The 60,948-nt window shown below is 34.8% G+C and overlaps 1 protein-coding gene and 1 long non-coding RNA gene across 2 annotated transcripts; both read right to left on the minus strand.

Moving 5' to 3' along the window:
• Positions 1–33,273: 33,273 nt before the first annotated feature.
• Positions 33,274–39,909, minus strand: LOC128555297 (uncharacterized). The gene is made up of 3 exons (XM_053537360.1): positions 39,727–39,909; positions 38,007–38,828; positions 33,274–34,941 (listed from the first exon to the last, which is right to left on the minus strand). Exons 2-3 carry the CDS (start codon positions 38,812–38,814, stop codon positions 34,763–34,765), a joined length of 987 nt encoding a protein of 328 aa, XP_053393335.1. The 5' UTR covers positions 38,815–38,828; positions 39,727–39,909; the 3' UTR covers positions 33,274–34,762.
• A 1,221-nt stretch (positions 39,910–41,130) lies between these two features.
• On the minus strand, positions 41,131–46,246 carry LOC128555298 (uncharacterized). The gene is made up of 3 exons (XR_008369959.1): positions 46,119–46,246; positions 42,871–42,973; positions 41,131–41,778 (listed from the first exon to the last, which is right to left on the minus strand). It is a non-coding gene; the product is annotated as an uncharacterized LOC128555298 (long non-coding RNA).
• Between the last annotated feature and the right edge of the window lie 14,702 nt (positions 46,247–60,948).

Raw genomic sequence — 60,948 nt, forward strand, 5'->3', positions numbered from 1 at the left:
GCAGATAGGCATTTATTACAAAATCTGAATATTATACATTTTTATCCACATCTTTTGCAATATTGTTATGTTTACAACTGATATTTTAACACTATCTATGCATATACGTTTTTACATAAATGATTTTAGATATGCTATACAATTTACGTTTTCTTTATAACTTCTTCTCGGCAATAAACCTGATATACGGTATGACCTTTTTGTGTCGATTCGCAGTAAAATCCAAGTCACTCACTCACTCTACCAATTCTTAGATGATCTGCAAGCAGGCCTATGTAGTCGCAATGTAGTATTTACATGCCTTAACACACAAAAATAGCAATCAATCCTTACCTTTATATTTTACAGTAGCTTGCTACAAAAATAAGTGGTTTGCTTAAACAAGACTAGTGTCAGAAAGTAAAACATAAATTATAAACAAAACAGCCAAAAAGACGCGCCTAAGTTAAATTGTAATAGATTTAAACTCGAGGTATGAAAGGCCACTGGTTGACATAATCTGCAGTGAATTATGCCAATTGTTTGTCTCTTCTTAAAACTGCAATACCGTCGGGCATATAAGCATAGCTACCTCGGATTTACTGAGTCTGTACATGAGATGTAATGCAAATTTACACAGGAAGATTGAATGAACTACATGTTTCTGAATAACAAGGAAATATAACCGAACTGAGTCCAAGCGTTTTGTTCGCGTCATATTGTGATAGTGGGTGCCTCATTTTCTTTGTTTGTCTTATCAGAAGAAAGGTTTTCCGAAGACAATTCTGTATAATTAAGTGTGGTCCGAATCATCGCCCAAAATATTAATGAAGGAATGAATGTGTTACTAAAAATGAATGACTATGACTTCTAAAGAGTCTTCTGTTGTTTCCTCTGATTCTTTTCTAGCATTATCAATTCGTTTGTAGACTAGTGCAAGGACAAAGAGAATCGCTGCAATCGCCTCTATGACACTGACTGTAAGAACAACGCTACCGTAAGTACCGGAATTGTCTCTCAAGCTACCTTAATATACAGAAATTTAAATACATGCATTCGTGTTTGGCGTCATTTCAAAAAGAATTCAATAGTGTTAACGACAGTGCCTACCTTTAGCAGTGAGCACGATGCCTAACTTTATAGTAGTGATTCAGTGTTGTTATATTTTCTTGTCCTTTGGGAACATGGAGTCCATTCAACATACGTGTAACAAGATTTAGCTTACCAAAAGGTTCCTTCTAACGCATATAATATATTCTTTTTTAAGTGATATAATTGTTTCAGCATAATGTTACAAACGTTTAATAATGCAATGAGAAAAATATGTTCTGTCATTTTTGATGCAAATTTAACTATAAAAAACAAAGAAAAATATCAAACAGGGAATGCCACGCACCAAAAACGTAGCCTCCTCATAACGAAACCCCCAGCACGCAGACGCGTGCACCACACACACATACACACACACACACACACACACACACACACACCCAAAGCCAACACATAAGGACAAAACGAACAACGCACACGCACACAAAGCCAACACATAAGACGAAACGAACAAACAAAGGAACACAGTGGGGCACCGCCTTGGAACGGTCAGTGGCAAAAACACCACTGGGGAGCTTAAACCGGTTTATGGTGCACCTAACCTCACTCTTACCCCCACCATGTTCCAAAGACATGGGGCAGTGTAAATAAAAGTAATCCCCTCCAGGTGAATCTCTTACAAACGTAATGGAAACAAAAAGGCATGGCATGTAAAACACAAAAATGCTCGTGTATAAATATATAAAAAACAAACCTTAAGAGCCAAAAACGTATGTACTCAATGCCTTTTCAGAAGACAGAGCAACAAGAGAAACACCCTTAAGGGCCCGACGAAACAGGCCAGAAGACAAATATCAAAACAGTTCAGTCCTGGTAGGATTTAAAAACTGCTTATCATAGAGTCCTCCCCCTCTTCCGTCAGACGCAATCAAAGAGGGAAGCGTAGTGTCCAACTGTAAACGGGTTGAACACTAAACATGCGGTATGTCTCAAAACAGTTGGGTCGTAACCTCTTTTAATAAAACGTTTGATAATCTTTCCAAATACATTTGGAAAATTACCGTGACCCAAGATCTTACGAAGTTTGTAAACCACATCCCCATAAAAAACGGGTTTAGAAATACCTTCTCGCAGAAGTGTCTTTAAATTACTATTGAATTTTAAAACTAAATCAGAATTACGATAATAAAATTTAGCAAAATATTTACGCAATTTGTAATAACGGTAGCCTTGCTGAAGAAGTTTACCTGTAATATATTGATTACGTGCATTGAAATGCTTGACATGACTACACGCTCTGGCAAACCGAATTAATTGAGAAATATATACCCCATAAGATGTAGCCTGAGGTACATCCCCATCCAAATGGGGAAAATTTACAATACTAAAATTAAAATCATCCCTCTTGTCATAAATTTTGGTATGTATAAAATTGTAATCCAAGTATAACAGTTTTATTATAACCCAAAGTTGTTGTGTTTTTTTTTTAATATAAGCAAGTGCAGCACATATCATGCTATTTGGAAGCATTTGTCTTGCAGTCTGTATTTCACTTCCGGATATTTTCATCACGCGACTACACCAGCGAGTATCTGCACACTTAACAGAAAGAAATTTCATACATACATTTACGATTCGAAAAACAAATCAGGAAGAGTAAACAAAGTACGCAAAAGAAAACACTTGCAAATCTGAAACGTTAGAATCTAAATAAATCACGTGACCAGGGACAATTTCATTACGTAATTTTAGTTTTGGCTGGAGTCTATTTTTAGATGATGCATATTCATTTCATTAATCTCGATTCTATACTATGATATATTCAATCGAGGAGTTACATGATTTAAACTTTATTATTGTGTCTTGTTGTTCTGTTATTTTACGAAGTTGTATTGCACTAAAGACTGAAATAAAGATTGATTATGCGTAAATACATATTAGGCTAGAGGCTATTTGTAATGAATATGCATGAGTCCAAGATGGCGGCGTCCTACGGGAAATCGGATTGCTTTGACGATACCCTTGTATCCATTACATGCTCAGTCAAGTGTGACATGTTCACCATATGTGTTCCTTCCCTTGAGAAGGAACAATAAAGTTCCGCTTAAGCCGGTGCTAGGGGGCGTGAGAGGTATTGCACATTTCATTACCTCTCGTGAACACACTCAATCAAACCGAGTCTGCTTTATTTCTTCTTGGTTGCATGCTTGCATTCTTTGCTTCCAAAGGATCTTTTTACAGATTTTATAGTGCTGCCTTATTAAAATATCATGCCGTATACACGCAACATGATACCACATATACATGTATTCGATTTAGCATTCTTTTAAAGGCCTTGATCTTGGCAGAAGGTCAATAGATTTTCTCTTTAGATAGAGGCTAATGACTTCAACATTATAGTTCCGATAAATAGCGTTCATTTTATTGAGAAGTCAGTCAGTCTTACAAATCTATCGGTAAGTGAAAAGAGGAAATAATTTAACTATATTTTTATCAAACTTTTATATAACTTAAAAAAATCATTTGTTCGAGGTTCCCTGAAATTTTAACTGGAATTTTAAGAAGAATACGTCATTCACGTATCTAAATTTTATTTTACTGCTTGCAGAATATTGAATGTAAAAACATTGTCTCAGGTTATAAACATCATGTGCTTTTTTAATGTTATGAAATAAGGCATGAAAAAGTACTTACTATTAAAACTTAATATTCAGGTAAGATCCCATTATTTTACATTCCAATATCAGTCACTGCACATTTACGATCAAATCATTATTACCGTTCTTTTTAATTACTGAATATAAATTATATTGGCAGATATTATCTTTCAATAAAACTACATTATCGGGTTTCATTGCACCTGTAGTTTGGTATTATTGCTATTATTATCCCCCGACGAAAGTCGGAGGGATATAGTTTTGGCGTTGTCCGTCCGTCCGTCCTTCCGTCCGTCTTTCCGTCCGTCCATCCGTCCTTCCGTCCGTCCGTCCGGAGCCATATCTAGGAAATGGTTGGGAATATTTATTTAAAACTTCATATACGTGTTCACCACTATGAGTTCTTGCGGCCCGTCAAGTTTCAGTCAGATTGCCCAAGTAACACCAGAGTTATGGCCCTTAGAATTTTCTAGTGTTAACAATATAGGGTACTATAAATATGGCAATTTCTGCATCATAACTTTTGATATATTTGACTTTGAACTATGAAACTTTAACAGAATTTAGAGCACTATAATGTGGTTGTGCACACACAATTTCGTATGGATTTCTTTTGTAACTGCAGAGTTATTGCCCTTTAATTGTCTAAAAATCCACATATTTGTACATAACAAACTTGCCATTTGGCAGAATTTCATTAAATTTCTTTCATTCTTTTCTGTGAACATTTATTATAAACATGTGAAGTTGCGCACCCACACCTTGGTCACCCGGGGTGACCCCGGGGTCAAAATTGACCCCGCCCCAGGGGTCACTTGATTTTACATAGGAAAATCTTTAAAAATCTTCTTCTCAAAAACCAGAAGCCTAGAGCTTAGATATTTGACTTGTAGCATTGCCTAATGGACCTCTACTAAAGTTGTTCAAATCATGACCCCGGGGTCAAAATTGACCCCGCCCCAGGGGTCACTTGATTTTACATAGGAAAATCTTCAAAAAATTTCTAAAAATAAACCAGAAGGCCTAGGTCTTAGATATTTGACATGTAGCATTGCCTAGTAGACTTCTACAAAATTTGTTCAAATCATGATCCCCGGGGTCAAATTGACCCCGCCCCATGGGGTTACTTGATTGTACATAGAAAAATCTTCAAAATTTTCTAAAAATAAACCAGAAGGCCTAGAGCTTAGATATTTGACGTGTAGCATTGCCTAGTAGATCTCTACAAAATTTATTCAAATTGTGACCCCAGGGTCAAAATTGACCCTGCCCCAGGGGTCACTTGATTTTACATAGGAAAATCTTCAAAAATTTTCTAAAAATAAACCAGAAGGCCTAGAGCTTAGATATTTCACATGTAGCATTGCCTAGTGGACCTCTACAAAATTTGTTCAAATCATGACCCCGGGGTCAAAATTGACCCCGCTTCAGGGGTTACTTGATTTTACATAGGAAAATCTTCAAAAATTTTCTAAAAATAAACCAGAAGGCCTAGATCTTAGATATTTGACGTGTAGCATTGCCTAATAGACTTCTACAAAATTTGTTCAAATCATGATCCCCAGGGTCAAAATGACCCCGCCCCATGGGGTTACTTCATTGTATATAGAAAAATCTTCAAAATTTTCTAAAAATAAACCAGAAGGCCTAGAGCTTAGATATTTCACATGTAGCATTGCCTAGTGGACCTCTACAAAATGTGTTCAAATCATGACCCCTGGGGTCAAAATTGACCCCGCCCCAGGGGTCACTTGATTTTACTTAGGAAAATAATTAAAAATTTTCTTAAAATAAACCAGAAGGCATAGATCTTAGATATTTGGCATGCAGCATTGCCTAGTAGACCTCTACAAAATTTGTTCAAATCATGACCCCCGGGGTCAAATTGACACCGCCCCATGGAGTTACTTGATTGTACATAGAAAAATCTTCAAAATTTTCTAAAAATAAACCAGAAGGCCTAGAGCTTAGATATTTGACATGTAGCATTGCCTAGTGGACCTCTACAAAACTGGTTCAAATCTTGACCCCCTAGGGTCAAATTGACCCAGCCCCAGGGGTTACTTGATTGTACATAGGGAAATCTTCATAAATTTGCTAAAAATAAACCAGAAGGCCTAGATCTTAGATATTTGATATGTAACATTTCCAAGTAGACTTCTACAAACTTTGTTCAAATCATGACCCCCGGGGTAAAATTGGCCCCGCCCCAGGGGTTACTTGATTGTACATCGGAAAATCTTCCAAAAAATTTCTAAAAATCATCAGTTTGACATTAGAAACATGTAGCTCATATTACTCTGGTGAGCGATCCAGGGTGATCATGACCCTCTTGTTTTTCATTTTTAATTTTCCATCAATATTTATAATCAACATGTGAAATTTTGTTTCCTCTCCCGTTCCCCCGCACCCCTACACCCTTAAAAAATAAATATATATACATATATATATTTCCATTCCTTTTTTTTTTTTTTTTTTTTTTTTAAATGTTCAAACCTTCAACATGTTAAGTTGTGACTGCACAAGCCTTGCCCTCAGTCATGTTCAAGATATCTTACCAGTGTTCTCATAAGGACATCTGTTTTTTTAAGTTCAAATGTACATGTTAAACAACAACACCTGGGGCCAAACCACTCAAAGACAATATTTCGTTCCAGTTAAACTTCAAGCTCATAATTATTTCAATTAACTGCATTTAATTTTAAAAGCTAAGCTTATTACAGTAAGCATATCCCATTCAAAATAAATTCTTTAGTCAGGATCAAAGTATCATACATTTATTATGTACTCTTTAATTAAACATTTGTTTTCTGTTAAATTGATTTTGACTAATGAAATTATTTGCTTCTTTAATATTAACATCCTTAACTTTTTGCCGGATATATTTTTTGCCATTCCTCACCACAAACCCTTTCGGCGGGGGATACCAATTCATCGAATTTGCTTGTTATATATAAATTTCTACTCTTATTATCATTTACTTTCATACAGGGAAAATTTATTTCTTTCCCTGCATTGCACACACCTTCACGGTCTAGTGGAGACCCTGATATGCTAATTTCCCATTAATTAATTATGAAAAATGTTCAATGCCCATCTTTCACTGTAATACTTTAATCTTCAGATATTTACTTGGAATGTTATAAATCCCCATCAAACGTATTTAACTTTACAAAATAAATAGAAGATCTACATTCATAATCAAATGCCATGCAGCAACAGTCGATTGTTAAAAAAAACTTCTAGTTCTCTAAAGCAGAACACATTCACACTGTGTCCAGCCATGCAAATATCCATCCATGCAAATATCCAGCATGTACCGCCTTATCCTTTATGGATAGCACTGTTGATATATTTTTATTCTTTTACAATATTACTATGTTTACAACTGATATTTTAACACTATATATGTATATACGTTCATACATAAATGATTTTAGATATACTTACAATTTACGTTTGCAATATAACTTCTTCTCAACAATATATGATATTTTTGTGTCGATTCGCCGTACAATCCAAGTCACTCACTCACTCTACCAATTCTTAGATGATCCGCAAGTTGACCTAATTCAGTACCAATGTAGTATTTACATTATTGTCTTAACACACAAAAATAGCAATCAATCCTTACATTTACATTTTACAGTAGCTTGCTACAAAAGTAAGTGGTTTGTTTCCACAAGTATCAGAAATCAGAATAACGATCTTTTCAACATATAGACAGAACAGCTAAAAGACGCGCCTTAGCTAAATTGTAAATCGATCTCCAATACAAACACAATTCAGGATGTTTATTTAAAATATCCTTACATGCGTGAATTATCGGGGAAAGGCCCATGCTTAAAATTCTTGCTCCAATGTTGTTTATACGAAAGTAAACGCTCTTTTTCTTTACATCAGTGTAGAAAATGATAGCCATTGTGTATGGAAAAGCATGACAGTAAACAAAATACATGTACATTAGTTCAAAATATCCTGAATACATATTATTTAGAAATTAACAAAATATGATAGTTTGAAAAATATTTTTGAAAATATCTATAATATGAGTTGTCTGCCCATGACAAGAGGAGCTATGAAAAGCCACTGATCCATAGCTAGATTTCCATTTGACATAATCTGCAGTGATTTATGTCAATAGCTTTTCTGTACTTACAACTGCAAGACCGACGGGCATATAAGCATAGCTACCTCAGATTGACTGGGTCTGTGCATGAGATGTAATGTAAATTTACACATGAAGATTGACTGAACTACATGCTTCTGAATTACAAGGAAATATAACCGAACTGAGCCCAGCGTTTTGTTCGCGTCTTATTGTGGTAGTGAATGCCTAATTTTCTTTGTTTGTCTTATCTTTATAAAAGGTTGCAGCATCAAGTGTGGTCCGATTCATCCAAAATATTAATGAATAAATGAAAATGTGTTACTATAAATGAGTGACTATGACTTCTACAGAGTCTTCTGTTGTTTCGTCTGATTGCTTTTTAGCTTGATCAATTCGTCTGTAGACTAGAGCAAGGACAAAGAAAATCGTTGCAACTGCCTCCATCGCAATGACTGTAAGAACAACGCTACCATAAGTACCGGAAATGTCTCTCAGGCTACCTGAAATATACAGGAAATTAAACATTTAAAGGAGTGTATTCGTCATAGCTTTGAAATATTTGTTTATTTGTAAATATAATTTTTATGACCAATGCGTCATTTTTACATCTAAATTTGTATTTTCCTGCTTGCAGAATATTGTAAAGAACATTGCCTCAGGTTATAAACATCATGTGCATTTTTATGCTATGAAATGCTATCAAAAGAGTACATGTACTTATTATCAAAACTTATAAACTTAGCATGTACCGCCTTAAATGGATACGGATAGCACCGTTGATACACATAAACATGCTGATCTATGTGCAGGAATTTGTCATACGTTCAAATATGAAACTTGGATCTTATACACCTTTACTAAGGAGAAATAGTTGGAGCTGCTTATTTGGGGACTCTTGTATAGTAGTCGATCTAAGAATTTAAACAATTTTGTATAAAACATGCCTATACAGTGCTTTAGGGTATAGCGGATTTTAGGGTATAGAAGATAGGTTGATCATTTTTACAATTAGATATAGATAATTCTATAACTTTCCATCTCCTTTTTGTACTGGCTTGCAGACAGACAAACAGACAAATATTACAAATGTTTGCTTCTTGTATCATTTTCCACATGTCATCATACAAAAATCAAAGCTATCCTGTACTGACTTAATAAGTGTGTAAGTAAAACATCATCTGTGAATGAAAATAATTTGATAGAAATTTAAATACACAGAAACGATCACGTTTTTGTTATTCAGATATGCTATATTTCTGATTTAGAATGTGTACAAGCATGCAAGGAGTTACAATAAGACTAGTCCAGTTTGATTTTAATAACGCTCGTAAATTACAGTGAAACCTGACTTAACCGTCATCCTTCGGACCCATTGGATCATGCTGATGGCTAAGGTAGGTTATCGGTTAAATCAGGTTTCTATTTCTAAATGGTTATTGATGTCAGGTGCATTCGAAATAGGAAGTTCAATTTTCCATATTTCTTACAGTTTGATAACTTTTTTCAATACAGTTTTGTAAATCGATATAACACGTGCATGCGACATGTAACTGGTACGTTAACATCGTGCTGCTTATAAGAATGAAAACTACTAGTACTTATCGACGATTTTAATGATGTCTGAAATGTATGCATTTATATATCCTGGGACAACTAAATTATGCCTGATAACAGGTCAGCCAGGCTCCGGTAAAAAATGTTATTCTTAAATATCGTATAATTATTTAATCCATGAATTGGATCCATGTCGAGAATCAGTTATTGTGTTTTATTTTGTTGGGTTTAACGTCGCACCGACACAATTATAGGTCATACGGCGACTTTCCAGCTTTGATGGTGAAGGAAGACCCCAGTGCCCGTCCGTGCATTATTTCATCACGAGCGGGCACCTGGGTAGAACCATCAACCTTCCGTAAGCCAGCTGGATGGCTTCCTCACATGAAGAATTCAACGCCCCGAGTGAGGCTCGAACCCACATCGATGATGGGCAAGTGATTTGAAGTCAGCGACCTTAACCTCTCGGCCACGGAGGCCCCATTGTGTCGGATAATGCAGGGTTTTGATAAATACAGTTGCCAATGAGGTTTTTTTATATTTTAGAATAATGAACAGTACCTAAATGGAGAAGCTTGTCATCGTGATAGCAAACGCGTGTATCTAAAGGAAACGAAACGACTGCACGCCTAATATCTTTTAAGCAATGGTGACTAAATTACTACAGCTTCAAAATACAAATCTTATGCTTGTATGATAAAAGAAACTTTAACTTACCAAATGTAGGGCCTGTTGTAGCAGATATTACACCTGACATTGTGAAAAGTAGTCCTGATCCTACTGGAATAAATTCTGGACGTACTGTTTTTAATACAAGAAGCAACTGTGCCGAAACGACTCCGCCAAATGCGAAGCCAGACAGACAAGTTCCTAACACATACAAAACATAGCTTTGTCCTTTATATAGAAGTAACTGCCCGACACAACCAGATATGGTGGAAATAATTGGGTAAATAAAAGAATTAAATCCATGCTTTTGTTTAAGCACAACCGGCCCAAGTCTTGATACAGTGTTAGCTATGTTGAAAATGACAAATGTAAACAGTCCCCGAGATTTACTGAAACCTTTCCATCTACAAATATCAAGAATCATCCCCGTATATCCATTTATGCCAGCTGCTGAAATGGCGGTGGCAAAAAGTAACAAAAGGTAGGTTGTGTTCACCATTTCTCTCAATGTTTTAACACCGTTTATGATACACGTTTCTTCATGTCTTGTTGTGGGGTCAGGTGTCTCACTTTCTGTATTTGTATTACCGTTAGAAACCCTCGAAGACAATGCAACATTTTTAATTGTGCTCCGATTCATCCAACATAATATGAACAATGGGAACGTGTTACTGTAAAAAGCTCCAAGGATTAGAAACGTCCCACTAAGATCAAACAATTTGATCAACCAATTTAGAAAATACGGGAAGACCAATCCAGATAACGAGCAGGAAGCACCCAGCACGGATAAAGACAGAACACTCTATTTGCCCGTAAAAATTCTACCAACTATCACCACAACACTGACATATCCCATTGAAATTCCAACTCCTGAAATTTGATTAAATATTACTATTTCGTAATAACACTCCAGGAGAACTACGTTCCAACGTAAGTCAAGTCTCATCGATATCATGTGACATACCTCAACGATGAAGCTACGGTATCGCTTCGAATGACCTTGTTGATTCACTTATTATGTGTAATTAAGCATATATTTTACGTTTTCATAACTGAAAAGACAAGTTTGATGTGTAGAAGATATATTAGCTATTTGCAGCATTTTGCAAGATACAACGAACTAGTTACAAATACACATATGTAAGCTACATAAATGTTGCAAGGCCGCAACGATAACATACATTATGTGACAACGTCTCACATACAGTGTTGCAAAGTCTCAGCATCATAATTACCATTTGAACTTGTAGAAAATTACACTTATTAGATAGTACGTACATGCGTACGCCGGTAATCAATACTGTATAGATAATCAGGATCGTAAAGCATTACTTCAAGAACTTTCCACATAAATTAGTTATTTCGTAACAAATGTTGGTGCAGGCGTATTGCTCATTTTTTCCGCATATAATAATTATTATTACTACGCCGTGCAAATGTATTAGGAACCTGAGACGTCATAACTCGTAACCATACAAGGCGCAAGTGCCCTCAGGACGGAGATTTCTGTCGAGTTCGTAAACACATAACTGATTTTTTTCTTGCATATCGTATAAAAATTAGCGTTTCATTCTGACAGATCATTTTTGTTGCATGCCGTATTTTACAAATAACAACAGAAAAAAAGCAATTAGAAACACTTCATTTGCAGTACTCATTCTTATGGCAGAGCATGCACCCACAGCGCGGGAAATGAACGCCCGTAAGCCGAAGTGACGTCATTACATTCAAATGAAGCACAATAACAAAGTTCCACTTTAGTTTTATCGTTTAAAGCGTAACGGTATGTTCTTTCCGTAAAATAACGTATTTCAGACCGACAAAAATACTACATGTAAATAGGACGAAGAGAAGGTCTCAAGGTACATGATATTGTCTAAGTTCACATATACAATACCATATAATATCAAAGCAGCACAAGTTGTCATAACCAGCACGAGAGCCATCGCATGGGGTGCCAGATGGGTTTTGCAGGCATTGGTAAAGTCGACGGAAAGGCCAGTCCGGGGTATTTTTTCCTTATTAAGTATCTAAAATTATTTCAATTGAGTTTCAATGGACTGCGATCGTGCAATATTTTTCCTTATTATATACGTTACTATAAATAGTAACAAAAAGCCGTTTAAAACAGTCATTACGGCTTCTGTTTATGTATCCATAATGGCGCAGAGCGCCTCTGGCGCCATAACCATGACGGCCCCGGGTAACCAGAACGTCAGCGCGTTTTGATGTTGACGATATGAAGTAACATTATTTAAGGCGATTGAAAGGTCGCTGAATCAGATCGATTGTCAAATATTGATGGCATTGTTGATAAAAAGCAAAACAAATAATTCTTTTAGGTGTTTGGAAAATATATAAAATGAAAATACCAAAATAAATATGAAGTGAACGTATATGATAAAAAAAGTCAATAAACGGCTGGTTGTGCCTTCTAGCCGCAATGGCACACCTAGTTTCATAATGGTCCTCGGAATAAAGCCCTTGGGCGATTATAACACTAGACGTGCCATTATGGCAAGAAAGCACAACCCAGTCGTATATTAACTTCGTAGCAATTCTTCATGAAATGATTTTCTTTTACAACCCTAAATTATGCTTTATGTAAGAAAGTACAACTATCAAGGCATTTGATTTTATACAACATGTAGCCTCTTATCCAAATGGTATAGAAACAGAAAACCCCCAGTAAATGCTTGAACAAATGAAAAATGCACTTTAAACTTTTCTTACACGATTATAGGTACACGTGTAATAAACAGGTAAATAGATGGGAGAACGGTGTCTTTTAGTGATAATGGCCCTAAAAGAAAATAATAGCTCTCGGGCTATTATCACCTTGGACGGGCCATTATTACGCAAAGGCACCATTCTCCCATACATTAGACTGTACATATTGCGGACAACGCTTTCATATCGGAGAGTAATGTTTTCTAAACGTTTAAATGGAAAGAATCGCGTGATGTACATGACGTCCACGCGCACGTTGCGACATCTATTTGACGTTTCAACTTGCGGAAAATATGAATGCGCGTCAGCTTGATTTGTTTATTAGATTTTCGGAGAAATTCTTCTCGTATTTTTCCTGTTTTTCGTACCAGAAAGAAAATTTAGACATAAAGTAATTACTTGATAGTAGGTATGTAATAAAGCGTTATCAACTTTGTATGTGGATATATGCACTTGTTCTTTCGCGGATAATATTGCGCTCCTAAAGTCCCGCAATATTACTGCTGCAGAACAAGTGCATTATATCCACATACAAAGTCAATAACCTATAAATATTGACGTTTTAGTTTTATTTCGGGTTTCAGTTTCATGGATGTCGTCATGTTTTTAAGTTCTTTAACTAGGAAATTTTCAGTTCCACTTGGGTTAAAGAACAATTTTTTTATCATTGATATAATGAATAATACACACGTAGTAATTATAAAAAGATTTTTAGATTTGCATCGATAAATAAGCATTCATTCTTCATAAAGTCGCGTAATATTTCCCTATTTCCGCTGCAGAACGCGTGCATATACCTAGATATAAATCTAATAACCTACAATTACATGCTTACCTCAGGTTTCTTAGTTGCGTTCTGTGCTTCAAAATAATCTTTTTACAGACTTAATAATAATTAAGGTGTGCGCATACAATAGTATAAGTCAACTCCGCGCTACCCCGTACATATTGCTAGTAAGATATCTTGGGGAAACCGTCAAATGATAATAAAAGAAACGGATAAAAAAAATACTAGTACATATGTACATACTTTGAACAAAATCTGATTTTCAGTCACAGACTTGCTGGAACATTTCACTCGAATATAAGTAATGTTTAGCCGCAATACTTCGATGAGTGTCAGTAACGCTTACCTATGTCGCGTTTAGAGTTAGTAACATCATCGGTTAGAATGAGGAACATGATATTGAATAAATATTGCCTGTTTATGATAAAGCAGTTGGAGTAATATATTTCTAACATTATAACTGGCATTGCCTTTAATCGATAATTGACTGTCAGTAAGTATTGCTGTTGAAAAATGTAGTATATTTGTTTTATTCTGGAAAATAGCAAAATGCTTCTATTTTCTAAATAACAGACAACTGTTTTTAAAATTTAAATGTTTTGATAAATTTATGCGATTACTTTTAGAACCTGAATACATGTCCAAGTCAAGACATAAGTAAATATCATAAAAGTAATTGCTATATATGAAAATAATATAAGCCGTGTCATATTGAGCGATACGGTAACCAGAAGTCGTTGAGATATGTCACATGATATCGTTGAGACATGACTTACGTTGGAACGTAGTTCTCCCGGAGTGAATAATAAGAAATAAAATCTGCCAAAAGATCCTTTGGAAGCATTGGACGCAACTAAGCAACATGATAGCAGACTCAGCTCGTGCGAGGTAATGAAAGTGCAACAACTCTCACACATCCTAACATCGGCGTATTACTAAGATGAATTCTGTTACAGTACAAATGAATCTTTTCCATTAATCAAAAGCCCAGATAATATAAGAACACTTAGCCAAGGTATTGAATATCATTTTTACCGCTGCCACATGTTAGTCAATAAGAATTGTGAAAAGATCTTCATGATTAATAAAACGTAACCATGAAACATAACAGCAGACTCGGTTTGATTGAAGCCTTTTCAAGTCTGGTAAATATATGATTTATCTTTTAATTCATATACTACTTCCATTCAATTAAAAGTCTAAATGAAAATATGAGTAAGACAAAGGGAAAACATGTATTTTAATTTATAATGTTTTAATATCTAAGACAATTTGATTTAAATAATCATTATGTTTATTCTATATAACTTTATATCATTATCTTACATATATTTCATATTATGTTCTAATATGAGTTGTCTTATTGGACCATTGTATACTGTATGAAGTTCTTTCTGACTTATTACTGAATACAGAATTGAGGCGTCACTTTACATTTTAACGGTATATATAAGACCCCCTGATTTCAAAGCACCAGAAATTTTCCTTTACGTCACTGCTTCTTCCACATACATGATACCATACTAATGCGTATGAACAGATGCTCCCTCCTTTGAAAAATCCTACCGGGCGCTAGCCAGACACTAGTGGTTCGTCAAGGTTAAGCTCAAGTTGCAACATACCTGATACAATACCAATGCTTAAGTATAAATGCTCTATTCTGGTAGCAAAGGAAGATACACAAAAACCAATTGGAACGAGTATACAAGATAGAAGCGTAACCCACGGGAGCCCTAGTTTATTGATGAGAGCTCCGCTGACAACACCTGAAACGGTGAAATATGACGTCATTAAAATAAACAGGGCAATTGTAGCAACTAACTAATCATTTTACCGTTAGTATACCTCACTTTCGTCTGGTCATCACAAAAAGCTATAACTCGAGAATGTAATATAATGTCTGTATTTTAGGTTACCTAATGACTTGGAGGCTTATTGGATTAAAAAAAAAAACTCTTACATCCGTGCCTTTCCGAAGAAATCTCGTAAGTTGTTATTCTATAAAACTCGTTTGATTAATTCAATATGAAGACACACATGTGAGGTCTGTATTTACCAAAGATTAAAGTAACTCCAACAAGAAGTGATTGCACTGTTGCAGTTGTGCGCGATCTTTCTGGAATTTGTCAAGAAGCTCAACAAAGAAAACTCCAAACGAAAATGCCATATCAAATTCCACGAAGTCCTTCAGAAGACAGAAAACGAACACCAGTCCTCTGTTAACTCTGAAAAAGAATTATTACAAATCGAAGGTTGAACGGAAAACTGTGTGTGTTTTTTTTTTATTCTAATATTAAATTAAAGAAAGGGTAAAGGCCAGTTTTTCGTTAAGGCCTCGAAAATTTTAGAATTCGCAAAAGACTGCAGATCTTTACAGATGTTTCATTCAGAAATGACACCATTTAGTTGTTTCAATTGATAAAATATCAGACATGAATAATGAAAAAGTATTTTAATATATACTTCATAGTGTAACAAAATACAAAAGAAATGTACACAATTATAACACTTTTTTCTAGAAGAAATGTCATATCGCCGTGAAGCTCTAGTGAAATGTTGTTAAATCTTTAAAATGAGTATACGTTTTACACGTTTGTTCAACATTTTCTTTATCTCTCTCATGAAACAAAATAATTTACATTTTCATGTACTACTGGTGATCAAATTGTATCTTTTATTTAATCAGTGAAAGAGAACTTATACTGTTTAACCTTTAGCCTGCTGGAGGCAAGTGATTCTGCCTTTGCGACCAGTGCAGACCAAGATCAGCCTGCACACCCGTGCAGGCTGATTATGTTCTGCAGTGTTTCCTATTCAGTAAGTAAATTTTTAGTGATCACCCCTTCGAATAATAAATGGTATCGATCAAATTGAATAATGGACCAGTCCATTTTAGAAATTTAGCAGGCTAACGGTTTAACTGAACTAAGGAAATACCTTCCACATATTGTTGGTTACATATTCGTGTTTTAGGTCTTACCTTTAAACCACTTATATACGATTCAAATGAGTCAACGTTTACCCCGTAAAATTTACTTCAACTAGGCCAGTTGGATAGCTTTCTTACATTGCGAGCTCGAACAAACCGTGATTAGAGGGTATTATTGATCGGAAGTCAACGATCATAATGAGTCGTAGCACAAGTTTCTCTGTAGGATTGGTATAATTGTATAAATTCATCATTACCTGATAACCATGACAAAGTCGTAACAGTTTCCTGATTGTAGTGTCTAAAAATGCTTGCGACTAGCATTTATATATGTTTTCATAATCCAATCCGACTTTTTTCTGTAAAATAAAGACGGGCTGATCAAGTTTATGTTCTTCAAAAAAATTAAAGCATGGCTTACTTTCGTCTTTGAATATTCACAAGAATAAAATGTGGAAGTTATGTGTAACACTCAAAAAATGCATAATTCTATTTGCCGTTTTATGACTTTTAGATAATCATGATATGTTTTCTATTTATGACTTTCAATCTTTTTCCTTTCGAGTCAAGTTTTCGTAATTTTATCACGGAACTCTTTCGTCAGATATTGCAAATAATCCTTTAAGTCATTTTATTGACATAAAAGTTTTATTAGTGTAAGACGATAATTTTGTTTTTGTTTTTGCAGTATTCTGAATATCATACAGATTGGCTATATTTTCATTGACTATGATTCGAATTGAATATCATTTTGTGGTGCATAAGCCGTTGACACTGAATCTTATACCCAAATATTTACCCACACTACAAAGTAATTAAATCTCAATAGCACAAAAAATAACTATGAAATGTAAAGCTTTAAATATTCTGATAGCAGTTTTAGGGATGTTATATTTTGATTTTCTCAGATCGGTCAACACGACTTTTATGTCATGTTATCGGTACAAGCTTGAACATTTCGGCCTGGGTGAATCCAATATTCCCGCTTTCATAGCTTTGGGTATTGTATAATCACCGCTTGGATATGGGGCCTGCTTTTTAATTTTGTCCTTTGACAGTTCCTGTGATATGCAGGTTCCATAACCTCGGATCCTCTTTCTAAATTCCAGTTTGCTTAGTTCTGCTCATTGCATGCCGCTTTTCATGGAATTACACGCTAGTGTATCATTAAAGGTTTCATTGGCAACGCCGTATGAAAGCTCTAAATTTATTTTTGTACATGTAGCATGTGTAAATGCTGAGGTCTGCTCAACCTGGGGCGTTGACGGTAGCATCCATTTCCATTACCGTCCATGAACAGGCTCAATTGTACCGTGCCTGCAACATTTTCGTTTTTGTCGTGTTGAGCGACCTGTAGAGTTTCCACTTTTTCTGTTTTATATGACCTATTTTAATTTTGTTATACATATTATTTGCATTGTAAATTCCTATAAAGCTTTTGACGTTATGTTTTAAAAACGCAGACAGAGCAGGTCTCAAAATAGAGAGTGAGCATAATTACATGATTACGAAACAATTCTATCAATATTTTACATGAACGTATACGACCAGAGTCATAAAGGAAGTTATTCAAAAACAATTAATTGTACATTACTTTCTACTATGTGAACCATTTATTGCAACCTGTGACATATCTTTAGAAAAAAAAATTGTGGAAAGAAGAAATTTCTATACTTTTTGTTCATGGCTTGAATTGTGGCAGCTTACATTACAAGCAAAGTCATTATGAAACCTTAAAATTACAGTTAACATACAGGTTCTTACCAGGCCGTCTGATGAAATTCTGCTGGTCAAAGCCATTAAAACAAGAAAAATAAAAGTACAGAGAAACAGCCTAAACGCATGTTGTAATGTGGTTCCTGTAGTACACTTTGGCAAAAGACAGCAAAGAGGTCAACTCTAAAGTCGATTTTTTTCGGTTGTTCGTGTAGTCAGCAGAGCATGTAAGCGTGTACCTACATATTAATGCGTGTAAGTATAAGAATATACATGTGGACATATATCTACTCTTTCACGCATATTTTACAGGTGCACATGTAATTCGGAATGTGCGCGCACACAAAGCAGACTTTCGATCCAAATTGTACACCATAGAGGAAATCGTTGTGACTGACCAGCTATCTAAAGACTGAACACTAAATATGTGGTGTGTCTCAGAAAAAAACAACAGGCATAGCCTCTTGGAATAAGAAGAAAGGTGGTTGTGTTAAATAACAGACAAAAAGAGCTATTTACAAGTTACATCTGTAACACCTGTCTGTAATTTGAATATATTCCTATACAATACTCAAGATGCATTACATAGAATGTTCAAGAATAATGACAAAACAAACAAAAAACTCGGTAAATGCACTGGTAAATAATTTGTCACGAAAACCCAATGATGTTTTTTTGCAGGTTAAGTACAAACTTATACAAAATCCTAAAGGTTAAAGTCGATATAATTAGGTTGACAGTCAAATGTTTTACGAGACATATGTGCGTATTTTTACCAAACAGGCTTTAACATATTTTACATAATGTATTAATGTTTTCCGTAAATGATCAACGGTTTTATCCATATTTTAATATATTAATATACTGTGGAATTGAACTTGTAACAATATATTCTTACAAATCTTGAAAAGGAAACGTTGGTTCGAAAAACTAAGGCAATTGTATCCAGTCGCGGCTTGTAGCCATATAACTTTATCGCTGCGAAAGCAGAAACAGCATTGCTTTTGTTTTTGAATGTTTATACAAAAACATACAACTATTAAACAAATAAAATATTACCTTGTACTTTTATTTTAACTTTAATTAAATCTTTAATTCGAAATAAACTTACTAGATTATTGCATAGACTGGTTGGCTTTATATCTCCTAATTCTTATTGCTGCTAAAGTTCTATGAAATAACGTTTGTGTCCTGACCTTTAAACTTATCCAAGGTATATTTTATAGCATACATAAATGCGCTCTTACGTTTTTGAAATATTATTTTTTCTTGTATTTGTAACAGTCATATTTTTTTTAGAATGGCAGCAAATATATTAGCTTAGTATTAACTGTGATCGTAAGTTGCATACTTTGCTAAAAAATAAAATACAAAATAAGGTCTTTTGAATGCATATTACTTGTTTGCAATGTTGAATAGAACATATATATTGTACAAAATGAAATTACGTTAACATCCACACGTATGGAACTGATACTTTAGTAAAGCCCTACTGTCATAGATGGTAAATCTTTACTATAGAGTTAACAATCGCTTAGTCAGAATGTAATTTACCATACATTGTTTATCCGTGTAAATATATGAAATATCATAAACCCATAACTGAGACACATATATCTGCATCAAAGCATCTTTCCACCGATCAGAGCATACTAAACTAATTTGATATCTTATACACTGACCTTTCTCACTTTAATATATTTAAATATCAAATTCAGAAAGTTCAGCGTATAAGATATCACGGGAGTCTGGTACTTCTTATGATACTACATAAAGTTATTTTCATTTCATAAACATGAATATTAAAACTGCTCTTGCGATTCTCATTGGGGTTATTTGTATATCAAGAAGCATACACTACTATGGCAATGGCTCTTAGCACCCTTGGGTAGACGTTTCTCAAGTTGTTCCAACTGACTTCATTCATGGGTTGCTATAGCAATAAAAATATTTTACAAACCCTTTAAACGTCTTCTCCTCATGAACCACTAGAAGTTGTTCGTCGAAAATGGTCAAAAGCATGCTGGTAAAAGTCTGTCTCAAGTTTGATCCTGCTTCACTGCTCTAAATGGCCGCTTGAGCAAAAATAGAGAAAAAAAAACATATAAAATACTTCTTCTTCTCAATTATTTGGTGGATATCTATTTGGTGATAAACATCCTTGCACATTTGTTCAAATTATTCAGCTTGTCAACTTTTAGAGGCTACGAGAGCTTAAAGAAGAAACAAGAATATTTAAATTGTTCCTTCTTATGTACAGCTTGTAGGACATTTAGCAAACTTAGTTAGAACCATCCTTGTTGAACATTTCTTAAAGTTGTTAAAATGCTTGAATGTGTAGTGGCCACAGAGCTGAATTAAAACAAAGACGATAAAAGACCTTTATCGAAATTTTCTCCGAACCATCTTTGTATGGACCTTCCTAAAGTGCGTTCAACTGGTTGGTCTTGACTGCACATAGGGGTCACCAGCAAATAGTAAAAATGTCTTCTGTTTATTAAATTTAACCATCTTGTTGAACATTTCTTAAATTTGTTAAAATGCTTAAATGTGTAGTGGCCACAGAGCTGAATTAAAACAAAAGCTATGAATGACTTCTTGTCATGAACCGCCTTACGAATGTTCACAAAATTTGATTTAAATGTTTTACGAAAGTAAATATATCTTGTTTTATTTTGTCTTACAAATTTGATAAAGTGGTTTTCGACCAACACACAAGTATGCCGGCTTTTACACAATATTTTCGTGATACCAGAGCTCATAAAATGCTATTTCTTCTTCATCAGAAATCAGAGTTTTTCTGTACCGTCATCTTTGGTTTCCTTTTTTTCTTCTATTGCCTTTATTGTAGAAATATGTATTTAATCACTTTTATTCGTCTCTCACACTGATAGATCTGTGTACAGTTGTCATCTGTGTCTTTCTAGCAGCATAAGGTTTGCCTTTAAAAGTTTGTGTCTGGAATGATTTGTAACAGAAACTGCCTTCTTTATATTTGGCATTTCTAACCCTTTGCAACATGATGTACATCTATATCTTTATCATCAGTCATCTGTCCAAAAAGGTGGCTGTTACGAGACTTGCAGACATGCCCTTTGTCTGATTTTCGTCATCAGATTCCTCTCTACATAAAACGTTTGAAATAACAGTGCTATTTTCTTTCATAGCAAAAATCACTGATCTCTCATACATTATCTATTACATTAACGCTAGTACTGACGGGATATCCTGAGTATTTGTCGAGCAGGGAGAGTTTAAGCGTTTAAAGGGGAATGTGCAACATTTGTCAAAAATCCTTATTAGAAAGAAATAGGTGAAACATTAACGCTACCGAAAAAAGGTATCAAAATCGGATAACAAACAAAAATGTTATAGCCATTTGAGTACCACCTGTGTGTTTGGGGGCGGTTACATTACCATGCATTACCATGCATGGAAAATCAGTGAATAACAACTAAGAGAATCATATTTTGTTGGTTATAATATGATATGAGCCACAGTATGTGTGTAAAAGTGTATATTTTAAATTCAAGCTCTATATTTAATTGATTTTACATAATTTTGCCATTAATACCATATTTGGTAATGTCTATATAAGGAAAGAACGATGACGTCACTGCGCCCAAAATGGCTATCGTTTCATTAAATTGACAATATTTAAATTGCCATATCTTTTTTTTTTGTAGTTGGATTTACACAATTTTTTGGCAGTTTATAGTTTTCATTAAACTCTTTATAAATATATACATTGTCAAATGTTGAATATCCCCCTTTAATAACTCTAAGTTACCTGTGCAACACAAGCCAAAACAACACAAAATCGTCGATTAGGTCAGATAATAAAAGTACACGAGGAAGACATGAACTCAGACTGATAAGTATCTCTCCGCACAAGGTTATTCAGTTGTTACAAATGTGATTATATTACTAACCAGAATACAACCTGCAGTGTACTTTTCATAGTATATGCGTCTTATTTAAATTTCGTCTAAAAGTTTAAACAACTTCTATTTAACATTTTAATTGTTTTTGTTGGGTTTAACGTCACATTGACACAATGATAGGTCATATGGCGACTTTCCAGCTGTAGATGGTCTGATCATTATTCAGATATAATACTATCATATCATTCTGATATTGCCTAGAAATCAACCTCTTTTCATTGTACTACATCCAGTTTATGGCGCTAAGAATTAATTTGTTTATACATGTTATTTGTTACTTCACTTTTAAAGTATTATGTTAGAAGACCATATTTACAGATACTCTAAAATGTAACATTTAAAACATTACTTCAGCTTTTAAACGAATGACTTGCAAAATTGTTAAACGAAGTTTTTGTTATCCTCGTGACGACTTAAAAAACGATATAATTTACGTCATTGATACATATCAAATATTGTATCTTGCTTCTCGCTTTGCTTTATGCATATGTTTAAACCTCTTCGGTGTCCAAGAGATGTATACAGCAACAAGTATGTGTATGTTTTATTTCATATTGATTGAACACTACACAAGCCCCAATCTTTAGAGATATCCAAATACTAGTAAACAGTTAAACAAAGTCGTAGTATACGCATATGTGCGTGAAATTAGCTAGAGCAGCCAGAGTAGCCAGAGTTCAGCCAGAGTTCAGCCAGAATTTAGCCAGAGTAGCCAGAGTTCAGCCAGAGTTCAACCAGAGTAGCGAGAGAAGTAAGAACTCTGGTTACTCTGGCTAGCCAGAGTAGCAAGAGTTCAGCCAGAGTAGCCAGAGTTCAACCAGAGAAGTCATAACTCTGGTTACTCTGGCTGGCCAGAGTAGCCAGAGTTCAGCCAGAGAAATCATAATTCTGGTTACTCTGGCTGGCCAGAGTAGCCAGAGTTCAGCAAGAAAAGCTAGAGTTTCTAGGATGTTAAAATGTTCTGGCTACTCTGGTCAGCCATAGTATCCAGAATAGCCCGAGTCGCCTGGATTTTATTTGCTTTGGTTAGTCTGACTGACCAGAGTAGCCAGAGTTTCTAGGATTTTAAGAGTAGCCAGAGTAACCTGGTTCACAAAACATGTTCCGTCTTAGCTGAATTTGATTATGAAACTTAATATGTTATTTCTATCTAAATAGCATGCTTAAACTAAATTTCAATTAATTAATATTTTCAAGTGGCTATTTAGAGTAGCCAGAGTAGCAAGAACTCTTGTTACTCTGGCTTGCTGGCCAGAGTAGCCACAGTTCAACCAGAGTAGCCAGAGTTCAGCCAAAGTTCAGCCATAGTAGCAAGAGTTTCTAGGATTTTAACATGTTCTGACTACTTTGGTCAGCCAGAGTATCCGGAGTAGCCCGAGTCACCAGGATTTCATTTGCTCTGGTTACTTTGGCTGGCCAGAATAGCCAGAGTTTGTAGGATTTTAACATGTTTTTGCAACTCTGGTCAGCCAGAGTAGCCAGTGTAACCAGGTCCCATGTTCACAAAAGTTTTTCAGTCTTAGCTGAATTTGATTATGAAATTTCATAATTGAGCCGTGCCATGAGAAAACAAACATAGTGGCTTTGCGACCAGCATGGATCCAGAACAGGCTTCGCATCCGCGCAGTCTAGTCAGGATCCATGTGGTTCGCTTTTAAAGCGTATTGGACTTGGAGAATCTGTTAGCGAACAGCATGGATTTTGACGCTCAGGCTGGTCTGGATCCATTCTGGTCTCAAACCCACTATGTTGGTTTTCTCATGGCGCGACTCATATGTCATTTCTATCTAAATAGCATGTTTAAAACTGAATTTCAAGTTAACAACTATTTTCAAGTGGCTGTTTAGAGTAGCCAGAGTAGCCAGAACTCTGGTCACTATGGTTGGCCAGAGTTCAGCCATAGTTTAGCCAGAGTAGCCAGAGTTCAGCCAGAGTAGCCAGAAACCTGGTTACTCTGGCTGGCCAGAGTAGCCGAGTAACCAGGATGTCAGTTGCTCTGGCTACTTTGGCTAACCAGAACAGCCTGAATTTCCGAGATGTCTATTGGTTCTAGCTATCCAGGCTAGCCCGAATAGCCAGAGAAAATACTGTAATACCTATTGCAAAATGACCCTTTTGGTTCTCTCAGGTTTGATTTTTTAGTGTTTTATATGTATCAAGTGATTCATAAAACGGACTTCAAAAAATTGTCTTATTTTTCAGACAGCAGCCAGAGAAATCAGACGTTCTAGGATTTTAATATGTTCTAGCTACTCTGGTCAGCAAGAGTAGTCAGAGTGACCATGATTTCATTTGCTCTGGCTACTATGGCTGGCCAGAACAGCCAGAATTTCTGAGATGGCCATTGGTACTAGCTACCCTGCTAATCAGAAATAGCAAAAGAAAATACAGTAAAACCTGTTGCCAGAGTAGCCAGAGTAATCAGAACTCTGGTTACTGTGGCTGACCAGGACAGCCTGATTCATAATTTTTACATAGTCTGGCTACTCTGGCTGACCAGAGTAACCAGGAATAACTGAAATGCGCACGAGTTCTGGTTACTCTGGATGGCCAGAACGGCCAGAGAAAATACAGACAAACATGTAAACTAGAGCCATTTTTAAAATGTATGACCCTTTTTCATAAAAATTATATTATACATGGTTAGGTTGCACTAACTGTTGTATATAATTATAATGTAAATAAAAACTTAGACCTGTTGCGTGTTGTGTGTGTGGTATATGAAGGCTGAAATTCACAAAGATTAAAGCGAACAGGTCTATATATTTCTGGTAGATTGAAAATCTTTAAAACAAGCCTAAAAATATCAAATAAAACAAGAACAACAACAACAACAAAGAAACAGTAAGACGGCATGATTTTCGAACAAAGTTAAGAATACCACGAATAAAAAAAATGACACTTTCAAAAAAAAAAATAATAAACGGGTATATGCAAAGGCTGTTTGTTTATATACATTGTAAATAATGCTTAGATATGTTTTCCTTTTATATAAATAGTAATTTTACAAAGTAGCCTGCCTCCCACGAAGGGTAGATACGACGAAGCGACACCGATCCATCCTGGAGCTTCAGTACTTATACGGCTGTATGCCATACCACACTGGACTGTGATTTAGTGCAGTGCAACCTGGCTGTCATGGTCTTTTGTTTTGCATTGACCCATTCTGGATCTTATTCATAGCATATTTTTTCCCCAGTGTACTGTCTCAACTTCCTTCTGTTGAAAAAAATGGCACCCAATTGAAAGTAAAAAACACATGTACCTGAAAATAAATATGCTATTAAGATAGAAATGACATATTAAATTTCATAATTAAACTTAGCTAAAACTGAAAATATTTTGCGAACATGGTACCTGGTTACTCTGGCTACTCTGGCTGACCAGAGTAGCCAGAACATGTTAAAATCCTAGAAACTCTAGCTACTCTGGCTGAACTCTGGCTACTCTGCTAGAAACAGCCAGAGTAACCAGAGCAAATGATATCCTGGTGACTCGGGCTACTGTTGCTACTTTGGCTGACCAGAGTAGCCAGAACATGTTAAAAATCTAGAAACTCTGCCTACCCTGGTTGAATTCTGGCTACTCTGGCCAGCCACAGTAACCAGAGTTCTGGATACTGGATGAACTCTGTTTACTCTTGCTAAACTGTGGCTACTCTGGCCAGTCAGAGTAACTAACTAACCAGAGTTCTGACTACTCTTGCTGAACTCTGGCTACTCTGGCTGAACTCTGACTACTCTGGCCAGCCAGAGTAACCAGAGCTATGACTTCTTTGGCTGAACTCTGGCTACTCTGGCCAGCCAGAGTAACCAGAGTTATGACTTCTTTGGCTGAACCCTGGCTACTCTGGCCAGTCAGAGTAACCAGAGTTATGACTTCTCTGGCTAAACTCTGGCTAATCTGGCTGAACTCTGGCTACTCTGGCTAAACTCTGGCTGAACTCTGGCTACTCTGGCTAAACTCTGGCTGACCTCTGGCTGAACTCTGGCTACTCTGGCTGCTCTGGCTAATTTCACGCACATGTATACGCATTGTTACTTTTTTTAACACTCACGAAAGAAATACACTTCCGGTCTTTATATTTAAGAATTTTCTAACATTCTTTAGTTGCCTCAACACATTTAATCTTAGGAGTCAGCCATATATGGATAAACTCTCTGCGTTGAAACATGACCTCCACTTGTCTTTCAAGAAAATGAAAGTTACAGAGAAGTAAAATTGGTCCTGGATTGTGCTGCAACCATTGGAAGCTTGTCAGATTTACATGAAATAAAGGGTACTAGCTATATAATATTATAGTTATATCTATTACATCGATGTGGGTTCGAGCCTCACTCGGGGCGTTGAATTCTTCATGTGAGGAAGCCATCCAGCTGGCTTACGGAAGGTCGGTGGTTCTACCCAGGTGCCCGCTCGTGATGAAATAATGCACGGAGGGGCACCTGGGGTCTTCCTCCACCATTAAAGCTGGAAAGTCGCCATATGACCTACCATGTGTCGGTGCGACGTTAAATCCAAAAAAAAAAAAAAAATATCTATTACAACGAATCCATTTTCAACATCTATTTTGATGGAATGTCTGAACATTTACAGAATTGTTTTCCAGTGCACGGACATTTTGTTCAGATTTGTTGTTGTTTTTGTTGTTGTTTATTTTTGGGGTTGGGGGTGCGACCCTAAATAATCCATGCATCACGAGCCAGAAAGACATGCGCGCTTATTAACACACATACACCCTATGTGTACAAGAAAGCGGACATAATCGTGGATAATTAGAACATGTGGAGACTTCCACCCAGGGTAAGGATAGAAATACATCTAAAATTACCACCTGTAAATAAATCCAAGGTTGACTGTGGGTTCACACCGTCCGAAATTTTGTTTACAAATTCTTACAATTGTAAGTTTGAAAAAGAACTGCTATTTTGATAACATTTAATGAAACTTCAAAGTGGTTTAATTTTTCTTGAAAAGAAATGGTAAACTTTAAGATGAAAATTATATTGATTGTTATTGATAGATTTTCGTCTTAAGGGGTAAATTTGTTGTTTGTTCCATTTAGTTTTGGATGCACCTGTGATTGATTATACCATTTTGTTTTGGATGCACCTGTGATTGATTATACCATTTTGTTTTCGATGCACCTGTGATTGATTATACCATTTTGTTTTCGATGCACTTGAGATTGATTATATCATTTTGTTTTCGATGCATTTGTGATTGTTTGTATTATGGTCCGTTTCAATAATGTCTAGCAGGTGAAAAAATATCGGTAAAGGAGAAATGAAATCCTGATATATACTTACATGGTTATAAGAGATTTTCCGTTGAGTAAGTAACAAGTGTAACATAATTACTTTTACAGTTATTAAGTAATAGAAAGAGCATTGAAACTCGAGGGTAAACGATTTGTACGAGGGGGCATAGTCCCCGAGTATAAATCGTTTACCCTCGAGTTTTAATGTTCTTTCTGTTTTGTATCATAGCCATCCATATATGGTAGTTCAGTAGGCATTCCACTTTGCCATATACAGCAGTTCAGTGAGTACTTAAAATCCTTGCTTTACAAATGTGTAAAGCCCAGGTAAAATAAACCAATGCGAGAGCAGAAAATCAATAAAATACACTTCGCTGTCTGCTGTTCCTGACACGCTGGCGTACTTTCCTATCCAGCAGTACGGTAACTAGCGTGCGGGTATTTAATACCCGCACACTTTTAGTTACCGCACCCTGCACTCATTGTACACAATTTACCTGCACCAAATTTGTGAAGAGAAAACACCGAGCTATGATACAATTGAAGATATTTATTTTGAGCTTTTTTCTTTAATTAGTTAACTTAATTAATTTATTAGGCATGTATTTTATTTCAAGGTTCGCATGTATTTTATGACCATTACAAGTTGCAATAATATAAGTTGTATGTGACAATTTGCTTCAGAGCCAAGTGCACCTAATCGCTGGCCGAGACAGATGTTAATTTTAAATTTCCTAATTATGGGATGGTTTTGGTTGCTAAAGTTCATCAACCTGGGGCCAGTTGTTCAAAAGGCTGTTACTTAACGGACTGTTAAAAAAAGTGTTGCTCAAATGATTTTAACAGGAGTGTTAACTAACACTCATGTTAACTTTTACCAGGTGGTTAAATTTATTTAACAAGCTGTTAATTGCTACAGTCAGTCCCACAATTCCACTTCCTGTCTCTTGCAAAATGGCACCTGGCAGCCAAAATTTAGAGCTTGACAGTAAAAATACCAAGAAATCAAATAAAACAAGATCAAGCAACTTCAATGCAGACAAAACCTTAAAGCTGGAAGAGCTGGTGAGAGAAAACTTTGAAACACTGAACTCAAAATTAACCAGCACAGTAACCAATATCAAAAAAAGCAGAAATATGGATAAGCATTAGTATGCAAGTGTCAGCATTAGGCTAAGCACACCAGTCGGAAAAGACATGTATGGAGAAATGGGCCAACTTAAAAAGGAAAGCAAAATAATGGATATGCTTTGCTTATAACTAGGCCTACATTACTGATTGTAGCATTTTATTTTATGTTTTATATTCAGTTTTGGTATGTTCTTCGTGTGCTAAGCCGCGGATATTTTCTTTAAATTTGTTGTACAGAATATTTTTACAAGACATGTTGACACATCAGTATGTCTTCTCGAAATCACTTTGTCAAAGTTTGAACTTGTCAACCTGTATTTTCTTTCAGTGGTCCAAAGTTTACTCCTGCTCTGATCCCTCGTACTTTTTCTTCATTTTTTACTTTTTTTCCCAAAACGTTTGCACAGACTTCCTTCAACTCATTTCCTGCAATATCTGGATTGTCATCCAATGGACAACCATATTCTAATTTAGCTGTTTTGGAATTGTTGATTGACATAGATTGTAGCTTCCGTTTTTGTCGGTTTAGTCTGTACTTTTAAGTTTTTCTGTATTTTTCAGAAGTTTGTTGCTTCATTACATTAAATCTTGTGGCACTGAAGAAATATGGCCCTGATTCGCTTCCAGTTGCCTTTCCAAAAGCAACTAGTGACCATAATGGCCCAAGATTCTTCTGAAGCGCACAACTATATAGCATCTTGTGTGCCAGGAGCCACGATTACACCAGTCCTGTTTGTAGTCTTACCACCATCACATTTTGCTCTTATAGACATCCAGCTTTCTGCTAGGTTTGTTGTAAAATGCCCAGTGAGTCTCTCTGTGCTCTGTCAGCAACACGGCCAAGGATAACAGACACGTCTCTCACTATTTCTTAAAGTTGTTCAATGCTCACAGAGCTTTTACCCGCTAAACGTGAGTCCTCTATTTCCATATCTGTAGGCAGCTACCAGTATTCAAACTGATCATTAGATATTTGTCAACAGACACATCTGATTCAGTATTTTCTCCAGTCCTACTGGTGCTTTCATCTTCACACAATTTGTTTGCTCTGACTCACTTTTACAGAAGTCTGAGCAGTGCTTATGGAAACCAAGAATATGGTAAATTTAGTTTTAAATGTCATGTTTCAAGAGTTTAGTATTTTTGTCCTTTGATCTCATCATTATGGCGCAACGTACAGCTGTAGTTAAACGGACAATGTTTCTAGCAGACAACGTTCCTTTTCCTTTAAAAATGGGGCTTTTCTTGTACAAATTTTTCTACAATTGCTCGTACACACTTACATGTGTGATTTGCACATTCTAATTTTTTATATCTCCTCGCCGAACAGGTATATTTTCGACAGCTTTGAATAGACAGAACTGTCACCATCTGCGATAACTCTAGTATATCTGACACAATGAAGTTGTTCAGCCTTCTGAAAACCTTCTTAGATAATATCGGACTCCATAGCTTGGGAACTTTCAGACCAGTCCTTGAAACAGCCGTGCTCCTTTGGCTCAGCATTTTTTGGCTGGCAGACATGCAAACAAAAAACTGTTTGTTATGGACACCTATGTGCAGAAGTTTCTTGGTTTCAACACCAAATATCACAGCAACACCGCCTAATGCACTATATGTATGCTTATGAGTTGTTTTTGACCAATCTCCATTACATATATCAGTAATTGCAGGAATACTGTGATGAAAATCACCTCTTTCGATTGCCAATTTACGTTCTTCATCCCCAGCCTTTTTCATTTCCTCAGTTATTATTTCTAACCACCACTTACCAATTGCACTTTCAGTGTTGGTAAACATTGTTCCGTTCATTTGGGGAATATTCATGGTGACAAGTGTTTCATTTAGTTGAGCATTTAGATCAGCTGTACTTGTTCCACCCGTGACTGTTCCCCAAACTGCTCTTATGTTAATGTCATTATATCCACTAGCATGTTTAGAGATATTAGATATTCAAAATTCTTAGTAAAAACTTTGGTAAACAGCTAAACTTATACTAAATAAGCAGCTTTTTACAATTTCACTTTGCTAAGTAAAAGGACTATGACCATTTCACTTTGCTAGGTAAAAGGACTATGACCATCTTGAGCAAGAGCTTCAGCAGAAGGACACAGACATAATGTTTTGTTATGTCTGTTACGCTGTCTTTAAGAGTATCTAGATTCATAATTCTGTTACCTGTTGGTAATGGTCTTCTTATGACAAATTTTAGTGTGTTTTCACCTAACGATAGAAGTTTTGCTTTTGCAAGCTTGAATAACGGTATCCGTCTGATGACATATCTTGTCACGGTTTTACCACTTTTGGAAGAACATTTTCTGACAAACTGGTACGGAGGCATTTTCTTTTTATTGAGTTTACAAATACACCATGCAATTGGTTGGCTCTCTTTACGGCATCTTGCCTACATTTCCGTTTATATAACCGGGAGTGCCTACCACAAGCCTGGCCAAATTTTGATCGTAAATTATGTTTTTTACACTTCATGTTCTTTGCCATTATGTTTCTTTAACAACAGCAACATTCACTTCACCTAAAATCGTACTACATCTGATTTAAAACACACAGGAAATTATTCATTTTTAAAAACGCCAGATTCAAAACGTTAAAATGCCTTCAACAGAACTCCATACTTGTTCACATTTTCAAACACGAGATAAACGTTCCGTGTTTACGCATATTTGTTTACGTTTGTAAAACAAATATTTACTTTTAAGATTCAGCATCAGAAATATTTACCACACACTTTAGTATCTATTGCATAATAAATCTGTTCCATTTACCTGCAAGCATACATACCAAGTAATTCAAGTAGTAAGATAAGATTGGAAAATGTCCAACTTCTACGTTCATCATGTTTCTAACCGAATGTTTACATGACAAACAGCCCCTGGAAATAGTCTAGTGCGATAATAAAAGTAGTGCCATTTGAAAAAGTTGTTTCGATATATCAAACGTTTTTGTACTTATTAATACAGGAACGTTTACTTTTTGAAAATTAAAACGATGGGTTAACCTTAACATAATGAAAATTACTTTACCTGAGGAAAAAACCGTTGACGGAATGCCTTTGATATCATTGTCACAGGTGTGACAGTGTAAAGGTCCTAGGTGTTCCCATTATGCGTAATAATTTTTGGTGATGAGGTCACCAGTTTCCGATAAATGAAATTTTGATACATTTTCATTCCGATCACTCCCGAGTGTTTGATGCATGTTTAATATATTTTTTCATGTTTACATTCTTTTAGAATGGAAAGATGGCAGAGCATACGGCAAGCGTTTCAACACGCTTAAATTTCCAGTTTTACGAGACATTTCTACTGAATGTTTAACATTACTATCATAGGTTTCCTTTTCAGTACAAAAGTCCATTTTTATAAGTTTTGTATAGCACTGACTGGTTTTTTACTTATTTGTCTGAATGTTGAGTTCTGCTGCATCTTTTTTTTAAACATTTTTCAGTCATTTTTCTATAAATTTAGATGTAAATTGTTTTTTAAGTGAAACTAAACACAGTTTTCTCTGGGAATATATTTTAGTCAAAATTTAATGAAATGTGTGAGTTTTGTTGACAAAACAATGATTTTATTCTCTTACCAGTTCATCACATTTCTGTCCGTGGCGGCACCTTAATTCACACCAGGAGGAATCAAGTAAAAATACAAATTACTAAAAAACCTTTATTTTTTAGAATAATCTTTTGTAATAGAATGCTTGAGGTAAAACTATATATTTTGTATTATTAGCAAATCGCTGAAATGATCATAAATGATGATTTGATTACTGTTACTAGGGTTATTAATAATATTGATCGTCAAACACCTGGGTTTTACCGCCCACACGAAACACACTTATCGCCAGTTGGGAATGACATGTACCTGTTAACACTTTTTGGGGCTATCGCCATGTTACAGGATAAGCCAGATGTAGATTTATTGGAGATGCTAGTTGAACTTAGTCTAGAAATTTGGAGGACAAACTGCCTTTAATGTCGACAAAATAGTTTAGGACTGTTTGCTGTGGCGGAAAATTCTGGTCAACCGTTGGTCGAATCGTCATTAGGTTAGTCTCGCTAACCAAAGGAGGTCATTTAGGCGGTATTTATTGTTTTTGGGCTTAGATGGATTACTTCTCCTGATCTTGGTTCACTAAGGTGAAGTAACCGAAGTGGGGAGGAAATTCCATCTAGCATCTTCAAATTCAGTGGTAGCAATAAGAGGCCAGGGTTCGTTCGATCAGCTATGCTAGGACGTAAACTCGTATATCGACTAATTTTTGGCATATATAACATATATAACAGTTATTTTCATGTGCGTCTATGCTTATTGCGATCATAAACAAATATGTGTAATGCTGCGCGTTTATGGCCGTTGCGACCATAAACAGAATGATTTGCGATCATATGCGTTTATTTTTATGTGCGTCTATGATAAAAGAGATCATAGACATAGGCGTTTATGTTTATTGCGATCATAAATAGATATGTGCAATGCTGCGCGTTTATAGCTATTGCGACCATAGACACAATGAGTGCAAGGTATAGATGGGCATGACCTTTCGATCTTCGGTTGGCTTTGAGTTTTCAAAAATCTCTACTCGGCAAAATCTGATAAACCGAGAGAGATGTCTGCGATCAAATTTTTCCACAAATAGTTTTGTTCATTCATTTGAATCATATGTCCCGTTACAAAAATGTTCAATTCTTGTCATTTTGTATTAAAATATGCATAATAACAATAACGAAATTATAGAAGTTGTTTATTTTTCATTTGCAAATATTTGTCATAAAATAATAACGCTGTTACCATTCCATATAATTACAGTTTTTGCTCATTTATATCAAATTTTGATATCGTTTCCAGGTATATGAAAATACAATTTCATTTATCGCTTACAGCTAATCAGATGAAACGACTATGCAGTCCGTTGAACCACTTCTATCTAACAGTTACCTCCCTTTTATATATTTTGTTTTAAGTCTGGTATAAAAGAACGATATTTATGACTGCATATAAGTCATGATGTAAATGTTTTTGTATTTTATCTAAATATATGATATTTTATATTGTTCTATTCTGCACTGGAATAAAGATAAAATCTGTAATGACTGCGTGCGTATAAAAATCTAACAGCACTTTCAAAATAATTAAATGATGTTTTTTTTTTGTACATTTGTTGAGTATAAAGACCGCTCTAATGATTCTTGGACAAATCGCTATTAGTTTTAATGTAGTTTGCCTGTTTTAACATACAAAAAATAGCAATCAATCGTTACATTTACATTTTTACAGTAGCTTGCTACAAAAGTAAGTGTTTTGTTTTCCATTAGTATCAGAAAGTAAAAATACATTTCAGGACAACGTTCTTTTCAACATCTAAACCGAACAACCAAACAGACCCGTCCTAGCTAAATTGTAAATCGACTTCCTATAAAATGCAATTCTTGATTTTTATTTAAAATATTCTTACATCCAGGAAAAATCATACAGTCTTGTCCATTTAATTTTTTTTAACCGTCAGAAAAAAAATAGTTTAAGCTATAATTTAGTGTTATCTGTCAAAGTTTGGTGTACAATTTTTTAAAGATTAATCTGAACGACGCCAATTTTTCACGTTTGTGAATGACGTCAGATCGTGCGTGCATTATCGCGGAAAGGGTCAGCCTTGTACCAAAGTTGTTTATACGAAAATAAGCGTGTTTTTCCCCTAGCCAATGTACAAAAACGAAAGTCGTTGTGTACGGATGAGCATGACAGTAAACAAAACACAACATAATATCCTGAATATATATTTAGACATAAACGAAATATGATGGTTTGAGAAAGAATTTTTGAAAATGTCCATAATACGGATTGTCAGCCCCTGACAAGAGGAGATTTTAAAAATCACTCTATCTAGATTTCTATTTAAAATAATCCTCAGCAATTTATGTTTATGGTTTGATATCATCGTAACACAGACTGACTGACATATAAGCATATATAGCTACCTTTGAATGACTGAGTCAGTACATGAGATGCAATGTAACTTGTCACATGAAGATTGAATGACCTACATGCTTCTGAATGACAAGGAAATATAACAGAACTGAGCCAAGTGTCTTGTTCGCGTCTTATTGTGGTAGTGGGTGCCTCGTTTTCTTTGTTTGTCTTACCTTAAAAAAGGTTTTCCGAAGACAATGCAGCATCAGTAAATGTGGTCCGATTCACCCAATATATTAATGAATAAATGAAAATGTGTTACTATAAATGAGTGACTATGATTTCTATAGAGTCTTCTGTTGTGTCCTCTGATTGCTTTTTAGCAATATCAATTCGCCTGTAGACAAGAGCAAGGACAAAGAAAATCGCTGCAATCGCCTCTATGACACTGATTGTAAGAACAACGCTACCATAAGTACCAAAATTTTCTCTCAGGCTACCTGAAATGTATAAGAATTCAAACATTTAAATGTGTGCATTCAAGTTTGGCGTCTTTTAAAACATTTTATTAATGTAAACGATAGTGTTTACTTGTAGCAATGAGCACAATGCCCAACTTTATAATGCCGTCTCACTAGAATACCATGCCGTATACACGAGATATGATACCACATGTGCATGTGTTTGATTTAGCGTCGCAGTTGTTCAATTGATTTTTCAATAAAACCACATTATCGAGTTTCATTGCACCTGTGGTTTATTATTATCATTATTATTATTATTATTATTATTATTATTATTCGACTTTCAAGGGAAAAAAATATTTCTTTCAACTGTATTGCACACATCTTCACGGTCTAGTGGGGACACTTGATGTGCTAATTGTCCTCTATTTAGTAATTGATAAGGATTATTGGATTGGGGGAACACTTATATAGTCCTCGATCTAAAAAGGTTTTAAGAGAGTTCTCCACGTTTGATAAGCCGGAAGTGTTGGCGTAGAATCTAACGTCATTTATCCGGATAACGTATAAAAATCATGGAAATGAAAATCATTTTATGACTTAATGGCAACCCGTGAGTGTATTTATTACAGTGGCAACGTTACTATCTTTCTAAAGTTAAAATATGATATTTAAACATCTGACACATTAAATAATTCAAAATAATGGCTTAAAGCAAGTATGAAATGTGCGGATCACTTCAATCATGGGCAAATATCTAAAAAAAAACAAAAAAAAAACAAGCACACGGACCTATACATTTTACTTCACCATATTATAGGCCATATGTTTATTTACGACGGTGAGAAGCTTCATTAAAAATAACATTGTAGAAAATTTCTATTCGCGAAATGTTATGAAACTTTTGATTTTCCCAGAGACTCCCTATCTTTTTATTTTTTTTTATTTGCTGAATTTTCTAAGTATATTCTAAAGTTTTGAAAAATCAGGATTTAATCAAATTCTACATTGAAGATGAATTTTGATCCGAACGTGAAAACTACCTCAAACGATTTCATACAAAAGACGGCGTAGCAGTGAGCAAATCATCGAACATTATAGAGCTGTCTCACTGTAATATCATGCCGTAGATATGCGGCATGATATCCCATCGAGACACATTATACTGAGATGGGCTGATGTAGACCATCTTCTTAAGGTAGTTCTGCACGTTTGATAAAACGGAAGTGATGGCGTAACACCATTTATCCGGAAAACGTAGAATAAAGCCTGGATTCGGCGCACGGAAATAAAAATCATTTTATGAATTAACCGTAACCAGTGAGTTAATTTATTACAATGGTACTGTTGCTATATTTCTAAAGTCAAAATATGGTATTAAAACATATGACAAAATAATGTGTCTTAAAATTAGCGTGAAATGCCCGGTTCACTTTAATCATGGTCAAATATCTTAAAAATAAGCACACGGACATATACATTTTATTTCATCACATCATAGGCCATGCCTTTATTCACAACTATGAGAAGTTTCATCAAAATCTACATTGTAGAAAAATTTCTATTTGCGAAATTGTTATAAAAGTTATGATTTTCCCATAGACTTCCATTATGAAATATTGCATGAGGTCTATATTTTTCAAATCAGTCTAGCAAAAAATTAAGCACACGACCCTATCTTTTTTATTTGCTGAATTTTCTCGGTATATTCTGAAGTTTTGAAAAATCAGAGTTTAATCAAATTCTACATTGTAGAAAAAATTTCGATCCAAACGTGCAGAACTACCTTAACGGGAGGAAGCTACTAGCACCACTTTTCACGTCTTTGATATGACACAGCCAGGGAACAAAATCACGAACGCCCACACTCGAAACAGGCTTTCTCTCACAAGGCCACCCAGGCAGTATAAACATCTTAATAAAATATAGCTTATTCTTAGCCAATAACCAGTTTTGGTGACATCGGTTAGAATGTTTTTGGTTTCAATGTATACCCTTTACAAGTCATTTTAGCCATGTGGCGCTAAAGTTACTGGAATAAGCGTCCGATTTGTTGTTGCTAGGCGCAATTTAAACTCAAATACTGGCTCTGGCTATAATTTAATTTTCATTCACAACAACGTGCCTATAGCTGTTGAACTCTTAGATTGCCACTTTCTATAAATTTACACAAATTATCTGCTTATTATTTGCGAAATCAAATTTGGGATATTTTTCGCAGTAGGTTAATTGATAGAGGGATTAGTATTGTTGAAGCTAGTGTCGGTGCAGATGTGGATCTTTGTCGAAAATACGGTCAGAAGATGTTTGATACGATAGATACATACGGAGGCGTGAAGCATTCTTGAGTTACAAAACTAATATAAGAAACAATCACGTGTAAATGATTAAAACATGTTATATGTATGGTTTGGAATGTGTACAAGAATGCAAGGTAATACAATAGGAGTAATTTTGTTTGATTTAAATAACGCTCGTGTAAATTACAGTGAAACCTGATTTAACCGTCATCTTTTGGACCCGCTTGGTCATGCTGGTGATTAACGTAGGCTGTCGGTTAAATCAGGTTCCCATTTCTACATGGTTTCATTCAGTATATTTCATTAAATTTTACATATTGCCTACATTTTGATAACTTATTTCAATACAGTTTTGTAAATCGATATAACATGTGCACGCGACATGTAACGAGTACATTAAAATCGTGCTGCTTATACGTTCTGAAAACTATTTGTCGATTTTAATCATATGTGAAATGTATGCATTTCTGCATCCTGGGACAACTAAACTATGCCTGATAACAGGTAAGCCGGGTTCCGGTAAAAAAAGTTATTCTTAAAAACATACAGTGAATCTGTGTAGACCAAGTTGTTGTGTCGGGTAAAGTATGATTACGATAAATACAGCTATCACTAAGATTTTATTTCATATTTCAGAATAATGAACAGTACCTAAAATGAAAAAAATTATCATTGTGATAGAAATTTGTGTATGTAAAGGAAACAAAACGACTGCATCGCTTCATATCTTTTAAGCAATGTTTATACTGCAGCTTCAAAATACAAATATTATGCTGTATGATAAACATAACTTGAACTTACCAAATGCCGGTCCTGTTATAGCGGATATTACACCTGAAATTGTAAAAAGTAGTCCTGATCCTACTGGAATAAATTCTGGACGTACTGCTTTTAACACAAGAAGAAGTGGTACCGAAAGCACTCCGCCAAATGCAAAGCCAGACAGACAAGTTCCTAACACATACAAAACATAGCTCTGTCCTTTATACAGTAACAACTGCCCGACACAACCAGATACAGTGGAAATTATCGGGTAAATAAAAGAATTGAATCCACGTTTTTGTTTAAGCACACCCGGTAAAAGTTTTGATACAGTGTTAGCGATGTTGAAAATGACAAATGTAAATAGTCCCCGAGATTTACTGAAACCTTTCCATCTACAAATATCAAGAATTATCCCCAAATATCCATTTATGCCAGCTGCTGAAAGAGCGTAGGCAAAAAGTAATAAAATGTAGGTTGTGTTCACCATTTCTCTCAATGTTTGAACACCATTTATGATAAAATTTCCTTTATGTTTTATTGTGGGGGATGGTGCCTCATTTTTTGTGTCTGTCTTAATTTTAGAATTCCTTGAAGACAATTCAACATCTTTAAGTGTGCTCCGATTCACCCAACATAGAATGAACAATGGAAACGTGTTACTGTATAGAGCTCCAAGGATTAAAAACGTGTCACTAAGATCAAACAATGTCATCAACCAATTTACAAAATACGGGTACACTATTCCAGAAAACGAGGAGGAAGCATTCAGCACAGCTAGAAGCAGAACTTTCTTCTTGCCTGTAAAAATTCTACCAACTATCACAACAGCACTGACATATCCCATTGAAATTCCAACTCCTGAAATTAGATTAGATAGTTGTTTCGTAATAGAAAAAATACAGTCTATGAAAAGATCTTTTTGAAGCATAGGACGCAACTAAGCAACGCAATAGCAGACTCGGTGTGACGAAATATGTTCATGAGAGGCAACAGAAATTCAACACCTCTCGTGTTTAAGATGAGTTCTATTATAGTACAAATGAATGTTTCCATGAACCAAAAGGACCAGATGATATAACACGAGAGACATTTTTGCCGTTTCCACACTGTAGTCAATAAAATTTGTGGCAACCATGCAACATAATAGCAGACTCGGTTTGATTGACCTACACTGGTAAATATATGATTTATCTCTTTATTTGCATTAATCACTTCTATTTTAGAGTTTTCTAACAAATAACTTCCAAATGATAGTGTGGTCTTAACCTCGCGCACTGTTCCTAGCGCGAACTACGCGAAAGTTCGTCCAATGCGAACAAACATGACTCCGCAGTATTTTAAGAACTGAAAATTTAAATAAAAATATGAGTAAGGCATGGGATAAACATATACTTTAAGTTATAACTTTTTAATGTCTAAGACAATTTGACTTCAATAATCATTATATTTATTTTATATAAATTTATATTATTATCTTATTTATATTTTATATTATATCTCTTGTTGGACCATTGTATACTGCATGAAGTTCTTTCTGACATATCACTGAATGAAGAATTGAGGCAACACGGGTCAAATGACACTTAAGTTCCCCAGATATTAGAGCACTGGAAATTTTCTCTTACGTCACTGCTACCTCTACATACATGATACCATACGAATGTGTATGAACAGATGCTCCCTACTTTGAAAAAGCCTACCCGGCGTTAGCCATACACCAGTGCTTCCTCAAGGTAAAGCTTTAGTCACATCATACCTGATACAATACCAATGCTTATGTATAGATGCTCTATTCTGGTAACAAAGGAAGAGGCACCAAAACCAACTGGAACGAGTATACAAGATAGAAACGTAACCCACGGGAGCCCTAGTTTAGTGATGAGAGCTCCGCTGACAACACCTGAAACGGTGAAACATGACGTCGTTAAAATAAGTAAAGCAATTGTAGCAACTAACTAATCATTGTTTCGATAGTTTACCTCTCTTTCGTCTGACCATCACAAAAAGCTGTTACTCGAGAATGTATTGTAATATTTGCATTTCAGGTTACCAAATGGACTTGGAAAATTTGAATATATTTGGAAGTATATAAGAAAAACGAAGATTACCTGAAAGCATAGACAAATTCAAGAAAAATGACAGACTCCAGTTTGCTGTGTTCCTTTTTCTCAAGTACGTGTTTTGCTGTTGTATAGCTGTCAAACGGAACTTGATGACTGATATTATGGTAGATAATGGATGCTTTGTTACATAAAACTATAAGAATTCCATTCAATACAGATGACTAAACCACACAAAATCAAAGTGAAAATTGGGCTATACAGGATTCATTTTTATAATCAAATTTGCTTGAGCGTGTAGTCATGTTGAAGACAATTAACGTAATCAGTATATTACCAAAAACTACTTGCATAAGGCTATCGTTAATATAATGCAAACATTGACTGATCTTTTTTCTGTATTCAGAATTCAGATTTGGTTTTAAATTTAATGGCTATCTATAGAGACTTCTGTTTTATATCGAAACCTGACTTCAACTGAAATGCTATTCCCAAAACTGTGAAGATTGTGGGTCTTGGAAATCTTCTAATTATTGTTTGGTAAAATTTTAAAAAATGTGTTATTAAAATAGATTTAGAGACACGTTTCATGTTTGGTATTCAACTATGTTTTCGTTTTCATTGTGTGTGAAGAAACAGGAAGGCTCCATGACAGGAAGGTCTACAAGCCCTCTGGGACTGCGCTGCACTGCATGCGCGGGTCCAGAGGGGGTCCGGACTCACCCTGGAAAATCCTAAAGAAGGAAAGAAGAGAAGAAGGAAAGAAAATGGTTTTTCGAAAGGCAAAATAAGGACCGCATTCAAAGTGTATGTGACTGCTGCTACATACGACCCCAACGTATTTCGTATTTATGCTACTTATCTCAAAGAAAGAAAGAATTTTACCTTTAAGAAAACTTAATTTTATTATTTTTCCCAAATTTAACAGGTGAGCTCATAAAATGTAAAAATAAGGGTTATATTGTATATAAAATTGCGGTGGAAATGCTCCTAAAATGCCCCAGAATGCAAGAAATGAAGCGCTGAATTTCAAAATTTTCCAGGGGTCCATGCCCCCGGACCTCCTCCCCCCCCCCCCGCTCCCCCCAGGCTGGTTGGCTACTTTTCCATTTCAACATGAACAATGCTTGGTGGCAACGCAAAGTTACTAAACATTAAAACGTCAATAAGATGAAGTTGCGGACAATAATTCGGCAATAAGTACAATTTAAACATATTAATTGGCAAAATACATATATATATCTAATCATTTTATAACATGACATTTAATACTTTTAATCACTGATGATTGCCGCCGTTGGAGTGAAATCAATCCATCTCATATCTTTGGTATATCACTAATGTTATAACATTTGACGTTGATGTCATTTCAAGTATGAAAGGTTTTGGTTGGATTTAATGTAATTTGTTAAGAAAGAGGACATTTCGATCTTTCGGCAGAAAGGCAAATTTGTGATGAAAAACTCTTACATCTGTGTCTTTCCGAAGAAAGGTCCTCCCTCGTAATTTGTTTTTCTATTCAACTTGTTTGATTGATTCAATATGAAAAGACACTCATGTAAGATCCAGTACTTACCAAAGCTTAAAGTAACTCCAACAAGAAGTGACTGCACAGTTGCAGTGTTGCGCGATCTTTCTGGAATTTGTCCAGAAGCTCAACGAAGAAAACTCCAAACGACATAAATACCATACCGGGTTCCATGAAGACCTTCAGAAAACAAAAAACGAACACCAGTCCTCTGTTAACTCTGAAAATAAATAAAAAACGAGGGTTGAACGGAAAACCGTCGTATTTCATATTGATATTAAATAATAAAACGGTTGAGGACAGTTTCTGTTCAGGACTTAAAAATGTTAGAATTCTTAAAGGTCGGCTGAGTATTACTGTTGTTTTATTAAGAAAGAACACCATTTCGTTGTTTTAATTGATAATATGTCAGACATGAATAATTAAAAGTCTTTCAATATACATTTGAAAGTGTAACAAAATACAAAAATGATGTACACAATTTTGACAATTGTTTCTAAAAGAAATGTCATATCGCCGTAAAGCGCTATCGAAATGTTGTTAAACCTTTAAAATAACTGTGCATTTTAGAAGCTTGGTCAACATTTTCCTTATTATAATCATGAAATAAATGAGTTCACATTTTCATGTACCACTCTTGATCAAATTATATCTTGTATTCAATCAGTGATAGAGAACCGTAACCGTTTAAACTGAATCAAGCAAAAACAAATGAACCAAGAATATATTAAATTTTATCACTTTTTGAAAACACCGATAAAAGTTCAGAAACTATTTTTCGTATAGTATGTAGCCAGCAACATATTCGCATTTTAGATCTTACCTTTAAACCTCTTCTATACGATTTAAGGGAATCAACGTTTACCGCGTAAAGTAACATAAACTAGGCCAGTTAAATGGCTTTCCTATATGACGAGCTCGAACAAACAGTGATTAGACGTAATTATTGATAGGAAGTCAACGATCATAATGAGTCATAGCACAAGTGACTGGAAGGTTCGTAAAACAATTGTTTCCTTGAAGGATTAATATAATTGTACAAATTCATTACCTGATTACCATGATAGAGCCGTAATTGTTTCCTTGAAGGATTAATATAATTGTACAAATTCATTACCTGATTACCATGATAGAGCCGTAATTGTTTCCTTGAAGGATTAATATAATTGTACAAATTCATTACCTGATTACCATGATAGAGCCGTAATTGTTTCCTTGAAGGATTAATATAATTGTACAAATTCATTACCTGATTACCTGATAGCCGTAATTGTTTCCTTGAAGGATTAATATAATTGTACAAATTCATTACCTGATTACCATGATAGAGCCGTAATTGTTTCCTTATTGTATTGTCTTTCAATGTTTACGTCTAGCTTTTATATATGTTCACGTAATTCAATCTGCCTTTCTTTCTGTAAAGTAAAGCCCACTGATCAAGTTTATGTTCTGCAAAACAATTAAAGCTTAGCTTACCTTTATCCAGGAATATTCACAAAAGATAATAGGTAAGGGTAGATTTCTCGGAAGCACAGAGCAATGTAATGTGAAAGCTATTTTTTACACACACAAAAAAAGATGCATTATTTTATTCATCGTTTTATGATTGTACTGCTAGATAATCATATTATGGTTTGTATATTACCAGTTTCAGTTTTTTTACGTTTTACACAAATTTTCGAAGTGTTATAACGTCAGATGTTGCAAATTATTCTTTAAGTCAGTTTACTGACAGAAAAGATAAGAAAAATTTTGTAAGTGTAAGACGAGTTATTTTTCTGCAGTTTTCTGAATATCAAACAGAATAGCCAAATTTTCATTGTTTAGAATCCGCATTGGATATCATTTTGTGATGCATATGCCGATGACACTGAAACTTATATTCACATTACAAGGTAATTAAAACCCAATATCACAAAAATTTAAATATGTCTGACAGCAGTTTTATATGACTATATATATTGTTCGCAGTGTTATGCATATTGTAATACTATGTTTAAAAAAACCCAGATAAAGCAGGTCTTTAAATAGAGTGTGAGCATAATTATATGGTTAGAAAATAAAACTATATTATAGGACCAGCTATTAAAGGCGTATGCTAAATTTTCACCATTTTTTCCAATAACAGATTTTGTTCATATTTCATATATTGTTAGTTCATTCTATAAGCAACCTAAAAATTAAAAAAAATATATGGGTCACTTTGTTTTCATTTTATTTCAGATTATAATATGCTTGTCTAGGGTACAAGTTTATCCTGAAATCTAGAGCGTGTCTGCTACAGCATATAAATCAAGGAATCAAATAAATGATTCATAAAGTATAACTGATTGTCAAATCTCATGAGGCATGATTATTTCCCTTCAGAAAAACAAAAAGAAACTTTAATGCGTTCAAGAAATTGTTGCATGAAACTTGTTTGTTGTTTTGTTTTCGTAATCAAAAAATCATCATAATCATAAAATATTGTACATCCAAATCTACATAAAAGAATTTGATTTAACTTGCAAGAACCACAGAAGATAATGTTTTCTTTTAAAATATAAAGAGAAAATGAGTGGTCACCCACAAATAAAATAAAATTCTGGTCATACTCCAATAACTAAAACATAAATATTCATAAAGAAACGTCAAATGAGTTAGATATATTATAATATATACCCCGACACCGGTTTCAATGCACTTTGGACTGCCGATGACACTAAAATGACAGAAACAAAACTCAAAACATACGTTCAAAAAAGTCAGTGAGACTATTTTATGCTTTAATGTCAACATAAATTCATTATCAGACCCGTTACCTTTACAAATACATTCATATGTACGTGTACAAGAAAACGTTCTCAACAGACTTCTTTTGGGGTTTCCTTATAGAAATACGAAGAATAAGCTTGGATGTGACGAAACAGACAGTCAAAAGTTATCACGCTGTCACGAAAGGTATGTCCTATTATCTGGACTAGTTTTGATCAAGCGTTGAAAATAAACGAGGCGATTGTCAGAATATCCGAAACCATACAACTTTAGCGAAAATGGTGCGTCGTTCGATTTCTGTCTCGTGAAATTTTTATCTAGCGTACACTTTCGTTGGGGATTTTCTTACACACATGCTCAGAATTAGCTTGGACGTGACGGGACAGTGACAGTCAAAAGTTATCACGATGTCCAGAAACGTACATTCTATTCTCTAGAAATAAAAACGCCGATTGCCCGATTATCCGAAACCGTGCAACTTTACCGGCAACGGTGTCGTTATCGGTGCGTCTTGCGATTTCTGCTTCGTGAAAATTTTATCTAACATACGCCTTTAAATGACTGAACAAAAAACTGAATATTAAATATGCGGTGTGTCTCAAAAATACAGTCAAAACCTATTGGAACAAAAATTATAATTTTGATAAATGACAGTCGGAAAGCGCAATGCCCAAGAAGGTTTACAAATTACATCTCTGTAAATTCATGTAATTGCCACAGAAGAGCCTTTAGATTACTAATTCAGAATTATAGTGAAAAACGATGTTCACTGTGGCGAAGCTATTCGTGTCGTGTGCAAAAAAATGATAAAAAGTACGGGAAAACATGACGTTGATTTCTTCGATTCAAATTGTTGCTGAGGTTTGATTAACAAGGAAAATCGGTTTATTTTTCCGTTGCATCAAATGTAAATTTTCCATCAAAGACAGTCTACCTTTCCATGCAAAGCATATGTATTTTATAAATGCCTTCGTTTATTAATTAATGATGACCTGACAAATGAAAAGAAAGGAATCAAAATGCATTTTCCGGCGGAAAGGATTTATACGAAATTTCAGTTTTCACCTTTTCCTCAATAATCAGCTAATATTTTTGCTAGAAATCTCATTTGTACATTATATCTTCCAATCATAAAGGTCGATAAAGTCTAAGAAGTAAAAGTCTCGACGTATTGTGGGAGATATAAATGATGTGAAATGTGCATGACGGAGTTTTCTCGGACAAATGAAAATGATGGGAAATATGGGAAAAAATGCCTATGCCTTTCTGTCTCTTTTGGATATTCATGATATTGCATCAAGTACTTTTGTCTAAAATAAGCTATTATTTTGAAAGAAATGGTTTTTACAGAAGCGTTCTAGATTTCTTCAATACCAAAGAATTCTTCTGCTTGATTTGCAATGTTAAAGTTTTGTTCTATATTTCAAAATGCCTATCACGAACAAACAGTTGTATATAAAGTGAAAACCACACTTGATACTTCTGACTCGAACCCAACAGCAACTGATCCATCATCACCAGCAGCAAGATCCAGACAGTTTCCGTGTCCCTCTGCCATATGCATGGCCAAGTATGCCATTAAGTAGTCACCAAATAGACAAGCAGGAATTATACCGTGACAACTCTGTTTGCGGGAGGATAGAATTTGAGCTAATATATAAAAAAAAAAGCGTGGTTGTTGAGATGAAACACAAAAAATATGTCTTGAAGCTCCTGCGTACAGCGCATTAATTTAAGAAATTTTCGTGAATATAGCTTTAAAGTGGTAGTATAAAGACATTTTCTGAGTAATAAAATATCGCTTACCCGTGCTTGATATTTAATTTCTTCCGACCTCCATCAACTCATCTATTTAGAATCATTCCGAATTACTATTGCTATTATTCATTTCTACCTGTAGATAGTGAAATGCTATGTATAAGTTATCATCAGGCACGTGTCACAAGAAAACAAGATAAGAAAAAACGAAAAAAATGGACCTAATAACCTCACCTTGGTACGGATAATAGAGAATCTTCTCTAGTGTATTTTTTTAATGTTTTTCTTTTCTTAAAACACATTTAGAAACTGTCAGCAGAAACTTTGTGTATGCAATATCACCGTTTCGTGCGTACCTTAAACCCCCTTCTTATTCTTTGTATATCTGTTTATAATAAACCTGAATAAACAACTTTCTTCGTGATGTACCGTCTTATGCGTTTTCTTGGATGTGTATGTCAAACTTACAAAATAGGTTTGTCATTAATGAAAGGTATCTTCAGTATTTACATAAATTACACGGCCTTTGTATAACGATATTATTACAAAATCAGTTAACGAATATGTAAACAAGTGCAGAGCCAGGCGATTATTCAGTTTTCAGATAATAGTTTCCGTACTTCAAATTCCTATTGTATGATGAGAAAAGTCAAGATGCATTACATATAATACTGACAAAAAAGTCGGCAAATGCAATGGTAAATAATGTTCAACGAAAACCTACTACTGAATTGTTCGCATGTGAAATACAAATTTATATAAAATCCTACCCGTAGAGGTCGATATATTTAGGTTGACAGTCGAATGTTTTACGAGATATTAAGTGAGCATTTGTATCCAAACATGCTTCAATATATCTCACATATCGTATGTTTGTCTCTGTAACAAAAAAAACTATGTAACCTATATCTTAATATAATATACTGTTGAAGTGTACTGTTAACAACATATTCTTTTAAATCTTGAAAAGAAAACGTTGACTAGAAAAACTAATGCAATTATATCTAATAAAAGTTGGTTGCCATAAACGTTTTTGGCTGCAAAAGCAGAAACAACATTACTTTTAACTTGAGTGTTTACACAAAACAAACCATACAATTATTAAACAAGTAATATATATGATTCTAATTTAACTTTAATTTGACATAAACGTACTAGATTATTTCATAGTCTGGCTGATTTTATGTCAATTACGTCTATGAAATATTATTTGTTTTCTGGTATGTTGTATAACATATAATATTGTGCACTTACATCAGGGTTTCTTTTTAATATTATTTTTGTTTGTATTTGTAACGGTGGAATGGCAGCAAATATATAAGCTTATTGTAAAATGTGCTAAATAATAAAACAAATAAGAATATCTTTTACAGTCAAACTTGTGAACAAAGGCCATCCAAGGGAGAGACAAAATGTGGTCTTTATTGACAGGTGACCTTTATTCAGAGGTCACTTTGTTCTATAAAATCAATGAAGGTTTATCAAAGAGTGGTCTTTATTATCAGGGTGGCCTTTATTCGGAGGTGGTCGCTAACACAGGTTTGACTGTAAATGCATATTCCTTGTTTGTAATGTTGTATAGTGCAAAATGAAATGACGTTAGCAACTACACGTATGGAAGTGATAATTTAGTAAATGCCTACTGTTAAAAAGATGCTAACTCTTAATCATATACTAAATAATTATTATACAAATGTACATTGAAACTGCTCTTGTATTTTTATTGGAGTAATTTGTATATCAAAATGCATACACTACTACCGCAAACAAAGTGCAAACACTACAATCCTCAAGTTTGTTCAATGGTTCCACTTCACTGCATTATAGGGCCACTTGAGCAAAAAACATATAAAAGACTTCTTATCAACCATTTGGCAGATGCCCACGTGATGATAAACAGCATTGCACGTTTGAACAAATTATTCAGCTTGTCAACTTTTAGGGGCTAGGAGAGCTTTAAGGTTCATTATGCTTTGAAAATCTATCTTAAAAACAGATGACACAGCTTTCCAAATAGATGTTTTGCCTATTTACATGGTTAGAAAATCGCTACTTTTAATATTGCATATAAGCTTTTTTAGTTAGAGCATTAAAGGGAGGTAATAAAACGTGGATTCAAAAAAATTGATAATCAGAAATAGGATTTAACAAGAAGTTAATGTATTTTAAGTTCATAAGGGAAAATTTGACGGCCACATTTTAAACAAAGGCATTATGAGCCTTTTAGGCTTAAAGAAGAAGCGAGAACGTTTAAATTATTCCTTCTTATGAACAACTTGAAAGACGTTCAGCAAACTTAGTCAGATCCATCGTTATTGAACAGTCCTTAAATTTTGTAAAATGCTTGACTGTGCGTAGTGGACACAGAGCTGACTTAAAACAAAACCAAAGTCATTAAAGACTTTTTGTCATGAACCGCTTAACGACTGTTAGCAAATTTTGGACCTTTCTCAAGTGTGTTGAACTGGATGATCTTGACTGCATTTAGGGATCACCAGCTATTAAAGAAATATTTTTTTCCTTTAGTATATCTAATTCAATGTTTCACAACTGTAGCCTTCTATTACATAGTTACTTATATGTATATTGTTTCTTTATGTTTTCATTAATTGGTAAAGTGGTTTTAGAGGTTTTCTGATGTCGTCTTTGGATACCTTTTGCTCTTCTTTGGTTTTTATTGCAGAATTATTTTCACTCTCTTTTATTCGTGTCTCACACTACTAGATAAGTGTATAATTCTCATCTATATAAGGAATAACTTTCAATTATTTTTTCTAGCAGCATAGCCTTTGCTTTTTAGAGTTTGTGTCCGGAAAGATTTGTAACAAAAAACTGCCTTTTTTCATTTTTGGAATGTCTAACGCTTTGCAACATATACATCCATATCAGTGTCATCTGTCACTGTACCCGTCCTTTATCCGTTTACGGCATCAAAGTTTTCGCTATATTAAACATTAGATGTAACATTGATCACAATATTCTTATGTAACTTACGTTTTGATTTCAGATAATGCCTGCTTGTTTCCAAGAATCGCAAAAATATAATCTGTCAATATGACTGAAAACTAAAGCATGTTATGGGTACAGAACACTTCAATCTCATACCTTAGAATTTGTTTACGCCTGTTACCACATCAGTGTCGCTCGAGTCTCAAACTATTATCTTTTTGCTACCTTTTTTCATGGCCAAAATATCAGGGTATCGGCTGTGGGTTTACATCTTCTTAATTTTGTTTACAAAGTCTTACAATGGAAAGTCTGAAAAAAATGTGATTTTGATGAAACTCAATGAAACTTCAAAGTGTTTTTAATTTTTCTTGGAAAGAAATGTTATAGATATATTGCCTGACGTGTTCCTACATAATGGGATAATAGTTAAAAGATCGCTTTTGTCATCGCTTTGAACATTGTCTAAGATGTCTACGAGTTATATGAGTATTAGTACCGAACATAAGGTACAAGTCTACATTATAGTAGCAAAAAATTATAAAAATATATTCAATTTACAAGTCGATAAATCTGGATGACTAAAATCAGACAAAACCAAAATATGATTTCTGAACTTTTATAACTGTTAATATATAATATATGTACAATATTGTCAGCATTATTCCGGATAGAAGTTCTTTTAAAACTTCAGTAGTAGTATTCACTTTAATTGTATATTGTCTGCCAATGGTGCATATGCTTGTAGATTTTATTGAAACGTTAAATGCCTTCATGTACAGCAGAACAAAACACTTTCACGGCAATAAAATGTCAGTCTCATGAATAGACTCAGCCAAACCGAGTCTGTTACAGTTTTGCTTCCATTGGTAACATAATTTCAACGTAAAAGTATGTACATGTATTTCTTTAAATGTTGCATATTGCACATTTTATTGAAAATCCGAATCTTCCATTAATAAAAAAGAAGTGTTTTGATACTTTAGTATTGTATTGAAATATTATCAAGTTATATTTGTGTATCATATACCATTTATCTTAAAAATCCACTCATGGCGGGATAGATTCATCTAAACGTATATACTTGATCTCATCTAATGTTGCAAAATCGGTAATTGAATCCAAAAAGGTGTTACGGTACACAATCGGAAAATAATCAGTTCTACCATATATAATTATAACAAAACTAAATTTTCAGAATGATTTGACAAATATTTTATTTTAATTTCTAAAATGATACAGCTTCTTTCTAAGTCAAATGAAATACTTGACTATAAGAAATATAGACATGAAAGAATAGTGAACATTGCTTGTATAAATATCTTCCATCAACACTTCATGTAACGCGTCCTAGATTTAATGAATGTTTTTATATGGAAATGAAGACCAACATGTTGAATATCATCCTAGATTTCTAGGTCAGATTTATTTCAAATAATTTATTTATTATCATAGCGCGTAAATATTTTAGTACCTTCTTCATTTTTCTATTATTATCTTTTAAGACAATTGAAGAAAGTGAATGTTTTCATCTTTTTAATCGGCATATCATCACAACAATAATATTCATCACCACGCGAGTACTTTTTTGCGGTACCTCAAATTATTTGATACGGAGATTCAACGCAAGAACTGGAATTAAGAACGTGCAAAATGAGTGTGATATTTACTTTTGATTTATTTTTCTAAGCGTAAATTGACTTCGGGAGCAATACATATTTAGTAAGTGACTTGCCCTCGCATAATTATAAGCATCATCTGTTCAATGAATTAACTATTCCATAGACTAATGCAACGTTTTATACAGGTTGTCCGTAATTTGTACCCCTCTAAAAACAGGAACATGTTTACTTCGAAGGAACCTGATTTCAAAACAAAATGGAATTTAAACGGATGCGGCTATAGCTAGGTTTCTATGTGGGAAGTGGTTAATGTTGAATAGAACGCTTAAATTACGGATACCAGATGAAACTAGAATGTGTTTGTAGGACACGGTGTAGGACAATAATTCAAATGTTTGCAGTCTCAGTTTGAGGGTATAGCCTCAACAAACATTTTATGAAAAGGATTCATTATTCTAGGCCATATACTGTCTGAGCTATGAGCATCACAAACAAAAATCCACTATTTTTGGCTATTTCAAGGGCCATAACTCTGTAATAAGAGCTAAGATTCTCAAGACGAATGCCAAATGTGCAAGGTCACATCACGATAAAGACTCCAGTAAGGTTTCCTGAATTTACATCCAATACTTTTTGAGCTAGGCACATACATTAGGTGAAAAAGTGCATTTTTTACTATTTCAGGGGCCATAACTTTAAAAATAGGGGGTGGAGCCAGCCAAAAAATTAGAGGTGTGCAAGTTTATATCATGATTAAGACTTATGCAAGTTTTCAACCATTTATATTAAATACTTTTTGAGCTAGGTGCGTCACAAGTTGAAAATGTACATTTTTGACTATTTCCGGGGCCATAACTCTAAAAATAGGGGGCGGACCCAAATGAAAAATAGGAGGTGCGCAATTTCATATCATGATTAAGACTCATGCAAGGTTTCATCAATTTACATCAAATACTCTTTGAGCTAGGCATGTCACAAGGTGAAAATGTGCATTTTTGACTATTTCAGGGGCCATAACGCAGAAAATAGGGGGCGGACCCAAATAAAAAATAGGAGGTGCTCAAGTTCATATCATGATTAAGACTCATGCAAGGTTTCATGAATCTATATCAAATACTTTTTGAGCTAGGCGTGTCACAAGGTTAATATGTGCATTTTTTACTTTTTCAGGGGCCATAACTCTGAAAATAGGGGGCGGAGCCAGAGAAAAGGTAGGAGGTGTGCATGTTCATATCATGATTAAGACTCACGCAAGGTTTCATGAATCTATATCAAATACCTTTTGAGCTAGGCATGTCACAAGGTGAAAATGTGCATTTTTGACTATTTCAGGGGCCATAACTCTAAAAATAGGGGACAAACCCAGATGAAAAATAAGAGGTGCGCAAGTACATATCATGATTAAGACTCATGCAAGGTTTCATGAATCGATATCAAATACTTTTTGAGCTAGGCGTGTCACAAGGAAAAATGTGCATTTTTGACTATTCCAGGGGCCATAACTCTGAAAATAGGGGGCGGAGCCAGACGAAAAATAGGAGGTGCGCAAGTTCATATCATGATAAAGACTCATGCAAGGTTTCATCAATTTATATCAAACACTTTTTGAGCTAGGCGCGTCACGAACTTCGGACGGACGGATGGACAAGACCAAATCTATATGCCCCCACCACTCATGGGGGGGGGGGGGGGCACAAAAAACAACATATCAAACGTATCAGTAGGTTGGGTAACGTCATCGAGTCAAGCTCTTTAACATAAATTGTCGACGACCTGACATTTCTATCGACAATTATTTGATTCTGACTACTCGTTTCATCGCTAGTATTGACCTTGTTAAATATCAATAATTCGAAAATTCTCTTTATGTAGAGGAATACCAACGTATAACTATTTTGCCCCAACATTCCGTATGAAATGCACAAAGGTCAAACTAATTACGAAATTGTTAAATGTCCTAAAGTCCCAATGAACACATGTAAATAAGGCATAATTCTAAATATATACGATTCCAGACAATCTATAAAAACGTTTTGTTGAAGATGGGCAAATACACAATGATTCAAAAAGAAGATTTACAAAGGCATTTGTAGAAGAAATAAATTATATATCTATAAGAAATGTCAACGACATGGCATGCCTGAAATCACCTTACATGCAACAGACTGTATTTTTTTATATATACAAGGAAACCAGTTAAGTAGCACACGACAATTACTCACTATGATCAACTGAGCAAATATTAAAACAAAAACACGTAGCTGGTGAGACCAAATATCTCATACATAGAATTTTCCTCTGGCTACCTTGCCTAAATGATTCGTAAATGATTTAAATTATTAACTAAATAATTTCAGGGATCAGACAAAAATCACTTAATGTTTCAACACGCAACCTTCAACTGATGACATCAGCTCAAACTCCTATAGGCTGGAGACACTATTCTTGACTGGTCTTTTTGTCGAAGTTCCCGTCAGTCAATGTCTTTGAACAACAACATAAAGAGTCCTATCGCATAGATGCTCAGTCTATGAGCTCTTAAATAAAGCCGTAACGCTCAACGCCTATATACAATCACATGTAGCATTCAACTACCATATAGGTATAACCCCGATGCCTTGGCTGCACTTCGCCAACTACACTGAATCTCGTCTTTAATCTGGAACTCTTCTACTATCTTAGTAGATTACCAAACCCTGGGACTCTGTTTCAGCTTTCCGATGCTCAGGCTATATTTGCTATCGCCTATAGCATTTAACTACCGTTAAGGTAAAACTCTCATGCGCTGGCCCTATAGCTCGAAAACTTGTTGAAATTCTGCAACTCTTCTTTAGTCTATGAACTTCAAACGTCTTATCCGCCCTTACAGAGTAGTTGCAGTAACTTCCTCATCTAGATACTAGTTACACTACAACGTAAACCAAAATAACGCAGACATTCATGTGCCAAAGTTAAACATACACAGCCACTCTCAACTAACTAATATAGAGATAAACAGATAAGTAAGATACAACAACCCTTTAGGGCACCGATTTAGACAGACAAGCACACAAACGCTGACATATAAGCAGGAGAAACAATCGTGTACCGCCTTAGGATTCAGGCAGCCTAAAATAAAGGAGGCATGAAAACTAGCCCATAGTAAAGGAGGGGATGCCAAAACAAGGGAGTGCAATTGCAAGGGGAAAGGATGGGGTATTAGTGGGAGTGAGGTGAAGGAGGAAGAAACACTAGCAACAAACAAGACAACATACGTAACACAAAATACAAGACAGACAGACAGACAGAAAAACAGTTGAAAATAGGGGCACCGCCTTGGAACCGTCAGTAACCTTTATAAAGGAAACTGGGGGTTTAAACGCGTTTAGGGCATATCATCCTCGCACTTAGCCTACTTTCAACAAGTTAGACAATACAATGTAAATAAAATCCCCGCCGAGAAAGGCTCTAACATTAGCAAAAAATACCAGATCATGCTAAAAAAGCTTGCTACAAAAGTAAGTGGTTTGCTTCCACAAGTATCAGAAAGTAAAAATAAACTTCAGAATACCGATCTTTTCAACCAGCCAAAAAGACGCGCCTTAGCTTTGAAAAACGACATAACTAACTCATCACCATCTGCCTTTTGCATGATTGCTTTCAAGGACTCTGATTTCAGAAGATCCCCTTTGAATGAGTCAACATCAATTGCCCTAAGTTTTCGAAAGGAAACAGTTTGTCTCACTGGTAGAGGTTTGGCAGCTTTTGCTTTGAAAGTCACTGAAAAATGATCGCGAGCGACCTTACCGCTATTGTCAGACAGACCTGGATCAGTGACTTCAATGTTTGACACGGTTTCATCGTTATCTCTTGTAATGACAACATCCATAATCTGCAGCATAATTGTGTCAATAATTTGACTCTAGTTAAAACTGCAAGACTGCTACCTTAATTGACTGAGTCTGTACGTGAGATGTAATGTAAATTGACACGTGAAGATTGAATGAACTACATGCTTCTGAATGACAAGAAAATATAACCGAACTCAGCACAGCGTTATGTTCGGACCTTATTGTGGTAGTGGGTGTCTGATTGTCTTTGGTTTTCTTGTCTGAAAACGTTTTTCCGAAAACAATACAGCATCATTCAATGTGGTCTGATTCACCCAAAATATTAATGAATAAATGAAAATGTGTTACTATAAATGAGTGACTATGACTTCTGGAGAGTCTTCTGTTGTTTCCTCTGATTGCTTTTTAACATTATCAACTCGTCTGTAAACTAAAGCAAGGACAAAGAATCGCAATCGCCTCCATGACACTGACTGTAAGAACAACGCTATCATAGGTACCGAAATTGTCTCTCAGGCTACCTGAAATGTACAAGAATTTAAATATTTAAATGTGTGTATTTGTGTGTGGTGTCATTCAAAAAAGAATTCAATAGTGTTAAGGGAGTGCCTACTTGTAGCAGTGAGCACGAAGCTTAACTTTATGGTGCTGTCTCACTAGAATATCATGCCATATACACGAAACATGATACAATATGTACATGTTGTGACAGGATGGACGTACCGGGAACAATAACTACCAGAATAAATCAACACCCATTACAATATTTGCAAATTTATTTACAGAAAATTATTATGTACAATGAATAAATGAAAAGTGAAAAAAAACTTATTGTAAGAAGGAATGAACAAAAAAATATGAGCTCAGTATCTCTTTTACAGGTATAAAGACCTAACACTAACAGTTCCGTGACACAGGTGTTTCCGTTAACTTCGAACTTTAAGTAGCACAAAAATAAACAACATATCTTCAAGTAAAGTCCCTCTAAACCGTGAAAACGTTGACTCCGTTTTGGCTCCGTATGATGGTAGGTGTTTGCATCCCTGAGCTGTTTCAGTTGATGGCAAAAATCATCGTCTTTGCGGGTTACGTCACAACCATGGGACGAAAGCTCTGCGCTGGGAAAATCACATCCAGGCGAGTGAAGATAAAATAACCTCGGGTATTGTACTTCCGGGTCGTGACATCACCAGGTAAAAGTCGTCTGGTGGAAGAAGCTAAAATATATAACATATGGTAAGCGCTATAGCAAAACAAATAAGTAAGGGCATAAAATTATTGCTACAAATACCTCCGTAGGCTCCCATAAATAATACGTGCTACTTATACAAAATATGAGTGCTACTAAGTTCATACATCACGTGATTAAAATACGTCACTTATTACTTCCATTATTTCTAAAATTAATTACTTACAGGTCTAAGGTTAAAGTATGAAAACGATATGAAAAGTTTATGATGAAAAATTATAGATAAGGAAATGATAAACTGCAGCTATTATTTACAACAAAACATTAACGAAATACAATACAAATTAAACGTTATACAAAAGCTAGCATGAATATAATATCAATTTCCATTCAATAAAACGGACGCTGTTTAGATATGCACACAATAATTTCAAATTACAATTGCATATTGAGTACATGGTACTAGACTTACCACATAGATTTATATATTACAATGCAATGCAGTATCGGCGTTTCATAATTAACAACGAAATGTTTGACATATATTTATGACAAAGAGTACTTTACACTTATCATGTTACACAAATCTCAGTACAAATCTTACCGCTTATATAAACGAAACATTTTAGATTCCTCTTTCGAAATAATTTACAAAAGCCTGACAATTTTAATAAATAATCCTGACATACCAAAACTAGCCAAAATCACATGCCGAAAAGTAAATGTTGCAAAATCCTGTAGAATCCGATCGAGCATAAATTTCTACCAAGAAAAATCAATTTGACGTAAATTCGTCTAATGTCGAAAGTGGTGTGCACTAGGCATATCTAGTCCAGTCTATTTTTAGGGTAATGTCCCGCCAAATATTAAATTTCATAGGACTCACGACATATGCGTGTACTCTGACTATTTGCATTTCCACGGGAATCACGATATAGCCGGGAAATCTGACTACTTTGGCGCGGATTTGAATTTGACAATTTAAGGCCCGTTATAGTGGTTTTGGGGATAAAAACATAAAAACATGAATTACTGAAGTTTATAAAATATCAACTTTCTTATTACTGAACCGAATTTAATAAAATTTACATGGAAATCTAATTATGAAATTCAGGAAAATATGAGAGTTATTTCATGCGAAAAATCTGACATTTACCTCAATAACTCAAAAATTTACAAAAAGATGATGCAATACCTGCATTTAAGCTACAGATACATTGAGGCCCGTATGTCAGTTTTATTTATAATTTTCTTAGATGAAAACAAAATGACATACTGAAAATAACAAAAAAAAAAAAAAAAAAACACTGACACTGTCTGTACACCATATAATATAGCCACCTGTCTACACTCTACTCAAGTAACCTGCACCTACATTTTCTCCACCAGGAATTGCTCTAATACTGATCCTATATGGCTACAATGCCAATGCCCATCTCATCAGCCTGGAATTGCTAAGTTTCGCTTTATTCAAATAAGTGAGCGGCTGATGATCTGTTTCTAAGACAAAGTCTATACCGAACAAATACCGGTAAAACTTAGCTACTGCCCATACTATCGCTAAACACTCCTTCTCTATCACTGAGTAATTTTGCTCCCTAGGTAGTAGTTTCCTACTAGCATACGCTACAGGTAATTTCTCTCTATCACTTTCCTGAAGCAATACTGAGCCCAAGCCTAAAGCATCTACTCCAAATATAAAAGTCTGATCTAAATCTGGCAACTTCAAAATAGGCGGACCCATTAAGCTAGCCTTCAAAGTCTGGAAAGCCTTTTCTTAACTTTCACCCCACTCTATAAGATTTGGCTGACCCTTTTTCGTCAAAATCTGTGAGTGGAACTGCAATGGCGGCAAAATTTGGGATAAACTTAAAAACTATCAATAAAAATATATATACAAAATAAATATCTGTTAGGACATCTGAGAATTTTTCTAGCAAATCTACTACTTCCTGCTTACATTCTACCGGTAACTCTGGATTGATCTCTACATCTTTGTACGTTCCTGTACCCTGTTTTATAGGACATAAAACTATATCCCTTTCTACTCTACTTGAAAACTCATCACTACTTTTATTCGGATCTAATCTATCATAATCTCTCTGATCCTCCTCTACAATAGCTGCTCCAACCTTACTTAATATACCCTTATCTGGTATACACTTACTATCATCCTTCCTTTCACAGTACTGTTTCAGCATGTTTGCGTGAAAAGCTTTCAACTTTCCGTCTACATCTATCCTGTAAACTAGTCTATTTTCTACCTCTACTACTACGTAAGGACCTTTCCAATGTAACAACAACTTATTATGTTTCGTAGGTAACAATACAAGTACCTTACTTCCTGCCTTAAACCCCCTATCTCTAGCCTTCCTATTGTAATACTTCTTGTATCTAGCACTACTTTTCGCTAACTGTTGCTGAGCTATCTTACACGTATCCTCCAACTTTTCTTGCAAATCCATAACATACTGGTAAGTGGTTTTAACCTCATCATTCTCCGTCTTACCAGCCCATATCTCTCTTAGAACAGTTCTGCCGTAAAGTAACTCAAAGGGAGAAAAACTTTCTTGCGGAACTTCACGGTAAGCAAACAACATAGCATTCAAATACCTATCCCAATCTCTAGGTCTTTCACTACACATACGCTTCACCATTTGCTTCAAACTACCGTTAAACTTCTCTACTAAACCGTTACACATCGGGTGATACGGTGTTGTAGTTAACTGCCTTAATGACAATAATCTACTAACTTCTGCCATAAGGTCTGACGTAAACTGCGATCCACAGTCGGTAAGCATTTCCTCTGGAACTCCTAATCTCCTATTATCTGTCTGGAAAAAAACATCACCTTCTGAAAATAGTCCCATGAAATTTGTCATTTAGCAACAGCCCGTATACATGTAGATATGGAAATTCACAGTGAAAGTTATCTAGATCTTTTCTCAATACAATAAGCAATACAACTAAGAGAAAGCTATGTCACATCCTTATCTGACTCGTATACAATGTACAAGATCTTATCAACCACATGGAACTTCATTTTGGACTACTTAACATGTAGCACTGAATTGTCACTTCCTACTTGGTGTAAGCAGTCCTACACGATACGAACTACGAGAAGTTGGATAAACCCCTAGCTTCCTAACTACGTCTGATGATTTACTTACGAAAACAGCTGGCGGCCAAAATATTTTGATCATCTAACATCATCTAAAATGCTTGGCGAACTTCTCCTTTAGTAACACTGGGCTCATTGTCCCTGCGCAGTTAGTGGAGACCGATGTTCTATGCTAACTGCCAAATGCTAAATAAGGAATAGTTAATGCTAAATGCCAATAGCTTAATGTTACATGTCACCTACTTGATGCTAATGCTACGTATAAAATACTATATGCCATATACAAAATGCTAAAAGTCATAAAAACAAATTCTTATTGTTAAATGATAAATGGTAAGTATCTAATTATCAGTCTTCATGATCTTTATCTCTTCAGCTAATGAATGTAACTTTTACTCATTTGAAAAAGTTAAATGTTCTGCCAGTCTAATTTAAAGCATCAACGTTGCTGATATTACGGGGACATGAAACCGGAATAGTTTGCTGTAAACTACACTATGTAACAGAGACAAAGTTATGTAATGAAAGGGCAATGATTATACAACTGTCAATTTTTATTTCAATGAAATTAAGCAGTTCTTAAACAACATTTATTTTGCATTAACAATTTTGCAAATAGCATTGCGCATTGGCCTTCCATAGGCATATAGCATTTGGTATGTTGCATTTTATATAAAGTATTTGGCATTTGTATTAAGTAATTGGCATTTAGCATTAAGTATTTGGCATTTAGCATTTAATATTTGTCATTTAGCATTTGGCTGTATTCATGGCTCACCAGCCTTCCATACATATCAAATGCCTTATGCCATATCCTTTGTGTTGTGCTAATGCCTATAATGCCTATTATTATTGCCAAATGATAAATGCTACCCGTCAAACGCCTTTACTCTATGCGTTTATGATCTGTATCCCTTAAACTAAGACTATTACTTTTAATCACGTGAAAACATATTAAGTTCTATTAGCCTGATTTGAATCAAGAACATGTTCTAAAGGTTGTGAGATGACATGATCCAAACTTTTCACTCTAAAAATTTAATAGAGACAAAGTTATGTTACAAGGCCAATGACTATTTAATGGTTGTATTTATACACTGATATATTGAGCTCTTTATCTGAATAAGAACTTAGCAATATGCATTTGCATTTATTGTTTCGAATTTTGTAATTAACAGTTATCATTTATTGCTTGACAATTACCATTTCACAGGCAATATTTGACATAACTATTTGTCATTTAGCATTTGGCAATTAGCACCGGCTTCCATAGCCTTTCATAGTACTTAATAAATGTCATTTCGTTTTCAAAACAATTTGAATAAGGTGTTCGGCATTAAGCATTAAATCTGATATCAAGCAATTGACAATTAACATGGCGCACCAGGTTTTCATAGAAACATGTACATGACCATTAGCACCACTTTGATAGAACCGCTCTACACACACTGGAAGTGTTTACTCTATGCCTAGTGTATTCCTATTATTGTACCGCTGAATTATGGAGAGAAGTCCGGTAATGTGATTTATCATTAAAGTGACAGAAGTATCAAATCTAAAATACTTGATTTCTTAACAGTAATAGTACAAATATCAACGAAAATGAGAACAATTTTACGCATGATTTATATGTTAAGCGTATCTATACAATACTGACAGCTAACAATGTCACAAAAACATAATTTATCCACATGTTTTCCAACAATTAATTTGATTTTTTTTCTTTTTCATATAATATTCGTAAAATATTCCAAGCCGAGAGTTATTCCATAACTTCATCGTCCATGTGTATTGAAAAAGGAAGTGAATTAATAATCTATAGACATGTTATCCGCTGTATTAATGTATAAAATGATGTTAAATTGACGTTTAAAAAATTTTACAATTTAAATTGCATGAGTATTATTCAGCATTTTCAAGCCAAAAATCAGCCATAGTTGTAATTATGTCCAAAAAACTATTTTCTGTAATTACTAAAATTGCACGAGCTTACGACAATTAAGAAATTTAATAAGATATTTAGAATTTAATCACTGCAAACAATAGGTATTCATAACTTAATGAAAATATGAAAAAAATCAAGTTTCTATTACAATTACCTTTTGAAATATGACAAAAGAAAGTTTTTGAGTTTCCGCGATGACCAGTTTCAGTAGCCGTTTCCATGGTT

This window comes from Mercenaria mercenaria, chromosome 2 (assembly GCF_021730395.1).
Source record: "Mercenaria mercenaria strain notata chromosome 2, MADL_Memer_1, whole genome shotgun sequence".
Taxonomy (NCBI): Eukaryota; Metazoa; Mollusca; class Bivalvia; order Venerida; family Veneridae; genus Mercenaria; species Mercenaria mercenaria.

Excerpts from the sequence above, each read along its gene's own strand:
- LOC128555297 (XM_053537360.1), bottom strand. The coding sequence starts at position 38,814 with ATGGGATATGTCAGTGCTGTTGTGATAGTTGGTAGAATTTTTACAGGC. Across the intron at positions 34,942-38,006 it reads TATAACAGGACCGGCATTTG|GTAGCCTGAGAGAAAATTTT; the intron begins GTAAGTTCAAGT and ends TATACATTTCAG.